The sequence below is a fragment of the Pinus tabuliformis genome, chromosome J, assembly GCF_031772625.1.
Source record: "Pinus tabuliformis cultivar Carrire ecotype Pingquan chromosome J, CPIR1, whole genome shotgun sequence".
Taxonomy (NCBI): domain Eukaryota; kingdom Viridiplantae; phylum Streptophyta; class Pinopsida; order Pinales; family Pinaceae; genus Pinus; species Pinus tabuliformis.
The window spans coordinates 308482546-308554634 of NC_142295.1; positions in this window are offsets into that span (position 1 = coordinate 308482546).

A 72089-nucleotide genomic window follows, 5' to 3' on the forward strand; every position below is an offset into this window, starting at 1 on the left:
CTTTACCTTGGCTTTGAATACTCTTTTCCCTAGTATTTATCCACAACCACAGCCAGAGCAACTTTGGAGTGTGGTTGGAACCTTCCAAAAACACACAGGACAAGTCTTCCTTGCTGTTATAACTGAGATTCAGTAGTTTTGTGCTTGTGGTTGGGGAACTTCTCCTAGATGATTACGTTTCTAAGAGATCACTTTGACTCATCACCTTATCTCATCTATTCAAGCTAGCTAGGACACATTATTAAGAAGCTTATTCAACTTATCTTCATTCTAGGTGTTTTCATTTATCCTCCAAGAAGTCTTCTTCTTCCTATTTATATTGTGTTATCATAGATGGTCGTGCAAGTCAGAATCTGAAAGCTATGGTCAAACAGTTTGAGCTATAGAGAATCATATGTTTCTATCGTGATTTAGTTTTTGAGAGCTAGATGTTGCCTTGAGTCCTTGTTCATCATATTTGGGAGACTCTGTCGAAATTAGGAGAGGAACACCAAAGTTGAAGGTATTGATGTACATTTGATTTATGGCTAATAAAAATTCATGTTCCCTTCCTTTACACCAGTGGTTGCAGTAATTTATATTCATGTGTTTCTTGATGCTTTGAGCTAACGTCTTCTGCAAAAGACTACTTATCATCTTCGTTTATTTGTGCTTATATGTAGGCTTGGGATCGATAGCGGAAGAGAGATATCTCCTGGTTGGAGCGAGGGAATTTTGCATCAGACCCAAAACCCTTCACCAACCTTTGAGGAGGGTAAGTATCAGTTCAAACCCTGTAACATTAGGAACTGCATGAATGTTTTCTTGCATGATCATTTTATTGGGGGATTTTTGTTGTCTTGATTTAGCCATCCTTTCTTTTGTCCAGTGATCGCAATAGGGCATAGGATTACGAAACAATGGCTCCTTGTCTGTAGAATTTACTGCAACACCTTTAATAAGAATGCTACTATGGAGGATGAGTCCACTAACCCTTCTCTGGGGTATTTCTTAAAGGGGATACTATACTTGGTAAAGGTTAGCTTTGTGCTTTGCCAAGACCCAGTTCAATGAGAATACTAATGTGGAGGAAGGGTCAACTAAACCTTCCTTTGGATCCCTCTTGGTAGGAATATTGATCATGAGGAAGGGTTAATTAACCCTTTCTTAAGCCCCCTTTACCAAAAATATTCAAAAAAATATCCTATATCCATGAGGATTCAAAAAAATAATTTGTAAAAAATATTTTGGCACTTTTTTGGTTTCTTCGTTTTCCCAAAAAATGTCTTTTTGGACCTCAAAATGGTTTCAGAAGTTTAAGGTCCAAAAAACAGCCAAAAATAGAAAATTGAGCTACAATTAAGGAAAATGAAATAAATAATGTTGGGGGTCCAAGTGGAATAGGTAGGTGGCCACTAATATCCACCTAGATCACTAATTAAGTGATCTATAAGTTGTCATAGTATTCCACTGGAAATATCATCATAATAGATCTACTTAAATATATTTGAATATCCAAAATGTATACTATGAGGGTTAATATTTTCTTAGAATTTCGTATTTGATAATTATTGTGTTATTCTTATGCATGCAATGGATAAAATATGGAAAATATAGAACAATGAAATAAAACTCAAAACCCAAAATGAATAGAAGATATGATTTGGGAAACCCTTATTGGAGAAAACCCACCTAGAAAGTGAGGTTGTTCTACCCTCTCTTTGTCTCAATGGAAATGGATGGAAGTACAAAGGAATGAGACTTGCGCCCTATGGGATACTACAATACATAAATATTTTTTTATCTATATCTATCCACTCTCAGATACTCTATTCATCTATGAAACAAAATGCACTCCAATAGAGTGGAACCCCTTTTCCTACTAGTGCCCAATTTGTAAATGGTTAAGTTTGACTTGTTCAACTCAGCTAGAATTATAATAATGAATCTTCTAGAGCCTTTTTCATTATGATTATGTATCTATCCCATTTTACATGAATAATGGGTGCTGACAAGGCATCATCTTGAATCATGGTGGTCAAAAAAGAGAAGGTCAAGTTTTGGGTGGCATAACTTTTACTAGGAGTGCACACTTAAGTGGAAAAAGTTTAACCCCAAAATATTTTGTTTGATGCCTCAAACTACTTCTTCTAGAAGTTTCAAAAACCAATTTTCCAAAGAGGAATCCACTCTTAAAAATGTTCATATCAACTAATTTCTCCAAAATTTTCCACTCTAAATTTAACATGGATGACAAAGAATATAATGATCCAATCTATATCATCACACATTAATGGAAATGCTATGTTGGTTGATGAGTCAACTAACCATTCCACAAGCTACACCTATATATGAATTCTATGTTGGAGGAATTGTTATCCAACCCTTTTTTCAATTCACCCTCTATAAGAATAACATGCTTAACGCAAGGTTGGGCAATCATTCCTTGAGCATAAAATTCGTATATGTTGGAAAAATAGTTTTCCAACCCTTAGTTTGAGTCATCTTGAATAGGAATAATATGATTGAAGGGTCGGATTATCCTTCCCATACCTCCTTTTGTTATCAGCCTATTTTATTTCCTAGGGTTAGTATTTTTGAGTCACTACACCATTGACACTTTACTGTGGCTTTGAATACTCTTTTCCCTAGTATTTATCCCCAACCACAGGCTGAGCAACTTAGGAGTGTGGTTGGAACCTTCCAACGACACACATGACAATTCTTCCTTGCTGTTATAATTGAGATTCACTAGTTTTGTGCTTGTGGTTGGTGAACTTAACCTAGATGATTACATTTCTAAGAGATCAGTTTGACTCATCACCTTATCTCATCTATTCAAGCTAGCTAGGACACATTATTGAGAAGCTTATTCAACTTCTCTTAATTCTAGGTGTTTTCATTTATCCTCTAGGAAGTCTTCTTCTTCCTATTTATACTGTGTTATCATAGATGGTCATGCAAGTCAAAATCTAAAAGCTATGGTCAAAGAGTTTGAGCTATAGAGAATCATATGTTTCTATCGTGATTCAATTTTTCAGAGCTACATGTTGCCTTGAGTCCTTGTTCATCATAGTTGGAAGACTCTGTCGAAATTAGGAGAGGAACACCAAAGTTGAAGTTATTGATGTACATTTGATTTATGGTTAATAAAGGTTCATGTTCCCTTCCTTTACACCAGTGGTTGCAGTAATTTATATTCATGTGTTTCTTGATGTTTTGAGCTAACGTCTTCTACAAAAGACTACTTATCATCTTTGTTTATTTGTGCTTATATGTAGGCTTGGGATTGATAGTGGAAGAGAGATATCTCCTGGTTGGAGCGAGAGAATTTTGCATCAGACCTAAAACCCTTCACCAAACTTTGAGGAGGGTAGGTATCAGTTCAAACCCTGTAACATTAGGAACTGCATGAATGTTTTCTTGCATGATCATTTGATTGGGGGATTTTTGTTGTATTGATTTAGCCATCCTTTTTTTGGTCTAGTGATTGTAATAGGGCATAGGATTATGAAACAATGGCTCCTTGTCTATAGAATTTACTGCAACACCTTTAATAAGAATGCTACTATGGAGGATGATTCCAGTAACCCTTCTCCAGGGTTAGTGGAATATTGATCATGAGGAAGGGTCAATTAACCCTTTCTTAAGCCCCCTTTACCAAAAATATTTTTTCTATAGGAACGATTGGTTGACACTTCCTTAAATTTCCCAACGATGAGAATTTATGTTGGAGGAAGTGTTGGTAAACCCTTCATCCATTAATATATTGAACTATTAATATTTGTTAATGACATGGCCACCATATAATGATGGTTAAATTTCCTTCTAGGTTTTTGCTAATATTATGAATCTTCCTTGTTAAGTGGTGACATCACTATGGCATCAACAACCTCACATTGAATGCACTAAGCTAGGAAAAAAGTAAGTTTCTTTAAATACATGGTACTCATTGACCATTGGTTTATTCTTCTCACATTAGATTAATATAGAAGGATGAGAAAATTAACATAAAACACTCTAGCTTTATTTTTTTTATAAAGTTTCATTTTTTCTACCATTATCACAAAAAATTTGGTATGCTACTCCCTATAATAAACTACTCGTGAATTATAATAACATATTCATGACTTTTAAGAAATAGGAAAACCCATTTCTTTTTTATTATTATTCATTATAGTAATTATATATACTCCTTTTACAATCAATTTGTAATGGAAGGGAGTCAGATAGGCCTATGCCATTGTTCCAAACCTCTTCTAAATAAAATTAGCTTAATTTATCATAAATGCTTTGTTAATCATTTATATTTCTATACTATTAATTTATTATTACCATATTGAAATTATTAGGCGAGACATTGTTAACTCCATGAATGACCCATTTCCATTAAGAAAGAATATTGATATATACATTGAGAGAAAGACTTTTGAAATTCATATTCCAGAGTCTCTTCACCTTCTCATTTTCTTTACAATATTTTTTTAATCCCTAAATATTAGTTTCAACATTTTCCCCCATTAATTTGAAGGGATGCTGGTGAGTCTAAGCATCATTCTGAATCTTTCAAACTTTTCTCTTGTAATCACTTTGGTGAAGATGTATGCAATCTGCTCATTTTTGGAACAATGGCATAGGTGAATAGTCTTGAACTCAACATGATGTTGAATCAAATGATACTTTGTGTTGATATGCTTGGTTCGATCATGGAACTTTGGATTCTTGGCCAATTTTATTGGAGAAGTATTATTAACCAAAAGAGAAGTAGAATGCACTTATTTCACTTGAAAATCTTCTATAATTTTCCTAAGCCACACAATTCCATTTGTTTCTTCTCCAACTACCACATATTCATTGTCTATTGTGGAATATGCTAGAATTGATTGTTTGTGTGACCACTAGGAGACAAATCCTAATCCAATAATCATAACATAACATGAAGTAGATACTCCATTTTATTTTTCTCCATCAAAATTTGAATAAAAGTATCCAATAAAGCTAAAGCCATTAATCTATGTATACTTGACTCCAAAATCTTGAGTTCCCTTGAAGTACCATAGAACTCTTTTTGTAGCAGACCAATGACCCTCACAACGTTTTTGCATAAACCGTGAGAGGATTCCAATAGCAAATGAAATTTTTGGTCTAGTAGTATTTAGGTAGTTCAAACTTCCTACAAGGTGTCTATACCTTGTTGCATCCTAGAATTTATTTCCTTTTGTGGATGTGAACCAAGGAAAACAAGTTTCTTCGCAACTCTGGAGCTAGAGAACATGGTGTAGAAGGAAGTATGGGAGAGCAGATAGTTTGAGCCTGATGGTGCCAAGTTTGGATGGCTTGAGTTTTGACTTGTCTGCAAAGTAGACTACTCCATCTACGTTATCACTGAATTCTTCAAATAAATCTCTTCGAGAGGTCATGTGGCATGTTTCTCATGAGTCAAGAAACCATGCATCTCTCTAGGAAGTAAGTAAAGCATTAAACAAGTCTTCAATTAATCCAATATTGCAATGTGCCACAATATAATGAGAAAATTCGAATTCTTTACCTTTCCCTAGATCTCGTGATTTTCCTTTGTCTTCATTCCTTTCTTATCTAATTTTGTCCCAAGAGAGCTTAGATGTGGAAGCATCATGTCCATTTCTGTTGCACCATTTACAATGAAGATCATGTCTTCCTCCTTGGTAATGTCTGCCCCCCTGCTTCTATCATTCTTCTTTCCACGTCCTCTTCTGCCACCTCTTCCTCTAGAAGAATTATGTGTATGGTTCTTCTCTTTCTATACGAGACACAACTTCTTCAAAAGACCGAGTAGTTGTCTTATTCTTCCCAAAATCTCTCTCTTTCAATAAACTTCTCTACAAGTGAGTCAAAGGAAATCTCCTTAGTTTTTCCACTCACTTGTAATGAGTCAAGATAAATAGAATGTGTGGGATATAGTGCCTTAACAAAATCTATGAGAGGAACATCTATTTTAACTCTGGTAGCTTCTATATCATGCATAATAGGTCTAGTTTCAAAGACTATAGCAAGGGGATCATCATCTTTTAATTCTAGATTGAGCAATTTGATCACTAATTGGACTACTTCAAGCTTAGAGTGTGAGTCATATCTGTCTTTTACATTCTTTAAAGCTTCAAAGGAATTTGTAAATGGTGCAATGTGATGACTCAACTCTTCATTGATTGATGTTGTAATTAAGGGATAGGCCTTGTTGTTCTTTTTTTCCCATAGGACAAGCTTTTTATCAAGTGTGAGTTTCTCAAGTGGATTTCCAACTTCTACTTAGATACTCCTTTCCAGAATTCATTGAAAGTGAAATTATGCTTTATTTTTTTAGACCATTTGTGATAGTTCTCTTTACTAAAGAGAACTTCTCCAACTATCAAAGGCGAGTAAATACATTATATATAGACATATCATACAAAAACAAACTTGGTGTTTGGCCAGCATATAATACCAAAACATGCCACAAAAAGTTCAATTTCCTTTGATCATCGTACAACCAATGTATACCAGCACATTTCAATGCACTCACAAGATTTTAATTAATGTACAACCAATATATACCAGCACATTTCAATACACTCACAAGATTTTAATTATTGCAAAGTGAGGAGACACCAAGACATGACAGTCAACAAAGTTTAACGCATCGAGAGTTCAACGCATAGTTACCAAGTTCGCTCAAATTGGAGTAAAAAATATGAAAATTCGACCATTAGTTTATTCGATGTGGTTTATATGGTAAGTAGCTAATTGTCTGCATGAAAGGAAATCAGGCTTACACTATAAGGAATATCCACACGGATTTGTTAATTGAATGTCCACATGAATGCGTAGAGTGGTGTCCTCTAAACCTAAAATAAACTATAACTCAGTGAGGAAAATTCGTACTTTTCAATTTCATTGTTTCCTTTAAGGGTTTAGAAAGTTGAAAATCGGGAATAAAAGAAAAGAAATTATTTGGGCTATGAAGTTAGTGAATTTTATCTGTAATTGAATTTTAAAATGTGTTTATATAAAAGAGAAATTTTATATAAATTTTTATTTGGAATAATATTTATATTCATATATAAAGTAAGATTATATACCTAAGATTAGGTTATTAATTGTTAGAATTTTGTTAAGAAATTTTTTCAAGAAATAATTTTGTTTAGAAATCTGTTAAATCTGATTAGCACTATTTATATAACTGTGTTTCCAACGATCTAAAAACCAGCCAACAACAACACGATGTTCACATGTCTCCATCTGAGTAGGACTTTGCCTCTGGATTGGGAAAGCTCCGCAACGTGGGTCGTGTTGACCCAACAGTGCTAACAACTAATAGTTTGAAGTAGCCAACGTAGACTAGTAGAGTTAAGCTCTGTAAGATCTGAACAGACAATGGAGTTGGAGAATCCTCCGTGGGACCTGGGCAGAGCCACATTCGGTATTGGAGTGCCTTCGACTTGTGTCATTGACTGAATGACGTATTTGTAGAGGAGTCTGTTGTGCGCACGCTTATGCCATGAGTGGGACACCATTAATGTTGGAGAACCATAGACTGGCCTGCATAAAGAAGAGCCCGTGGGAGAGATTTTCCATGGAAAGAAAAGATCGTGTGTTGGATTAAACGGTTGCGTGATCTGCAAGTCATCGTTTGTGATAGAGCAACACTCCTTAGTTTCAGGTTGAATGAGCACTACAAATTCGATGCCACAATATTATCGGTTACACTTTATGTTATGAGATTCATGAGCGTAGAAATGTTACTTGTATAACTTATTTGATTGTGGATACAATGCAGTGTTGAGATTGTTTTTGGAGAGATCGAGAAGCTTCAATTATACCAAGTTCATCAAAGATGGTTAGAAATTATTATGCCTTAAATGAGTTGAATGAGAAACTCACATATTGTGGTGGTCAAAAGAGCATTTTCTAGGAGTATTTAGAGTGGGGATAAGTGTTGAAGAAGACCAAACAGACATGACATGTGAATTGTAATTTGTCATTTTTGTATTAATCTTTGTAATGATGTAATGTAAGAATTAAGGGGGACTTGGAATAATGTTTACATTAGTATATAGGTAGGATTGTGTTATTGGTTGTTGGAGTTTTGTTGAGAGATTTTTTTCAGGAATATTCTCCTCTTGTTTGGAATCTATTGGATCTCATGAGCACTATTTATGTGACTTGTGAATTGATTTGATGAATCTGTCCACGATGTTTGTTTTCCAATTTCTTTGTTTTTTAATACTTAATTTTTGAAGACCAGGTCTAATTTATAAACAAAATAGCATTTTTCATAGGAATTCATTAAAATTAATCAAATACAATTTCAAGATTTTTTGTTGTTCAAAATACATTTTTAAATGCACACATGGATTTAAACTCAAGTTTTTAAAAATCTTTTTTTTTTTATTAAAATTAACCAGGTCATGAAAAAGGTCATTTCGTGACTAAACCATTTTTAAATATATATTAATTACTAAATGAATTTAGAAAGATTTTAAAATTGGGGAAGAAGTTTATATTAAAGTTTTGAGTTTTGAAAATAAGAAAAATCATGGAGGAAAGTGATTTTTTTTAATTGTAATTTTAAAATTGTTTATATTAATAAAAAATAATAGAAATTATTTAAATTTCAAAATCAATGGGAAGAAAATGAACTAAAACCTTTGCTGTTATAGAAAGAAAATTATATACTTCTAAATATTTAAGATATATATTGTCAAATATTTTCCTAATTGAAATTTTTTCATACAATTTTTTTTCGAAGAGATAAGTCACTGTACACACCAATAGAGAATTAAAGTTCCAAATTAGCAGAGGAAAGAGTAGGGAATCTAGATCGATTTTTTGTCCAAGGACAGAGGAGTTAAATGGAATTTGTAGTTCTGATAACATGTCAGGCCAAGTTTTAATTTTACATTTTTATTAAGAAAAATTATCAATATAAATATTGGAAGACTTTTCAAATTCATATTCCATATAAATTCGATGCCACAATATCATCTATTACACGTTATGTTATGAGATCTATGAGTGTACAAATGTCACTTGTATAATTTATTTGATTGTTAGATACACTGCAATATTGAGATTGTTTTTAGGGAGATTGAGAAGCTTTAGAATTTTCTGGGAGACTTCAGAGTGGGGATAAGCGTCGAGGAAGACCAAACAGACTTGACATGTAAATTGTATTTGTTATTTTTGTATTAATCTTTATAATGATGTAATGTAAGCATTAAGGGGGGACTTGGAATAATGCTTACATTAGTATATAGGTAGGATTCTGTTGTTGGTTGTTGGGGTTTTGTTGAGAGATTTTCTCAAGAATATTCTCCTTTTGTTTGGAATCTGTTGGATCTCATGAGCACTATTTATGTGACTTATAATTTGGCTTTGTGAGTAATATATGAATTGATTTGATGAATCTGTCCACAATGTTTGTTTTCCAATTTTTTTGTTTTTTAATTTTTTATTTTTAAAGACCTAGTCTAACTTAAACTCAAGTTTTTAAAAATCTTTGTTTTGATTAAAATTAACCAGGTCATAAAAAAAGCCATTTCATGACTAAATCATTTTTAAATACATATTAATTACTAAATTTATTTAGAAAGATTTAAAATTAGGGATGAATTTTATATTGAAGTTTTGAGTTTTGAAAATAAGAAAAAGTATGGAGGAAAGTAATTTTTTTTAACTGTAATTTTAAAATTTAATCAAAATTAATAAAAATTATTTAAATTCAAAATCAATAAAAAGCAAATAAGCAAAAACCCTTACTGTTATAGAAAGAAAATTGTATACTTCTAAATATTTAAGATATATATTATCAAATATTTTACCAATTAAAATTTTTTCATATAAATTTTTCTTATTAAATTTATATCCAAATTCAAATTTAAACTTGGTAACTATCATTCAACACCATTCCCATTCCAATGCACCTAGATAGAAATGAATTGAATTTCTTTGAAAGAGACCATCATATGGAGACCGAAATGAATTGTCAATGTGGTGGCTGCATGATTAAATAACCCAATGCATACATTCATACACTGCTACACCAGCTAGCTGCTTTAATCAACGCAGAGAAGGGACATTTCGACTTGTAACCACTGCACATATAATCTCACTATTACGGCCAAGGAAAAAATCACTGTTACCATATGCTGCTTCAACGCACAGCTCAAGACTGTTCAACGCATTCAACATATAATTAACGTTCCAAATTATTTGAGGAAAGTAGAGGAGTTATTGAGTAGAGAAGATTAAATGGAATTTGTAGTTCTGATAACATGTCAGGTCAAACTTTAACTTTATAAGTGATGTATTTTTATTAAGAAAACTTATCAATGTAAATATTGAAAGACTCTTGGAATTCATATTCCATATTTTTTTCATTTTTTTATTTTCTTATTTATAATAATTACAATGTTTTCTTAATCCCTATAAATTAAGTGTGAACCAAAATCAATTAATTTTTATATATGTATTTTTATATACTAATTAAAAATCTAAATTTGTATTAAAAAATTTATTGATATATATGCATGGAGTGCTACCACTTGCTTCAGCCAGGAAAAGGAGGATAGGCATGGCATGCTATGAACCCCCTACCTTACCTTGGTTTCCAAACTCTTTACCCACCTGAAGACCTATACCTGCCCTTACTAACCACTCGCTTAATGAATCGCTTAATGGGTAATCGCTTAATGGGTACTGCTACAGACTTCTACGGGATGGGATGGGATTAAACAACCTTACCTTACCCTTTCTTACTCCCCACCACTGGAAGAATTTTAAAATTCATATCTTTTCATTTTTTTTATTTTTTCATTTACAATATTTTCCTAATCTCTATAAATTAAGTGTCCATCAAAATCAATTAATTCATATGTATGTATTTTTATATCCCAATTAAAATTTTAATTAAATTTATTAATTATAGTCTTACTTAATATAAACCATAACCATAATAATTTATATGTATGTATTTCTATATATTGATTAAAATTTTAATTAAATTTATTAATTATAGTCGCACCTTATATAAACCATTTTCCATTCCCTATAACATGATGCTCAAGTAATAAATAGAAATGGAAGAAAAAGTAGAAATAATCACCGATGGGCATTCTTTTACTTCACAGTGATCATTGGCAAATCAATAGTAAAAGTAAAATGAGATATATATGTATTTATATATAGTATAATTACAGTTGTTAATATATTTTCTTATTAAATATAATATGAGAGGGCAAATCTTAGCTAGTTATTGACCATTCCTTCCATTTGTATAAATGAGAGCTGGTGAGAAGTGTTTCCTAACCATAGTATAGAGGATGTTGAAAATGATTGTTTAATAACTATGATATTAGTTTAGGTGGATAAACTTTAAAATTTAACATTTTTCATTTTATGAATTTTATAATACAGTTGTAGTCATAACCTTATCACCGGGTTTTACTTTACTGGGGGGCAATATCATATTATGTGAGTTCATATTGGAGGATATATATTGAGGAAAAAATGATATAATATATTGAGGGATATATAAAGGGTAAAGGGTTTTTATATTGAGAAATATAAAAAATGGAGCTTAAAGTTAATGAAAAAATATAAAGGGTATAAAAAATGTTAATGAAAAAATAGATACTTACAATATCTAGTGAGACTAAGGGTTTTTTAAATTGGGAAGTTGTATTGGGTTCATATTGGTAGGGGGTTAAATAATGTAATTTTTAAAGAGATTTTTCAATATGTAATCAAATTAAAGATATAATTTGAGTGAATCCCATGAACCTTATCAAAATCCAAAATTTTTATTATCATCAAACAATTTATAAAATTAGATAAATTTCATGACACCATAACACTAATGAATTTTATTCTTCACTAATTTCCTCTTCTATATATGTTTCTATGTTTCCTATATAGATTTTCTCAAATATAAACTTTTCTATGGATTGGTATAATTTGTGCTTCACTCCAAGATTCCCACACTTGCGTTTCCTGGCTACCGTTGGCCTGGCTCTCTATATTATTCTCTTCTCCACTGGAATGGGCACGATCCCATGGGTAGTCAATTCTAAGATATATCTGCTTAAGTGCAAAGTCCTATGTGCAAAAACTACGGTAACAATGTGTTGGTTATCCTAAAATTTAATATTTAAAAAGTATAGTTTTTATTTATTAAATTTAGAAATATCTTTAAAATCTACAATTGATTATAATTCTATCATTCTTTATACTAAATATAGGATACATTTTGAATGTATAGTAGATACATTTCTTCGACTATGACTGGTCTATTTTCCACCCTGATCTTCAGGCCTGAAACCAAGGAACTCTCGTGTGAGCACATGGTGGTGATGTTACAGGAGAGGGTGAGGCTGTCAGCTTCAAGTTCTGGAAGAGGAACACTTGCAGGGAAAAAAATCCCTGCACAGGCCACAAACGCCAAGAAACTAAATAATTGAAACACTTATCCACGATACATTTATAGGATACACTCTGAATATATATTAGATACATTTGTAGGATACACTCTGAATATATATTAGGATACACTCTAATATATTAGGATATTAGGATATATTAGATACATTTGTAGGATACACTTTGAATATATATTAGATACATTTATAGGATACACTCTGAATATATATTAGATACATTTGTTCGACAGTGACTGGTCTATTTTTCACCCTGATCTTGAGGCCTCTGTGTGAGCAAATGGAAGTGATGTTACAGGAGAGGGTGAGGCTGTCAGCTTCAAGTTCTGGAAAAAATCCCCTGCACAGGCCATCAAGGCCAAGAAATTAAATAATTGAAACACTTATCCATGATCTCTAAAGGTCATTTGGCATTTTGTATGGAGTATCAACCGCCATGAAAAACCTCTGAATGCAATCTGATTCTATCCCATAATAGAAATATGCAGTTGTTTTCGTGTGAGTAAAGTTTAATGTGATTCTTTCTTTGCAAGCGGTCAGTAAAAACAAGAATGTGGCAGTCATTCCAACACAGAAATTGCAGTCACTGCAACTACGTCGGTATGTCACAACCAGTTACCGAACATGGCGGTCCAAGCTACTGATTACGCCAACTTGCAGAACTTGAATATCTAAAATTATCCTTAAATAAAAAAATCACCATTTAATGATTTCTTAGTTGTTTTTATTTTTTATTTATTTTTGGGTGTGACTTATAAGGATGTTTAATTAGATGGTAGATTATGGAAATATTTCATAACGAAAGAGATCAATTGTTTAATATTGTCAGATTTGAAGAAAATATTTCACAATTTAAAAAAAAGAAAAAAGAAAAAATCAATTATTTAATGTCGTCATATTTCCAAAATCTACCATATATAACTTCAACAAATTGACCCAATAACTTCAACAGATTGGTCCAGCCATGGTGTCGTTAGAATGCCTATTGTAAGTTGATAAAGTGTGTATGTATCAGATTTGGTAGGAGCAATCCTTGCGAGGTATCAGATTTTGTGGGAGCAATCCTTGCCAGCCGCCATGGTTTTATCTCATAATTGAAGTATGAAGGTGGTGTTCTTAAATTATTTTCTAATAACGTGATGTTTGCTTTGCAAGTGGTTGATAAAAACAAGAACGTACCAGTCATTCCAACACAGAATTAGCTGTCACTGCAATTACATCTGCATTGTCGTACCTTGAGGATCATCTTCATTATTGGTGATCCCTCTCACGTCTATTAACAACTTACATCATTGGCTATTAATCAGACGATGTCTCTCCATGGTCGACCTAAGAACATCTTTTTGCATGGTTTGACTTATACGTTGAGTGAATATTGAATGAGTTTGAAGACCTCAGATCTAGTTTCATCCATTTGGGTTGTGATATATTCAGGAGTACAAAAGCATCAAATGTACACATGCTTTACACAGATGGTCATCCAATCATGGATTACAAGTCTATATCTGCAGACGACTATCTGATCTATGTACATATAATGAAATTTTATAAAGCTGAGCATAGGGATGCCTCCCTAAGCTAAATCATGAAAAGTCATATTATCATGTATTGTATTGTAATTGATGCAGGTCAATTTCTAGTTCAAAACTTCTGATCCTCATGATAAAGAATTTCACCCAACATAGATATTTATGACCTCATGCTTTAGGGGGCAACTGTTATAGACATATTTGGGAACATCAACCCCAACTCATATGTCGATGATATTAGGGTTCATCAACCCATAAAATTGTTGTTTTATTCCCTAAAGAAACTTAGTCATCTGAATGCCTCATTCCCCAAAAGTTCCATCTCAAAAATCATCTAGAAAGTCCCTGAAATGAATCATTGCTGAAACCCCTGTGTTAGGGTGAGATGCATCTCAGGTGTTGCACTGTCAAAGTGAGATGCATCTCAGGTGCTACACTGTCAAAGTGAGATGCATCGCAGTTTGGCCTTCTAGAAAGTGCGATGGGCGAGGCTGGACAAAATGCTGGGAGAGTTTGAGAGTTGGTTGCTCATGGAACCTTCTAGAAACCTCTCCTATGCCACTTGCCTCTCTGAATTCGCCCAAGGATGACCAAGGGAACTAGGAAACCATCTCCAATTTCCCTCTTTTATGGAACCAATTTCAACAAATGGAATGGCATTCATCATCCCCCATTGATGACTCATCCTCCTGCAATCATCTATAAAAGGATCTCTCATCCAAGAGATCAGAAGGCTAGATCATTATGAGTTGTAAGGAAGTGCTGCTAGTTTCAGTATTGAGGTGAGAGCATTGTGTTATTGTTGGTGTGTTCTTGCTAATTCATGAGGTGAAGAAGGCTTGAATATGGGAGGATGGCGCTGGATCAGACTTCTTATGGGTTGTAATTCTCCTTGTTATCAATAAAGTTCTTCAAGATTTTTCCCAATTGATTGTTTAATTGTAAATGCATTCATTTGTTTATCATATTTCTGATTCTATGATGTTTATGCTATGATGGATCATTATGCTTTGATAGGTCTTTGCTTCTGTAGTTGTGTAGGTATTCTCCAAGCGTGTTAAGCATGGGGAGGAGTTATGAGATCTGCCAAAGGAGAGGGAGATCAAGAGAGGATTCAAGCATAAGTTACAGGTTGGTCCTTCATAATCTCTTTCTTATCTATCACTCATAGGAAAGATATTGAATTTCTTTGACTGTTGTTTCTAGGTTAGCTACCAAACCTAGAGGGCTAGCATTTCTTAGAAATACTAGTTTTTCCATAAACACCAATGAACTGGTTGGCATCGTTGTGGAATGGTTAGTGAAGCAGCGTGAAGCAGCATCCAGGAGAGCACTAGCAACAAAAACAACAGAGGTAAACATACTAATGCACAACAAAGGCAAGAGAAATATTATCAAAAATGCAGAGGCATAGCAAAGATGCAAGTTCATAACATACCCAAATGTGAAAAAAACAGCTTTGGCCATAGAGGCGAAGAGGCAACAACGCGACAGGGGGAATACACAAAGGAAGAGAGAAAAACATGGGATGGAGGAAACAGTGAGGGAGTTGTGTGAGTTGAAGGAGCAACTCTGGAAGGAACAAGAGCTGCACAAAAAGGAGAAGGAAGCGTAGCAAGAATAGGTACAATAGGGGGCGCAACATGTGCAAATATATGAAACTGCACATGTACAGGTAGTAGACTCATTCGAACAACTAGCACAAAGCAAAAAGGGTTAGAAGTTGTAGGAGGAGGACTTTTCTCAAGAGATTGAATGAGAACTTGAGCAAATGGATATGGATATGGAGCAACAAGAGTTAGAGCAAGAGATCGACCTCATGCCTTTCCACCAAGAGGTTGACCCACTAGCTTCACCGGATCCGGAAGTAGAGCAAGTCCCAACCAACCAAGGAGACACCGATATCCTTGGAGACAATCCGAAAGAAGAGATGCACAACATATTAGTTGAGGAGTTGCAACATAGAGTTGTGCAATCACACAGAGTGTCTACTCCAGATGAAAACACATATCTTATGTAGTTTGAAGAACAAGTGATCACGTCTGATGTGTTCAAGCATCCAGTAGCATTGGTCGATGCTACCAGAGCATATATTGAAACCACTAGCTCGAGTGTTCACTTTTTGATAGTTGAGAATGAGCCAATGGCTAAGGAGTTACAGACGACCAAGTAGGGAGAAGAATTGGTTACAACATCCGCCTGAGCAGAGTTGAAGAAGGCGATAATGGATGAAGTATCATCCCTTGAGACATTCATGTGGGCATTGTATTCCAAGTTTGGTACTGTGCATAAGGCAATTGTCCATCTCAACGGTTGGCAATAGTGATGTGCTAGGAGAGCACGTATCTTGTCAAATGTGCATATTGTTGTTGATTACATGCAAACATGGACAATGAGATACAAGGGAGCCCCGTTACACTTGTGTAAGATGATGAAGCCGAGAGTGGTCAAGTTGAAGGCACGCATCCAGAGTTAGATCCAGAACTATGAAGAACTCCCATAGCTCATCACTAGTTTGGAAGCTTCCCATGCATGGGTATTCAGAAGCATGGATGTTTTTGTGTGTGCACATGTGATCGCATCTATTTGGACACTCACCAAGGCAAAGAAAAAGGCACAAGTCCGACTGGAGCTTGACTCGTACTTTGATGAGTTGATAACCATAGCCACTAGTACATATTTAGCGATTAGTGCAGACACCATGCATCTATATGTCACTAGTCCGACTGCAATCACAGCAATGATGTGCATGATATTAGACGAGTTGGACAGAGGAGTGAGAGCAGTGTACCTAGATGCAATAGAGGCAAGAGTTCGTTTCCAGAAAGATGTCACTACAGAGTACACAGACACCATTGCGGACTACCGAGCTTGGCATCAATTCACCACCATCGACCATCGTGAGGATTTCGAAGAGCTGGTCTGCCCATAGTTGTAAAATTCATAGTGATGCCTTGCATGGCTTGCTCAAGCCTATTTTGTATCACATGGGTACATGTGCAGATTATGTGTAACATCTTGTCAAGTGGAAGTTGAAGTGTCAATAAGTGAATGTGACAGTCATACAGTAGTTAAAGAGTCATGAGGGTAGATGAACGTTCACAAAGGGGAATGTCAACGGTCACCCCAACCTCTGCTATATATAGTCCCTCATAACTCATTGTAGAGGCTTTTGGTCAACCAAGTTTCCGATAGGAGTATCTTAGAGAAAGCTTGGAGATTATTGTAACGAGCCTTGGCTTCTCCATACTGGAGAGCTAGTACATCTCTTTGGAGGAGCACATGACAATGACTATAACGTTTTGTTATTAGGACTAGTGGGTTGGTAATTGTTGTGCTGTATGATTGGAACTTTCACTTCTTAATATAACAGAGCCAACACGCTTACTCTAATATTTCAGTTAACTTGTTTACTCTAGTGATATATGTATATGTTTGCTTACGCATGTATGTATGGACTCTTTCTGTATATGTATGTATGAATATTACTGAAATGTGTTGTTGGTTTAACCATCACTTTGGATTTTTGGTTCACCTTCCTTCCAGCTTGTGATGCATCTTTTCTCGTGTGTTCCCTTTAAAAATACATGTTTACAAAGGTTTCCAAGGGGCGCACTCACCTTACTCTCGATGTGTTAGAGCCATTGATGCACTTTCCTTGACTTTTTGCATAAGTCACACCCTTGCTACGAACAGGGACATCTTACTTGCCTCTATGGGAAACTGTGGTCAAGGCGTTACCATATGACCCACTGCTTAGACTTCCTCACCAAACGGTCTGAGGTCTAGTTGGGACTTCTTATCAAGGAAATCCCTTGACATGTTAGCGGGTCCAACACCGTCAACACTTAGTTAATCATTTATATTTATATACTATTAAGTATATTGTTATCATACTATTGACGGTGTTGGACTTGCCAGCAGTTAAAGGGATCCCCCCGATAAGAAGTCCCAATTAGACCTCAGACCATTTTGGTGTAGGAGTCCTAGCAGTGGGTCGTACGATAATGCCTTGATTGTGATTTCACACAGAGGCAAGTAGGATAACTCTGTTGGTAGCAAGGGTGTGACAACTGCAGTGAGCCAATGAAGGTGCATGAGAGGTTCTAACACATGGGGGTTGAGATGATTGCGCCCCTTGGAAACCTGTGATAGCACACAGTTAAGAATGGAACACACAAGCGAAGATGCATCACAACATGGAAGAAAATTTAGCAAGCAATCCAGAGTGATGGTTAAACCAACAAAACATTTTAGAAAGATTCATACATACATACACAGATAGCTATACATTCATGCGTAAGCAAACCAATATATATATCATTTAGAGTAAACCAGATAGCATAGAATACAATACAACATATGCATGAAACGTGTCGGCTCTTGTTATATTAAGAAGTGTAAGTTCCAGCCATACAATACATCCATGTCCAACCACTAGTTCCAATAGCGGAACATTACAACCACAACCGCTTGATCCTCCAAAGAGATGTACTAGCTCTGCGCAGTGGAAAAGCCAAGGCTCGTTATAATATTATCCAAGCTTTCTCTAATATACTCCTATTGAAGCTTAGCTGAACAAAAGCCTTTACAATGAGTTATGAGGTTCTACTTATAGCAAAGGGTGGGGTGACCCTTGACATTCCCCTTTGTGACAGTTCATCTACCCTCATGACTCTTCATCTACTCTATGGCTATTACATCCAACTATCGACACTTGAACTTCCACTTGAGAAGACGTTACATTACAGTGCACATGTGCCCATTTGAGACAAAATGGCTTGAGCAAGCCATGTAAGACATCATTGACACTCGGTCTATTGTGTTGAGACGAACTCTTTGACATGCTTATGATGGTGAAGGTGGTGAGATGATGCCAAGCTTGGTCATCCGTGATGGTGTGCATGCACTCCTTGGGGACAACTTGTTGAAGTGAACTCTTGCCTCAGTTGCATTCGGATGCATTGGTGTGGCTCCTCCATTCAACTCATCTGCTAACATGCATATGGTCTTCTTAGGTGTGACCGAACTGGAAACACACTGATGCATAGTGTTCATGTTGATATTCCAGTGTGTGCTGGTAGTCATGCACATCAACTGTCAACTACATGTTCAGCTCCAGTTGGACTTGCTTCTTGTCTTTGCCTTGGTGAATGTGCTGAATGGGTGGGATCGCATGCATGCACACGATGAAATGCATGTTGCTGAATTCCCTTGCATGTGATCAACAACAATGCTCACCATGTTTGTTCCATGCCAGCTACTGGGATGGATCTTTAACTTTTACAGGCACAACTTCATCCATGAGGGCATGTTGAGCCCGCTATTGTACCTATTCTTGCTACAACGTATTCTCTTGTCTATGTATCTCTTCTTCTTCCTTGAGTTTCTGCTTGAGCACTTGCAACTTCTTCTCTGTTTCGTCTTCTGCCTTCACGTCATCTTCATGTCGCACTATCACCTCGTAGCCTGAGTTTCCAAATTTCTTTCACCACAAGTGGATCTGCTTGAGCTTGCAACTTTGTTCCACCTTTGTGTTGTCAACAACCTTCCTCTTGCATTCATTGCATCTGGTATGTTGCCTTCAACTTTTGTTCATGGTGCTACTTGTTGTGATGCTCCTATTATCATATATTGATGTCCTTGTCTACGAACAACTTGATGTCTTCGTGGGTATGCAAGTTCATAGACACTTGATAGACTACATCCACAAGTGTGCTTTGAAAGTTGTCTTCGACTCTGCTCTACTGAAGCCATTATACCTGTGTTTCTAAGAGGGAGATGAACACCTTTGATACCTGGAGACATGGCAACACTCATGGCAAGAAATCTGTCAGTCAAAAACCAAAATGAACTGGAGAACTGACTTGCAACATACCTGTGTGACTAGTCATGAAGGTTGAACAATTTCCACCAGGAGGTCAGGAGACTGACTGCCAAGACTACGCAAGGCACAATATGGGCTATCAGGAGGTTGATTGGCTGCTGGAACTACGCAATGCATAGTCCAAATTGGTTGTTGACTGCTGGAATTGTGCAATGCATAATCTTAGCTAGCAATGGCTGCAGGCCTAGTGATTGCATTGTGCAATTTTCTGGGCCAGCAATCAATGTCCCTGAGAATTGCACAATGCAAGACTGGAGGATAGTCACTAGTAAAAAATGTGCATTTCCTAAGAGGAAGACAAAGAGTTAATAATCAGTAATCATTGCGCCAAGAAGACCTCACACCCACTCTAATACCTCCTAGCAGAATACCCCATTTGTTTCTAATCCAAACAAACTTCTTTCAAAGAGAGTTTGGGGAGAAATATCTCCAAAACCCCTATTTTTACCATATCTACTCCTGGGGATTTAAGTTCTATTTCCCAAAAGGCTAAAGTAAATACCCCTAAAGTTTCTCCAAAGACTTTAGGCCTTTCAGAAGAAGAGTTTCCCCCTCCTATCTTTCCTTTCACTTAACCTAAATTAGAGAAATAATATTTTGAATCATCTTATTTCTCTTTTTGAGTCTTCTTAGAAGTTGAAGAGATTAAAGATATTGTTATACTGCTCACATATAAAGTTCTTGCAGTCACGTCACAACATGTTCCAACAAATACAGTCCCTCTTGTTTCATCTACATAGAAAACAATAAATATTCCTCCATCCCCACTTCAAAATATGGAAATAACAGGGTGTGTTCTTAATAGATATGCCCCTTTAAATATTCCACAATCAATTAATGATATTTCATAATATTATTTGAAACTCTTACCTTGTTTCACAAGAGATGATGAAATAACAATTGAAAAACATGTGCCAACATCCTATGCATTTGTTGACAATCTTATTGTTGAGCATCTTGATGTTGTTATGAGGATGTTTGTACAATATTTAAATGGGGAATCAAGAAAATGATTTAAAACCTTACTTGATAATGGAATTAATACATGGGAGGAATTAGAAAATGTTTTCATGTAGAAATGGGGAGGGAAGGAAGATCACGGGTACCTTTTAACAAAATAATGGAATAAAGAAAGAGGCTAATGAAGATGTTATTGAATTCATAAAAAGATTTAATAAACTTTATAATAGTCTACCAATAAAACTAAATTCTCCATAAAAAACTTCAAAGTTAGTCTTTGTAGGGGCCTTTGACTCTAATTTTGGCTTTACTTTGAGAGAAAGAAAAGCACTTACCCTTGACTAAATTTAGACTGATGCTTTAGAGGTGGAAGAAAATATAGAAACAACAAGAAACATAAAATCGAAGACAAATCATGTTGATAGGAGAAAGGAGAAAGAAGAGGTGGGTCCTACAATGATGCAGAGAGATATACAAGAGAAAAAGTTCGATGAAATGACTAAAGTGATCAAAAATATTTCAAATAAGTTGGTAAAGTGAGAGTTTCAAAATAAAATTCCTCCAAGACAAATTAAACAAGGCCCAAAAAGTAATTTCAACCTCGAGTTCAAGAGGCCCCCTCTGTATATTCTATAGAGGGAGAGGAAATATCAACATGATTAGGTTCAACCAGCTTTCTATATAGAGGACGAACCATAGGAAAATTTGGGAGAAGCACTATAATTTCAAGAGAATTAATATTCTACATTGTCAAAAGAAGAAGTTGAGGCATAGGAAGAGTGTGTAGATTTGGATCCTCAAACCCTTTTACATCTAGGAAAAAGCGATCTTTGCATCTAGGAAAAAGATTGGATCATTTATTCGTAATTAGTACTTAGTGAATGATAAGGTTCATTGGTAATAGGGAGAGTCCTTAAGCCTTTCATGTAAATACTTTTCCAATTTTGTTGACGCCCAATCATTCATCGACATCTAGCAAAAAGTTCAAACTTTACAATATTCTATAGTGTTTTGATGGTCCATCAATCCCAATGAATTTGTTGATCTTATCAATGGCCTTCAACATAAGTGTGTTATTGACATTTTTTGGAATTCTCCATTCACATCGTCCCTTAACAATAATTCAATATTTTTCAACCCTTTCCTTTTTTTGTTGGTGTTGATGGTTCACTGTGATTTCCTAGTAAAGTTTCCATTAGCATTGACATTTTGGGAAAACTATTTTCTTACTTATTTCACCCAAACTTCAACAAGTTCATCGGCATTTTGGATTGACATTGTTGAGTTTGTTCCCTTTTTCAAATTTTTTGGGTTTTTGTACTTCTTAAGCAAAAGATGAGATTCTTTTTATGGGTTTCACAATTTTTTGAATTATGAAATGTGAAGGAAGAAATGTGCATCAAATTGCTAAGGGAAAAAAAAAAATGAATATGCATACTATGGGAAGCAAAACGGAAAAATATGAAAAATGCTCAAAGAAAATGGTACCTAAAATTTAAATGAAAATTTAAAGGGTGTGTTTTGTACTCAACACCCCCTATTACTTATATATTTTGGGCTACTTTCATGTGGACTTTCAAAATATTTTAAAAGGTCCAAAACCTTATCACAATTGAGGGTTGAGAAAGGAAAAACCCTAACCCTAGATGGCTATGTATTATGCTGAATGCCTGACCACTAGGAGAAGAAGGGAATTCAATTCCTTATCATTGTATCTTGTAGGATAGTTGAGAAAAAAAATCTAAGAGTGGCATTTTGTGACCATAATAGAGGAGGTTGGGGGTTCAGGTGGGGGAACATTCTCTAGCACTTGTTCAGGCCACAATTTCAAAAGGTAACTCCATAGTGTTGTTTCTGTGACACTAGTATTATAGGGACCTAACACATAGTGAGTTAACATTGCTTTGTATCTACATTTTCAGAACTAAAGCAAAGATAGAAGAGCATAGGCCTCACCTTATATCTAGGTTTTCTCTTGTATTGGGTTTCTTATGATAAATCTAGTGTTCATTGGAGTGAATGTTGCATTTATGTGCTTCTTGTATCATTTCTATGTCAATTATTTCATAAATTGAAGCATTGGTAATATTTAATCAATCTAAGATCTAAGGAAAATTAATTTGCATAGTCTAAGATTCTAAAACATTATAATACTTTTTGTGAATAATGATTTGAGTGCAATATCCATGACATTTTACACATAAGTTTGTGTCTTCAATTCATTTTTTTTTTCCAGAGCCTAGCTCTCACCTCAATACTGAAACTAGCAGCACTTCCTTAAAACTTAGAATAATTCAGCCTTCTGATCTCTTGGATGAGACATCCTTTTATAGATGATTATGGGAGGATGAGTCATCAATGGGGGATGATGAATGCCATTCCATTTGTTGAAATTGGTTCCATAAAAGAGGGGAATTGGATATGGTTTCCTAATTCCCTTGGTCATCCTTTGGTGAATTCAGAGAGGCAGGTGGCATAGGAGAAGTTTCTAGAAGGTTCCATGAGCAACCAACTCTCAAACTCTCCCAACATTTGTCCAACCTCACCCATCGCACATTCTAGAAGGCCAAACTGTGATGCATCTCACTTTGATAGTGCAGCACCTCAGATGCATCTCACCCTAACTTAGGGCATCTCACTTTGACAGTGCAGCACTTGAGATGCATCTCACCCTAACACAGGTGTTTCAGCAATGATTCATTTCAGGCACTTTCTAGATGATTTTTGAGATGGAACTTTTGGGGAATGAGACATTCAGATGACTAAGTTTCTTTAGGGCATAAAACAACCATTTTAGTGGTTGATGAACCCTAATATCATCGACATATGAGTTGTGGTTGATGTGCCCAAATATGTCTATAAAAATTGGGCCTGGAGAAGCTGTAACAATATCTCCACTAGTCTTCCTCCACCCAATGACATGCCCCATGGATCCACAGAAACTGTACTCTCACATAGTGATCCTTCACCAAACAATGCGGGTCATATGGATTATAGCTTCGAGTGTCGAAAAGATATTTCTTGATCTCCTCTGTTTCGGCATCCTCATACTTGAGATTTCATATCTCGTACAACTCAACCCGCAATGAAAGAGTGGGCCAAGGTGCCTTATTCTTCCGGTGCAGCCTGGCTGACAGTCCAGTCGAGATGTGGTATGACACTTCTTGCATGATGAGCTTGTCCATGGAAAACTTCAACAAAACATTTGGAGGCTTCTCCGCGATGTACATTCGTATGAAGGTGCCAGATGGTGAGGCATACCAATCCGGTATGTCGATCAGTGCCTCCCTCACTGCCTTTGACATGAAAGGTGGATCCTGCACAAATATCATATTATACACTGGGGTGAAAAAATGATCTGATAGTTGTGTGATAACCCCTCTGAAGCTACATTCGAAAAACAATTTACAATAAATAATGACAGAGGTTTCCGTTGATGTGCATGCCCACTTCATTCCCAGGAACTCCTAACGGGAACAGATTGCATCCCAGATGTAGGTGGACATGTAGATTTCTTCTTGCTAACCTTTTGGTAGCTCTCAAGCTCCTGTTAGCTATTCCTTCAGCCAGTGAGCCAACATGTCAGACCAGTTGCATGATTTTCCCTCATTGTCCTGTTCATCCAACATGATCACCCAACTTTGAGGGAAGGTCTCCATGCTCTCTTGGCCATACAAGCGACATGAAAATATGACCAAGTATTGATACGCCTTCCACAGTATCTTCATCTTGTAAATGTGGTTGGGTGTCATCCTGAATTTTGCTGGATCCTTCACCCAATTCTTTAAGACATCTATAGAGTTGACATTGCTGTTTGGTATGCTAAAGGGTGTCTCCATGGTGATCACTGGCTTCGTCAAGTGGTACATCTGCTGATAATCTTGTGCCCTGAAGGTACCAATCTCTATCCCACTGACACTTCTCAATGTCATCGTCTCGAGACCAGTGTACAAGATGATCCAATGTATCATGTCCATGCATGGGAATGCGGGATATCTCCATGCAATTCGGTAAAAGCTAGACTTCTGAATATTCACATAGACTTGGCCGTCTTTGAAATCTTCCCCAAATGTGTCTAATAATGCATCATTGATCTCTTTCCATTTCATCTTGATTTCTTTGTCTACGATCATCTTGGTGTCTTCATAGATCGACAAACTTGTAGACACTCAGTCAACTACTCCTCTAGTTGTGCTTTCGTCGGTGTCGTTTGACCCTACTCTCTTGGAGGCCATTGATCTTGAACTTCCAAGATATGGATGAACAACTACTATATCTGGAGACATAGCAACATTTATTCCAAGAAATCTATCAGTTAAAAACAAAGCAAATGAGGGATGACATGCAACATACCTAGGGAACTGCTGGTAAGGATTACGAAATTTTCACTGGGAGGTCGGGAGACTGTCTGCTAGAACTATGCAAAAGGTAGTCCAGACTGTCAGAAGGCTGGTTGACTATTGTAATTGTGCAATGCACAATCCAGACTAGCCTCCTAGGTGTTGAGATTGTGCAATGCATAGTTTCAGCTGGAAAGTGATGCAGGCCTAGGGATTGCATTGTGCAATTTTCTGGGCCAACAGCCACTGCCTCTCAGAATTGCGCAAAGTTATACTGGAGGGTAGTGACTAGCCATATTTTTGCATTTTCTGGGAGGGAGGGAGAGCCTTTCCTCTCAGAATTCCGCAATGTTATACGGGTGAGGCAAAGTTTGGGCAAAGGTTGCCCAAACCCGCTAACGGGCGACTAGAAGCAAATGAAGATGTGAATGCATGGTGAAACTGAGTGTAAACATAGGTGAATGATCATGCATGCAAACAATGAATGCAACATTCAGAAAATGGAACAACATGCACGTGTATGAAACGATTCACCAAAACAGTGATTGTTTGTGCAAAACAGTGTCATGCATGCGACAATAGTGAGAAGCTAACGAAAACTAAAATGGTGCTTGTACATGCTAACATGCATGAAAATGACAACAAGAATTCACATAAAGCAAGCAGACATCACTCGCAGAAGCCAAAACACAAAAAGCGTCAGAAATGATACAAACTACAAGTTAAGCGAACTTACCCAGAAATAGCTGAGCCAGATGTGTCGAAGACACCTAGATGTGTTGTGGGATGTCAGAGCTCCAAGTTCGATGTGAAGAATGAGCTCTGAAGCATCAAATAAATAATTTTGAGGCTCATGATGCACATGCAAAAAATCTAGGAAAAAGTGATCTTTCCATCTAACCTCCAGAGCTAGATGTAAAAGGGTTTGAGGATCCAAATCTACACAGTCTTCCTATGCCTCAACTTCCTCTTTTGACAATGTAGAATATTGATTCTCTTGAAATTCTAGTGCTTTTCCCAAATTTTCCTATGGTTCATCCTCTATATAGAAAGTTGGTTGAACCTGATCATGTTGATATGTCCTCTCCCTTTATAGAATATATAGAGGGGGCCTCCTGAACTCGGGGTTGAAATTACTTTTTGGGTCTTGTTTAATTTGTCTTGGAGGATTTTTTTTTGCAACTCTCACTTTACCAACATATTTGAAATATTTCTAATCACTTTAGTCATGTCACCGAACTTTTTCTCTTGTATATCTCTCTGCATCCTTGTAGGACCAACCTCTTCTTTATCATTTCTCCTATCAACATGATTTGTCTTTGATTTTATCTTTCTTGTTGTTTCTATATTTTCTTCCACCTCTAAAGCATCAGTGTAAATTTAGTCAAGGGTAGGTGATTTTCATTCTCTCAAAGTCAAGCTGAAATTAGAGTCAAAGGCCCCTGCAAAGACTACCTTTGAAGTTTTTTATGGAGACTTTAGTTTTACTAGTAGACTATTGTAAAGTTTATTAAATCTTTTTATGAATTCAATAACATCTTCATTAGCCTCTTTCTTTATTCCATTAAATTTTGTTAAAAGGTACCCATGATCTTCCTTCCCTCCCCATTTCTACATGAAAACATTTTCTAATTCCTCCCATGTATTAATTCCATTATCAGGTAAGGTTTTAAATCATTTTTTTGATTCCCCATTTAAATATTGTACAAACATCCTCATAACAACATCAAGATGCTCAACATTAAGATTCTCAACAAATGCACAGGACGTTGGCACATGTTTCTCAATTGTTATTTCATATTGTCCTATGAAACAAGGTAAGAGTTTCAAATAATATTATGGAATATCATTCCTTGGTTGTGGAATATTTAAAGGGTCATATCTATTAAGAACACACCCTGTTCTTTCGATATTTCGAAGTGGGGATGGAGAAATATTTATTGTTTGGTATGTATATGAAACAAGAGGGACTGTAGTTGTTGGAACATGTTGTGATGTGACTGCAAGAACTTGAGATGTGAGCGGTATAACAATATCTTTAATCTCTTCAACTTCTAGGAAGACTCGAAAAGAGAAATAAGATGATTCAAAATATTATTTCTCTAATTTAAGTTAAGAGAAAGGAGAGATAGGAGAGGGAAACACTTCTTCTGAAAGGCCTAAAGTCTTTGGAGAAACTTTAGGGATATTTACTTTAGCCTTTTGGGAAATGGAACTTAAATCCCTGGCAGTAGATATGGTAAAACTGGGGGTTTTGGAGATATTTCTCCCCAAAATCTCTTTGAAAGAAGTTTATTTGGATTAGAAAAAAATGGTGTATTCTGCTATGAGGTATCAGAGAGGGTGTGAGGTCTTCTTGGGGCAATGATTACTGATTATTAACTCCCTCTAGTGAGTGATCTTAGGCCACACTTTCTTTTCTCACCAATCAAAGAAATGCTAAAAAATATTCCCTCGTAAAAATGTTCAAATCCATTCCCCAACAACAGTGCCAAAATATGTAACCCTATATACCATCTCTGGTTGAAAGGAGGTCAGTGCCTAGGACATCCATGCAGTTCAAACAAAGATATATACATTTTATTTTCTATTTTTTCCAAGGGCCAACCCTTGATAAGTAATGCATTTTAAATTTTGGAAGAATATACAAACTACTTCAAAAGGGGCGTATCTATGGTTATAGTATGCTATGAAATTGTAGTACGGTGAGAAGAATTCCTAAGAATAAATATCAAATGTATAGGGCTAAACAAAACCCTATGAACCAAATACTAGTAGAAACCATGAAAAAAGGGGACAAAATGATGGAATTGTGGAGCACTTCAAAAAGGCTTCTTTAAATAAATATTTACAGGTATCCTTTACTACTCTCACAACATTGATAAATTTGTTTAATGAATAAAGAAACCAACAACTACATACATGAATTTCAAAGAATAACATACACCATGAAAAAATTATCAAGACGAGAATCACATACTATAACCAACAAACATGTGGACTCACTTTGAAACTTCATTAATCTTCCAAAAGAGCTCCCAAAATTACACAAAAAAAAAGCTTAAAAAAGGGTATTTGAGGAAAAAAAATTGGACCCCCTTAGATTGGTTCTTCCCCTCTTTTTAAAGAAATATTACACTGACGAAATGTTACATATCACTATTGAACTATCTAGGCATCTAACTGTCTAAATATATCTTAACTAAAACTTATACATTATTACAAAATACAAGTTTTTCATCCTTTAATAATTCAAATGGGCAACATAATTTTTCCGTTAGGGTTCAACACATGGTTCCTCAACTTCAGTTGTAGTTTGCTAGGGTAAAGTTTCACATATTTTCCAATGAATTTTATCTAGAGTTGGACATTTATTCATCTTCTGGAAAGCCACCTATTAATCTTCCATTTTGGTGTAATCTTCATCAGCCACAACAGCTAAAAGTCTCTTTGTAACTGTAACAACCCTGGTTAAACATCCATGTAAAAATATATAAGAACACAGTCATGGGACATTTATTCGAAGCTGAATGGTGGGAAACAAATCCTAATGGGTGTTCATTTAAGTTATTATGGTTAAAGAAAATTGGCAAAGGCAATGGAAAAGGCTTCAGAAAGGTAAATGGAATTTTAGCACATTTATTTATGAAAATAATGGAAATTAGGAGAAAAGGAAGGTGAAAGGTCATAGGTTGCATGTGAGGAGGAAATTGAAGGAAAATAATTGAAATTGAAGAAAATAGAGGCCTCATTGATAAAAAGGTTTCTGAGGATTAGTTGGCAATATTTTGACAAGTTTTGGTGGAGCTCTCTTCTATTCCCTCTCTCTCATTCTCTTGGACACTTAGATTTTTGTTGGAGCACCCTTGGAGGAGTGTGGCATACTTGGAGTTTGGAGCAAGAATGTAAAGGAAGAGCACGAAAGCACAAGGGGACATCAGGATCAATAGATACATTGGGTTTCTCTTGTAGGTACTGAGTTGCATGTATGCTTTCCTCACTAGTTTTGGGATGCATGGCATATGCATGTGGTTTATTGGTCATGGTCGGTCACTAGCATGGAGGATTTCCTGGATTGAAAGTGGATTTTCCTAGTCTTTCCATTTACTGGATAACCATGGTGTTGTGGGCTAATTTCCCTATTTTTTGGTTGGTTCTCATGTTTCTTTCATCTTGGGTTGAGTTACTATTTCTTGGAGCCTTGGTTAGACAAATGCTTTGGAGCCCTGTAACACCTTGGGTTGAGTTACTAGTCTTGGAGTCTTCGTTGGACAAACATTTTGGAGCCCTTGGTGCATTGAGTTACTAGTTCTAGAGCCTTGGTTGGACAAACAGTCTAGATCCTAAAAACATTTGTGCATTGACTTACTAGTCCTCGAGCCTTGGTTCGAAAAAATGCTCTAAAGCCATGGAAGGCTTGGTTAGAGACCAATACGATGATGGTTTTGTGATGCCCAACCGTGAGGTGGAATCACTGTTTGATGGATTGAGGTGGTTTGGGCTCTAGAAGCCTTGGATGTTTTTTATTATTGTGTTTCATGAGATCCCACATTCATGCTAGGAATATGGCACCGAGGGTGACTGGCTGAAGATAGAATTGGCTCAGCCATGTCTATGGTCAGGTAGTTCGTGGAAGTCCCACAATTGTTTGGCCTTTGCATCATTAATATGAGGTTATTTCTCCTTGTTATTTCATGAGTATTATATTGTTCTATATGTGAATGATATGGTTGTGATTTCCTTGGTATTTTTGTTGTTCTTATGTTGGCTATGAACATGTATTGTGACAATGGCTATGTTGGATCTAATCATGTTCTTACTTGTAAATGAGTGAACAATATATCTATGGCCTAATAGAGGAAATTGTGGCTAATATTTTAACGCATCAATGCTTCTAGCTATTCTCAAATAAGTATGAGACCCCTATTCTTAGATCTATTGTTTAAACCTATAGATTTCATCTTGGTGATATGTTTGACGAAATGCCTATCATGGCTAGTAGGGGTCCAATCTAGACCTTGTCCTTGTTTTTGCAAATGCGTCATTTTTATGTTGTGTAAATTCATTTCCTAGAGTGTCATTGAGTTATAGGCAGTGACCCGGGCTCTAGGCCTCAAAAGGTGGCTCAAATCCTGGAGACTCAGGCACAACACTAGGAACAAAAGTCCATGTATGTATGCAAACCCATGTTGGAACACCTGGAGCCTCTTGGACACCTACTTCCCCATATCAGGGGAGTGTTTGGAGGTTTAGTGGTCTCAAACTTTAGTTTGTCTCACAGGCTGGTTACTTGAGTGGTTTGGATGGCTCTTGGGAGTCCTATTATTTGTGTGGAAGGTCGCTATTGTGTGTTTCCATCAGTTCCACTTTCTAAATCATACTTAGGAGGTCGAATCATATCAGTAACTTCTCATCACATGTTTACCCCAGTTGGCCAGTTACTTGGGTAGATGTGGGAGGATGGTGTTACAAAGTGGTATTAGAGCATGGTTCACCCCTCGGATTTGATGGGTGGTGTGTTTGTCATGCATTCACATCGGTTCCATATGTGCTTGTTATGCTTATAGTCCATGTTCTTGTTGCATTTCCATGGTTTTGATCATGGTTGTAGTGATGTTGTCATGTGAAGGTTGATGGTGTTGTTGTGGAATGTGTCATCATGAGTGTATGGTTTTATATGCATTTTTTATGCATGTTAGTGTCTATATGTTGTTATTCATGCATTTTCATGGTTATGGTTATGCATGTATGGTAGGTCAGACATGAATTTTGAAGTCATTGTATGAAATTAGGCCATCATGATGATATTGGTATGTTATGATGCTAATGCATCGACTAAGATAGAGTAGGAGATGTAGACCATTAAAGTGAAGTTTCAACATTAGATCTTGATGCCAGAGCATGTCATCTGATCAGAATCTGGATTAGGGGCATAATTTTTCTCAAAATAAAAATTCTCAGAATCACTCAAAAAATGAACAACTGCATCCGTCTCATTGATACGATCCTAACGCAACTCGTTTCACTCAAAACGGAGCAAGTATGAGAAAGATAGAGACTTCTACCTACTTTGTCAAACATGTAAAATTTTGGGTACAGGGTTGACTGGGATGCTAACTAGGTATCCGTACAGCCCAGTCTGTAAAAATAATATTCCAAGGAATATTCCTTAGAATGTTCCCAGAATATTCTAATAGGTGGCTCAATCGTATTATGGCAAGTGTTAGCATGTTATTCGTTAAAGGCATTTGAGGTGGACCAATGAGAGGCTGACACGTTAAAAGCCTAGAGGCCACCACGTGCCCTCTCAAAGGTCGTGTAAAATGTTATTTGGCAGCTCGGCAGAGTCGAACCCATGACCTTGCCCACAAAATCCCCATGCTTTAGCACTATACCATTACCATATGACTTAACAAACAATGGGTGCAACATTTATTTAAAGAGGTAGCACATGGTGGTTGGGGGAGGAGAGGGCCAGCCCCGTGGATCAACACCCTCCACATATGACCGACACCTCAAAACTGATGGCCAACGCTTAATGATAACCACACATTTAATGAAATAAGTGGGGATTAGCACTAATTAAAACATACTTATCCCTTAACGAATCATGGATTAAGTTGGTGGTGGTTTTAGCAGGCCTAATAAATCTGACACTTCTCCAATTTTGGCAGGGCTAACTCGCGTTTCTCCAGATTTGGTGGCGTTTTCCTAGGGAAAGCTGAAGAGACCATAAATTTTGAAAAATTCGACCAATTTTGGCTCAGAAAGAGTCATTCCTAGATGATTTGGATGTTCTAAACACAATGGAATAGGCTGCAGAGGCAAAAAATGCACTTTTGTATGTGATTTTTCTATGTTGAAGTTTAAGGAAGCCTAGGGCCATCAAGAGATGAGGTCAAGCCTAGATCAACTGAAGTACAATTATAGAGCTTGGATAGTCATTTTGATTAATTTGAGATGATCCTAAACACATTATTTTTTTTATATTGATGAGGGATATTTCATAGAATCAACAGGTTTTCGCAGCATTTAGATCAAGTTGGTATCAAAGCATTGTTAGCTCATTCAAACCCTGAGATGGTTTGCCAAGGTTAGCTAGAAAATTAGCTATTGGTTTTGTATTTGTGGAAGGAGAATTTAACTGTGTGAAATTTTATGTGTGTAAGCTGAAGAAGGGAGATGGTTTGAGATGCTTCTTTGTTGAGAAACTTTTTTAATCTTTGTGAAACTTTTTGATGCATTACAATTGTGATTGCAACTTCAACAAGTGATGTTTCTAATCCATCTTCTTTAGCAAGACTCTTTGATAAAGAGATGTTGCAAGAGCTTATCATCATGAGAGGTATGGTGTAATAAATGAATGAATATATGAAGGGGGAAACTATAATTCAGGAGGAGTTGATGGCCATGAAGGAGGAGAAGCAAGAGCTTCTTGAAAAGATGGAACAGATGGAGATTCAACTCCGTGACGCCAAGGACACCCTAGCTAGGTATGTGCATGAAAATGAGGAATGCAATTCAAGTTTATCTTCAATTTCCTCTCAAAATGAATGTTTTGGTGCTTTTGAAAGACACACTAGAGGAAGAGGGTCCAAATTATTGATGTATGTGGGTTATGAAGGTAAAGGGTTAGGCAAACATGCACAAGGCATAGTTGAGCCAATTGTTGTGAGGAAATGCCTAGGTATTTGGGACTTGGTTATGGAGAACATGATGGAGAATGCTCCAAAGCCAAGGATGCACATAAAGGTGTTCCAAGAAGGAATTTCATTACATGTTCATTACCTCAAGCTTGTGAAGTTTGTGTTCATGAGGAATACAAAAGTTTTATACCCACTTTGCAAGAAGATGCTCATAAGCATGCAACTAGTGGAAATGGCAAACAAGAGGATGTTGAAAGCTCTAAGCTCATTGAAAACATTGTTGGTATTCTGAAGAGAGCCACTACGTCATCGAATTCACCTCTTCAAGAAGGTGACAAGGGTGAATGTGCAAGGTATAATTCTTCCTTTAATCAAGTTTCCTTTGATTATGATAAACATGATAAACCTTCACATAGGATTTGGAGAAAATTTACATGTTCCTTTTGTGGTTTGAATACCCATATTTTTTCGAGGTGTTGGAAGAGGATAGCCATACATAGGAAACTTCCAAAATAAAAGAGACAGAAATCCAAAGGTCCATTGGATAATGGAAACCATGTTGAAAAGAAGATACAATTATTTTGGACTCATTGCCATAAGTAGGGTCATCTTGTAGACAAGTGTTGGACTTTGCATATAACAAGTCATCCATGACATTTGAAGAAGGTAGAGAGAGATTTTGGCAAGGATGGAAAAAGGGATTACATAATTGATGTGGGTCAGGATGATACACATGATGAAGTGCAGCTGAAGGAAGTGCCATTGAAATAGTTTGGAAAGACATGGTTAGTTTTCTTAACCAATTAAGGCCTTGCATTTATTTTGATAAGTGATGCAAATCTTGCCTTATTGATGCATTTCCTTGTTATTTGGATGCATTTTTTTCATCCTGAAAGGTTGCTGCATATTGCATGAAGCCAGATGTTGGAAAATTAGAGTTATGTTGACTCACTTAGATGTAGAAAAGAAGGCAATTTGCAACTACAAATTTACATGCATGTTGCATTCTTGCACTTGCATGTTCATGCCAGGAAGGTGTTCAAAAGTGGACTATGTTGACACACTTTATTGCAACAAATTTTGACATTTCATCTCTTTAAGTACTCATACATACCGATGGGATTCTTGTACTTGTGATTGTACTTGTGAGAGAGTTGAGAATTGTTATACATGCATGAAAGTTTGTGTGTATGAACAGTGGAATTTTTAATAGTTTCATTGTGGTTGAACATGCATGAGTGATTGACTTGTGTTTGTTGATTACTTTGTTAACATGTATGTTGTCAACTTGAGAATGTTGATCATTTGCACATGCCTGAGTGTCAGCTTGTGTGGTCGATTGATTGTTACAAAAATGTTATATCGACCTAGAAGAGTTGATTTTGTCTCCAAAAGTGAAAGGGAGACGTGATGAATTGTTTCATGAGAATGTGGAATTCTTTTTGTAAATCGTCAAGTTGTTGTACATGATTTTGTTTGACTTGAAAGTCAGTTGTTTGAAGAAGCATGTTCTGTTGACTTTTGTTTGGTTTATACACCAAGATGTAAGATTACATGGTGATGTTCACATCATGTGACATTTGTTGCTTTGAAGAAGCAAAAGGAAGAGGTTTTCAAGTTATATTCTTGCATGAGTGTTTTTCAAGGTTAATGGTGTTTCTTGTGACAAGATGTCACAGGATTTTGGAAGGTCCACGCTTGAGAAAGAGGCTCATGATTAGCCTTCATTCTCAAATAATGACATGAGCAACATGTTAATACTAGAGGATGATGGAATCAAGAAGCAGAAGTGGACAAAAATGCTAAAAACAATTTGCAGCCATTGTAGACCATTTGATGCATTCACACCAGGAAGCAAAAGAGATGGGGAATGCATTCTTCCATATGTGGAATTTGGAACCATGGAGGTAAAAGAATGGTCATTTATTTTCTTGTTATTATATTGGAACTCATTGTTGTAGTTCACTCAGATGAGCTTAACTTGGAAAAGTGGTGTCCAAGGAGAAGCTTACATCAAATGTATGTGTTGCAAAGGAGGAATAGGATTCTCAGTGGGAAGGCCATCAGTCAGATTTACAAGAAATGAGGGGTGGCTTTGGAACAATAGGGTGTTTAATCAGTGAGCAGCCAACAAGTGTTGGATTAGGTAAACAACAAAAGAGAACATTGGATGAATTACCAAGCCATTTGCAAGGCAAGGCATGTCAGTGAACCCAAGTGGTTTTCATGGAGATTTTTCCAAGTATAATCAATTGATAAACTTTGGAAGGAGAAGAGCATCATCTCTCATCAGATAACTAGCTTTTGTGGGTCCAATTTCCTATCAGTGGCAAGGAGTGATCGCAATCTAGATTAGAGGTAAAAATTTGCTCAAAAATCAAAGTGCTCAGAATCACTCAAAATCTGAATGACCACATTCATCTCGAGGATATGATTCAAATGCAAATCGTTTCACTCAAAATGGAGCCCATATGAGAAAGATAGAGACTTTTGTTCACTTTGTCAAACAAGCAAAATTTTGGGTATAAGGCTGACTGGGATGTTGACTAGGCATCTGTAAAGCCCAGTTAGCAAAAGGAATTTTCCTTGGAATATTTTGACAGGTCGCTCAATTAGAATGTGACAAGTGTCAACATGTTATTGGTCAAAGGCATTTGAGGTGGACCAATGAGAGGCTGACATGTGGCAAGCCAGGAGGCCACCATAGGCCCTCTCAAAGGTTGTGTAAAATGTTATTTGGCAGGCCAACAGAGTCGAACTGGAAAGCTCACCCACACAAGCCCCATAATTGACCACTATACCACAACCATATGACTTAACAAACAATAGGCGCGATTTTTATTTAAAGAGGTAGCACGTGGCGGTTGGGGGAGGAGAGGGCCAACCCCCTCCGCATATGAATGACACCTCAAAATCGAAGGTCAACACTTAATGCTAACCATGCGTTTAACACGCTAAGTGTGGATTAGAACTAATTAAAACTTAATTATCCCTTAATTAATCACAAATTAAGCTGGTGATGGTTTTAGCAGGCCCAATAAATTCAGCGTTGCTCCAATTTTGGCGGGTGTTTGCAAAATTCGACCAATTTTGGCTCAAAAAGAGTCATTCTTAGATGATTCGGCTATTCTAAACACAATGGAATAGGTTGCAGAGGCAAAAATAGGCACTTCTGTACATGATTTTTCTATGTTGAGGTTTAAGGAAGCATATGGCCACTAGGAGACACGATTAAGCCTATATCAGTTGAAGTCCAATTACAGAGCTTGGATAGTCATTTTTGGGGTTTTTGGGTCTTCTGAATATAATGGAGCAAGTTTCAAAGCCATTGGAGCACAACACGTGCATGTAGTCAGAGAATTTACCATTAATACAAAGAGGGCCTAGCCACTGAAGTAGGTCCAAGGAGATGTAGCCCAGGAGGGGTGAACTCCTTTATCATCTTTGTGTTATGAGTTGCTCTGTTTTACTTCTTTGCAATTTACTTGTTCTATATGTTTTTTAAATAGGTAATTAACCTCATAAATTTCTCATAAAATACATTCAAAACTTGACACATAATTCCTCACATTTTGGTTAATTTGAGACGATCCTAGACACTTTTTTTTTTAATATTGATGAGGGAGTGTGCATAGCATTAACAAGTTTTCCCAACATTCAAATCATCATCATACAATTTTGTATGTTAGGCACGTAGGTATGTAGGCTAAGGATTGTTATATGCATTATGGTTATGTTTATGCCTTTCATTCTATTTATTTTATGGTTACATACATGATAGATGCTAGTTGATTATTGTAATCATATATACATGTGTCAGATAGTCATGAATGATAGTAACCTATGGTTGTATGCATTGCTATTGTTGTTTTATGTTAGATAACTTGATTATTATGTTATATGTTGTTGATGTGTATGTTATAGGTTAACTTGTTGTTGTTATATGATAGTTAACTTAATGATTAGGTTATATGTTGTTTTTGTTATATGCTAGTAACTTGATGGTTAGGGTTATGACATTTAGGTATGAGTTAATATGTTGTGATATTATGTCATAATAATCTAGAATGAATGTGTAGATGTGATTATTATGTATGAATGGTAATTATTTATGATTTTATGATGTTAACATGTTAGTTAGTGACTATTATGGATATCATGATCTTATTTGTGTTTGTGGTGATGTGTTGTGAAGTTATATCATGCTAACTAGATTGATTGTGCAGATAAGATAGCCTCCTCTGAGATACATTAAGGTATGGGATTTCTTATGTTGTCTACTTTGTGGTTGAATTTTTTATTATTCCATCTATTTGGTGTTTGAGTGTTGGTGTCTATTATGTCTTCTATCTCTTTTTCAATGTTTCAGATTAATCGCATGATATGAGTATGTGTCTATGAGGTTGCATGAATAAATGGTCTTGTTTTAAGATGGTTTTACTCACACATATGTGTTGAGATATATGACATGTACTTGAGTCTAATAGGTGACAGTTGTAGCATTATGTCTAATGACTATGAGTTGACTATGGATTATGACATGATTGTAGTATTGGTAAAGGTTGATTTCCAATTGATAGATATGATTTTCTTGATATTTGGAACATGTGTTTGACATGTGTGAGCAGTTGCAAGGTAACATGCTTGACATTAGTATGAAAATGTAATAGTTGATTTGTTTATATAACTATACCTTAGGTGATGTGACAGTACATAGTAAGACTCAGTTGCAACAAGGTAAAGGTAAAAGAAAGGAATTGTGTGAGAATTCCTTTGGTTATGTTTGGAAATTGAAATTCGAAACAAATGAGTGAATTTCATACAGGAAGTCTTCTTAACCATAATTTATCTGAAATTATGTGGATATGTGCTATATTCATTGACATGTATTTGACAAGTATAACAACTAGTGTCTAATTATAGCTAGATCTATCAAGGAAATTGGAGTCCCTTGCAACATAGAACAAATGTGCTCGGTTACAAGGAAGTGTTATTGGCGCAACAAGATAAGGTAATTGGTTTATTGTTATGTTTATTTATGCACTGGCAGTTATGTGTTTATGTTAGTATGATGTAAGGAATTTCATGGAAAAGGGGATTGCCATGTATTTGTGAAGAAGGCTCAGCTTGGGCTTTCACTGGAGGCTTTGGGAACCATGGGGATTGAGTCATGTTTTTTGTTTCTATTCTTGTCTCTTTGGTCTTTTTTGATTTCTTGTTCTTGATTGTGACTTTGTTTATGTCTGGTGTATGGCCATACTACTTTATTTGTAGTGTCGTATTCTTATTGATTTTCTCTTGTTTGCTTCATGTTCTTGGATTTTATGTTTTCCTGGAGCCTTGGTTGCACAAATGCTTTAGAGCCCTTGGTGGGTTGAGTTACTAGTCCTGGAGCCTTGGTTGGAAAAATTCTTTGGAGCCTAGTGACAGTTGTGGGTTGAGTTACTAGTGTTGGAGCCTTGGTTGGAACAAACGCTCTAGAGCCTTAGAAGGCTTGGGTAGAGAGAAATTTGATGATGGTTTTGTGATGTCAGATAGTGAGGTGGAATCACTGTTTGATGGGTTGAGGTGGTTTGGCATTTGGAAGCCCTGAATGGTTTTGTTTGATGTGTTTCATGAGATCCCACATCCATGCTTGGAATATGGCATGGGGGTGACAAGCTAAATAGAGGATTGGCTCAGCCATGTCTGCAGTCGAGTGGTTCATGGAAGTCCCACAACTGGTTGGCCTTTGCATCATTAATATGAGGTTATTTCTCCTTGTTACTTCATGAGTATTATACTAGTTTATATGTGGATGATATGGTTGTGATTTCCATGGTATTTCTGTTGTTATTATGATGGATATGAACATGTATTATGATAGTGGCTATGTATGGCTCTCATCATGCTTTTAATTGTAAATGAATGAACAATGTATCTATGGCCTAATAGAGGAAATTACAGCTAATATGTTAAGGAATAAATGCTTCATAGTGATTCTCAGATAAGTATGAGACCCCTATTCTCATCTATGTTGTTTAAACCTATAGATTGCATCTTTGTGATATGGTTGGAAAAATCCCTGTCATGGCTAGTAGGGGTTCAGTCTAGACATTGTCCTTGTTTTTGCAAATGCATCATTGTTATGTTGTGTAAATTCATTTCCAAAAGTGTCATTGAGTTTTGGGCAGTGACCTAGGATCTGGACATAAAATAGTGGCTCAAACCCTGGAGATGTAGGCACACCACTAAGAAAAAAATTCCCTAGATGCATGCATACCCATGTTGTGGGAGCATCTGGAGCCTCCTAGACATATGCTTTCCCATATCAAGGGAGCTTCCGGAGGTTTAGTGGTCTAAAACTTCATTTGGTCTTAGGGCTAGATATGTGAGTGGTTGGGATGGCTCGTGAGAGTCTTGTTTCTTATGTGGAAGCTATGTATGGTGTCTTTCCATTGGTTCCACTTCCTTAAGGTGACTTAGGAGATCATAGTAACTTCTCGTCACATGTTTACCCCGGTTGGCTAGTTACTTGGGTAGATGTGGGAGGAGGGTGTTACAATCATTAGGGGAATTGTTTGGTGTAAAATGGGCCTCCTAAGGAAATTATAATATAATAGCATAAATAATAAAATAATATTAGATTACATCATCAAATTTTAGAGGGAAAAAAGATAAAACTATTTTTTCAACTCGTATTTTCAACTTATCTCCCAATGGGTTTACTCCAATTTCAAGCGGTAACAATCGTTGGATGTAGAATTTGATTCCTCATCCAAGGAGTACCCATGTTGCATAATTTCAATGGACCCTACTACATAAAAAATCAGAAATACATGAAAAATGTGATTACAATCCATGAAAAGGAGATAAGTTGAAAATACGAGTTGAAATAGTAGTTTATTATTTTATTATTTTTTATTATTTTTATTTTTTTACTCCAAAAATGATGAATCATTCCCCATGGTGGACATCATCATCTTGAATCCTATTGGTTCTTATAAATTTTATATTTTGGCTGTACATTTTTCATAGGAGGCCCATTTTAGACCTCAAAATTCCCGTAATGAAGAAATTGGCCATTATTTCTCCCTTCAGAACTACAGTCTTCACAAGTGATGAATCTAGTCTACATGTCGTAGCTATGAGTTCTTGTTCATATTTTTCGCAAGGTAGAAATCTTCCGTCCATGCTTCAACATCCTGGCAACGTAATTCTCTGTCTCTGATCAAACCTAGAATCAAAAGTAGCTACAAATTTTTTTTACCATCTCCAATTTACCCTAAGTTTGGATGCACAGATAGTTTCCCTCAATGGATTTGATAATATCCAAAATAAATATAGCCTTGTTAACAATATGCATTGTTTTCAAATTTTCTATGGACCTTTCATTCAGAAACTTGATGATCTCCATGGCTCTTTGAGCTTCTATCTGCATGTCCCTCTTACATGAAGCTACAACTTTTGTGATACTAGTGATAGTAGTCCTTTCCTAATTTTTTTTTGAAAGAATCCATAAGTTGAACACACCTATTGAATTATGTTATCCTAAACGACCTACATGGCTTCAATTAAGGACATGTTTCCCTTCAATTTTCTCTTCAGATCCTTTATTTAATCTTAAGATTACTTGTATTTCTCAGAGATTTTCTATTTTAATATCTTTAGAGACTTCAATAGTTTCTCATTATTTCTGAATTATGCCTGAGACAATGTCATATTATCCTAGAAAGTTTTCATATTTTCCCTTGGAAATGTGAGTTCAGTCATTAATTGTGTTGGTTTTTCTGAAGGGTCTTCAAACTCATTGGGCACTACAATTGTTCACACATGATTTTTGATAATATTCTCTAGGTCTTGGACCATATCTTTTAAGTCTATAACCTCCTTATTTATGTTTGTGAGTTGAATTATCAATTGTTCCTTTTCTTCCTCTACAAAAGTCAGTTCAGCAGTTTGCACATGTTTTATCACGGGAATTTTCAACTTCTGGCACATTGACTACATTTCAATTTTTCTTCCCTGTATCATATCTTTATAGCTTCTCTATCATTTGGGTCAACACCCAAATTTATAATCAATTCCTTGTAACCATCATTCTATAAATATAGAGCTCTAGAATTGGTCTTTTCTTGTTTGATTCTATTTGAGACGTTTTCTAAGGGCTTCTTTGCTTTACTAACTACCAATGAAGCTCTAATCAATTCATTATATAGCATCTCATCTGCTTTCCAATGCAAATTAATGTTATCAGGTAAAGTAACATCAATAATGTTGATGGATAAATCTATTTTCTTAAACTTAGCACCTGAAGGAAGAGACTAAACAGTAGGATGCAACAAAGATAGTTTCAATTGGTTCCTTTTTAGGTCCATTAATGAAAGCAACCTGGTTTGGAAAGAAGAATATTCCTACATGGTCAATCGAGACATCAACTCACCTTTCGCCTTTTGACTATTTTATTTAATGGCTTGGTAGTTCTTTACTATTGTATTAATCACATAAGAACTTCCTCCAACTATGAGCACTGTCGAATTTGTGGAAGTGGAGGGAATGATAAGCTCGGGGTTTTCTAGATTCATTTGAAAACCTGGTTAACCAAAGGTCTATTCTATCAACTTCACTAGCATTTCCTCCTCACCTTCACACTTTATTTTGGCTTTCTTGGATGGTTTTATCTCCTCTACATCTACATCTACATCCATTTCTTCAACAATATTTCTGTTTAGATACTTCTCTTTGGTTGTAGGAGTTTCAATTTCCAATTTTAAATTAATAGGCCAAACTTCTTGATTTTATTTCCATTCATTTTCAGGCCTCCTTTCATGGGAGTGCAGAGTTGACTTGACACTTCTCTACCAATTCAAAATGAAATTCCTTCATCATTTCTTATATCTGAGTAAGGGTCTATCTTGAATTCACTAAGAGTAGACCAATATCATTCTCCAATTTAAATAGATACCCCCTGCATCTAGGAATAAAATTAACTTTGTCTACATGTAGGCTTCGTCTTATGAAATATAGGGAGAATATTATCATAGATATGAAAATTGGTAATCTGTAAGGTTGCACTTGACATCCATATAGTCTTATTTTTGTTAATTCCTTAAAGAGGTACTAATCCCCAACCTTGGTATCTTTACTGAGTTGTAACAACTTCTTCTTTGGTATAATTCTTGGAGGTGGTGCACCATTTAGAATAGTGTAGGTACTTGCCATGTATGTGATCAAAAATTGAGAAAAACCTTCATTGTCAACCTTTCTTTTGACTGCATTTGTCCATTCAACTATTGACTTCCTCTTCTTCTTGAAATAAAAAATTCTTTGACCCAGAGAATCAAATTTATCAATATGAGTGTACAGGAAAAGATAGACTAGAATGGAAAGATGTCTAAAGCAATTGGCCAAGTAGAAGTTCTTAAATTGGAAATTGATGGATTGAGCTAGGTAGAAATGTATGTGCAACACCACATATGGGTGTAGACTTTGAATTAGGAACCCTAAAGTTGGTTTGGTGGCATTTCTTGTATCATCCACACCAAGTAATAGCAAAATTGTGGCCAAAATTTTCTGTGCATCTTCAGAAAGCACAAACATGGGGTAAAAATCAGGTCCTGGTGGAGGCTATCACCATGGAAGTAAAATTTGATTGAAGAAGGCTTGTTTGTTTTCCTTTGACAACTAAGTGAAACCCAAAAGTAATGAAGTGTTAGTGAATGGTTGTGAGTTTGGAAAGTTGGGGAAATAGAAGGCCTTTCAGATAAGTTTAGATGTAACCTCAAGGACATTTTATCGCTTCGATGAAGCAACATAATCTCTTTAGGAAATATAGGAAGAGGCTAGCTAGGTTACAAAGTCAAAGATGTGGTATGTGGTTGGAATTATGATGTAATATACACCAAGCTAAACAGAGCTAAAATAATCTTCATTATTCAAAAAAGGCCAAAAGACTCAAATGAAAATTCTTCAAAGTGTATAGGATAAAAAGAATCATGAATTTCGGCCTCGATGTCCATTAAGGGCTCCTTAGAGGTGGGATTGGGTTTTTTACATTTTTGGGTCAAATTTGGAGCTCTTTTTAAATTAATCATTACAAGAAATTTAGGTCTGGAACATAGTGTAAATACCTGGTACTGGAGAAAAATAGTAGACGTTGAGGTGTACTGGTCGTTGGCTGACCTAGACGATGGTTAGCAGAGCTATCTGAGCATGAAAAAGACAAGAAACTAATAGGAGGAATGGTCAAATGAACCCTTTTAACCCTTCTTGTCGAGTAGGAAAATAAACTGAAAGACGAATATGGATGAAAAAGGATGATATGATAGATGAGGAACGTGGACAATGATGTGGGTGGATGAGGTGGTAGGGTGAGAAAAGCAAGCAGGCTCATTTAATAGGTGAAGTGGTCACGTGATGTGATGAAATTGAATGTGGTTTAAAGAAACCATTCACTGCTTTGCAACCCCCCTCTCTAGTGGTTTTTAAAAAATAGGTTTTGGGTGGCGTAATGAATTTTGGCTATTATTTGCTTGATGAGTGGGATATTAAATCAAGTTTGAACCACCCCTTCTAATTTTTAAAATTCATGCACCTTGCTCCATCACAATTGAGTGTGATGTGACTCTCATTGAAAGGAACGTGATCTATCATCGGAAGTGCACTATGGTTAACGGTTGGCTTTAGTTGTTGTGGGTCCACCCTTTTTGTATTATGCAGCAAGCCTGAATCGTTAGTGCTGATAATAAAAACAATAAAGATAGGTTCTAACCCTTTTACAAATTCCTTTTCTCCTTTGTATTTTTATTTTTGCATATATATTTTTTATTTTAATTTTTAATATTTTTTGAAGAAACTAAGACTTAAACTACAAAAATACCTTTGGTAAGAGAGCAAGGGAAGAGAATCATCCAAGACATACATCCCAATGCTAATGCAAGTGATATATCCATATTTAGCAAAGGGTAGTGAATCAATCATATCACTGCCCCCAAGGAAATTAGTCTCACAAACACCTCTATATGGATACCCTAAGCTAAGCACCAAGACATAAGTTATTCTTTTAGGTTGTAATGTTATATTCTTTAAGCTTAAGAATGAAGAGCATTTTCATTCCATACCACACAATGACCCTAACCTCAACGAGGTAGGTGACCTAGTTTTTACTAAATATAAAATCTTCTTGATTACACTCATCCACAACAGGGACGCTAGTTTTTCTTTGCATTAAAGTGATAAAATTGATCATCGACCACATTAATTGTGAAAAATAATCTATTAATACTAAAAATGGGATTTTATTTAGGATTTTCTCCCACATGAAGTCAACAAATATTACAAATCCCATGATGCTAAGGAAATATTTAGTAACAACATTTTGGTTTATTTTTAACATAAACATGATGTGAGAAAAATCTTAGCCAACTAGTGGAAAGATGATTAAAAATTATTCAACAATTCTAGAGGTGGGATACCTATGACGGATTTATGGTATTCATATAGGTGCATCATGCTTTTTAGTTATAGATTTTATGGAGAAAAATAATTATCCAAATTCATATAAGCATGAGTGCCACTAACATACACAATAGCTATGCATGGGAAGGTATCCAAACTGAGATCCATTATTTATAAATGGATTCATGCCAAAATTGAGCAGCGTCACGAAAGCAAGCTAAGTATGCTAAACTCATTATACATGGCTACTTATTAGATTGATGTGGTATGGGAAAGGAATATTTTTGTTGGTTCATCTCTTAGATATAATGTCATAGATTCCACTACCCATGTCCACTTTGACATCTTATGGGAGAAAAAGTATCAATTGTCTCATGCTTTGATCAATCACCTCTTTATGGAATGTTTTTGTACTCTCATATCTAGACAAGAATGCCATAGACTATCTAAACATGTTATGAAAATCCTCGGGTACATAGATACCTATTATTTTGAGGAAGGAGATACATATCTCAGAATTTGTGGAGTAATCACTCAAACTCATCTCGTGCTAATCTATGACTCAAATAGACTGGTTAGAAGTGAAATATATTACCAGCATGTTATGTATTGTCCCAATATGACATTAGTGAAAGATATGATATATAACTCCCATGGATATTCCATTGGATAGTATGTCACAAAAATCTATAAAAAAACGGAAATACATACTATGAATGGTTAACTATTTTTAGATTTAAGTTTTTTTATTATTGTTTTGTTGTTTATGTATGGAACAGATAATATGTAGAAAATACATAATATGTAAATACAATCAGAAAAAAAACAAAACAAACAACAAGATGTGTTATGGGAAATCCTTACAGGAGAAAACGAAGTTCAAAGGTGTGGGTGATTTTCTCTCTTTTATTTGCAATGGAAATTATTCAAAGTACAAATGAGAAGGAACTCTGGTGTAGGAGTATCCTCCACAAATTTCTTTTTTTTTGTTGTTTTTGTAATTAGATCATTTTTGGAGAAGATTATTAATATCCTAAGGTGTTCAGTGGGCAGTCCCTGTATAGGGGCCCGTGTTCATGTCACTTACGGCACATAAATGGGACGTGTTCATAGTCCATCGCCTGCACCCATTCCTCATCATACACCTCTAAAATGATTTCTTCTGGAAGTGCCCCAGATAAGTCCATTTCCACACATATCCGAGCGAAGTAGGTATATTTGCCTCTTAGAGTAGCATAAGAGATCTTTATAAAATGCCCTAGCTTGTTTCTTAGAGCCTTTAGAGACTCTGACAGCCAATAATCTAAAGGAAGGGAGTAGAGTCTTATCCATACCGGTACCGATGCGAAAGTTTCTCGTTCCGGGAGAAAATTCATCACTCATGGTCGCATGTAAAGGCCTGCAGAAGCATAAAAATAGGGTCCTCCCTCGAACACTCTATCTTTATCCTCTAAGCTTGTGAACACCACTGTGAAGAAACCCTTAGACCCAAGGTGAAGGCTGATTTCCCCCTTTGGTTTCCAATGGTTCCTTATCCATGCTTGTAGGGCCTTCTCTGTCGGCCAAATCCCTATAAATTTGCAGATAACTGCATATTCCGCAATGTGATCTTTTTGCACATATAGCACTAGATCACTTAAAACGACCCGAGGAATAGTGGTCAACTTGGGTTTACAGACCCCTGTTTTACTCATAGGAGCAACTTTTTGACTGCTAACCTATGTCCTCTTCTCCTTACTAGCTTCCTCATGATTCTCCTCCTATCCATGAGGTTTAATATTTTCCGCTTTTTCTATATTCATAGCCTCTCAGGCCACCTCCATTGATTTCTTGAAGCTATGCAATCCAGATCCCTTGCTCTTGTCCACCACCACTTGTCTGTAGGAGGGAGCTGAACTCCCTCCTCCATGCCCCACCATGGTGACTAGCAACAAAATCATAACTCAAAACCCTAGTTCAGGTTCTTCCCTGCTACCGCCCCCCATTGCACACAAAAACTTCATTTAATTTCATTCATCCATTTTTAGTCGTATTACTTATTAGCTAGTCACATATTTTAACCCGTGACTAAATTAGTGATTTATGTTAGTCATTTTTAGTTCGGTCACTTAAGATTTCTCATTTTTTGTAGTATTTCACTTGGAAAAGCTGTGGTGACTAAATTTTTTAGTCACTTAGTCACTAATTGCTCATTTTCTACTAGTTCTCTTCGCATGAATACTCGGCTTGAGGAATTAGTATCCAATCATCTCTTAGGTATTTCTTTTTTAATAATACTAATGTGAGGGAATAGTTGATAGACCCTTTCCTAGATTATCCATAAATCATAATACTATGCACCAAGAAGAGTCAATGGACCCTCTAATGAAAATATTGATGTGTAAGTGCTGATTGACCTTTACCTTCTCTCTACCTTGATGAGAATACTAGGTTGAAGAAATAATTGATTGTCCATTCTTCATTACATTTTAGATGAGATTACCTTGCATGAGGAAGGGTTGGCCAATACATCCTTAGGCTTCCCCTTGATAAGAATTTTATGTGAGAGGAAGGTCAAATTAATCTTTCCTAAGGAACCTATTTGATGAGAATATTATTATATAAGATCTGTTATCTTACACTTACATGAGCTCCGCAATAATAGAAGTTGCATTTTTCTTATGAGGGCTCGAATAAACCTTTCCTCAGTTGATATGGGTTTATTCAGTAATGAAATGAACCACAAATTTAAACAGAAACAGAGAGCTACAATAAAAAATGAACTTCAATTAATTAATACAAATACTAAAAATTGTTTACATGCAGAATGGAAATAAACTAGATCGGGCAATGGTAAATTATCTCTGAGAAGTGGTGTGATGTCTACATGCCTCTGAACTCTGTTACAATGATGCACAGAGGCATTTTTATCAGAAAGAAGAAGTGTGAAAACCTAACCCTAGGAGATGAAGTGCCAAAGGTTTTGGGCCCCGTTGGGGTAGGTTGGATCACCAACTTCTGAGGTTCGTAAATTTGGAATATGATCTTTTTTTGGATATAATAATACCTTGTTTCAAATATGTCCATGAGGATTCAAAAAAATATTTGTCAAAAATATTTTGGCACTTTTTTGGTTTCTTCGTTTTCTCAAAAAATGTCTTTTTGGACCTCAAAATGGTTTCAGAAGTTTAAGATCCAAAAAACTGCCAGAAATAGAAAATTGAGCTACAATTAAGGAAAATGAAATAAATAATGTTGGGGGTCCAAGTGGAATAGGTAGGTGGCCACTAATATCCACCTAGATCACTAGTTAAGTGATCTATAAGTTGTCATAGTATTCCACTGGAAATATCATCATCATAGATCTACTTAAATATATTTGAATATCCAAAATCTATACTATGAGGGTTAATATTTTCTAAGACTTTTGGATTTGATAATTATTGTGTTATGCTTATGCATGCAATGTATAAAATATGGAAAATATAGATCAACGAAATAAAAATCAAAACCCAAAATGAATAGAAGATATGATTTGGGAAACCCTTATTGGATAAAACCCACCTAGAAAGTGAGGTTGTTCTACCCTCTCTTTGTCTCAATGGAAATGGATGCAAGTACAAAGGAATGAGACTTGTGCCCTATGGGATACTACAATACATAAATATTTTTTTTTATCTATATCTATCCACTCTCAGATACTCTATTAATCTATGGAACAAAATGCACTCCAATAGAGTGGAACCCCTTTTCCTCCTAGTGCCCAAGTTGTAAATGGTTAAGTTTGACTTGTTCAAGTCAACTAGAATTATAATAATGAATCTTCTAGAGCCTTTTTCATCATGATTATGTATCTATCCTGTTTTACATGAATAATGGGTGCTGACAAGGAATCATCTTGAATCATGGTGGTCAAAAGAGAGAAGGTCAAGTTTTGGGTGGTATAACTTTTACTAGGAGTGCACACTTAAGTGGAAAAAGTTTACCCCCAAAATATTTTGTTTGATGCCTCAAATTACTTCTTCTAGAAGTTTCAAAAACCAATTTTCCAAAGAGGAATCCACTCTTAAAAATGGTTATATCAACTAATTTCTCCAAAATTTTCCACTCTAAATTTAACATGGATGACAAATAATATAATGATCCAATCTATATCATTACACATTAATGGAAATGCTATGTTGGTTGATGAGTCAACTAACCATTCCACAAGCTACACCTATATATGAATTCTACGTTGGAGGAATTGTTATCCAACCCTTTTTTCAATTCACCCTCTATAAGAATAAAATTCTTAAGGCAAGGTTGGGCAATCATTCCTTGAGAATAAAATTTGTATATGTTGGAAAAATAGTTGTCTAACACTTATTTTGAGTCATCTTGAATAAGAATAATATGATTGAAGGGTTGGATGATCCTTCCCCTACCTTCCTTTTGTTATCAACCTATTTTATTTCCTAGGGTTAGTATTTTTGAGTCACTACACCATTGACACTTTACCTTGGCTTTGAATACTCTTTTCCCTAGTATTTATCCCCAACCACAACCAGAGCAACTTTGGAGTGTGGTTGGAACCTTCCAAAAACACACAGGACAAGTCTTCCTTGCTGTTATAACTGAGATTCAGTAGTTTTGTGCTTGTGGTTGGGGAACTTCTCCTAGATGATTACGTTTCTAAGAGATCACTTTGACTCATCACCTTATCTCATCTATTCAAGCTAGCTAGGACACATTATTAAGAAGCTTATTCAACTTATCTTCATTCTAGGTGTTTTCATTTATCCTCCAAGAAGTCTTCTTCTTCCTATTTATATTGTGTTATCATAGATGGTCGTGCAAGTCAGAATCTGAAAGCTATGGTCAAACAGTTTGAGCTATAGAGAATCATATGTTTATATCGTGATTTAGTTTTTGAGAGCTAGATGTTGCCTTGAGTCCTTGTTCATCATATTTGGGAGACTCTGTCGAAATTAGGAGAGGAACACCAAAGTTGAAGGTATTGATGTACATTTGATTTATGGCTAATAAAAATTCATGTTCCCTTCCTTTACACCAGTGGTTGCAGTAATTTATATTCATGTGTTTCTTGATGCTTTGAGCTAACGTCTTCTGCAAAAGACTACTTATCATCTTTGTTTATTTGTGCTTATATGTAGGCTTGGGATCGATAGCGGAAGAGAGGTATCTCCTGGTTGGAGCGAGGGAATTTTGCATCAGACCCAAAACCCTTCACCAACCTTTGAGGAGGGTAAGTATCAGTTCAAACCCTGTAACATTAGGAACTGCATGAATGTTTTCTTGCATGATCATTTTATTGGGGGATTTTTGTTGTCTTGATTTAGCCATCCTTTCTTTTGTCCAGTGATCGCAATAGGGCATAGGATTACGAAACAATGGCTCCTTGTCTGTAGAATTTACTGCAACACCTTTAATAAGAATGCTACTATGGAGGATGAGTCCACTAACCCTTCTCTGGGGTATTTCTTAAAGGGGATACTATACTTGGTAAAGGTTAGCTTTGTGCTTTGCCAAGACCCAGTTCAATGAGAATACTAATGTGGAGGAAGGGTCAACTAAACCTTCCTTTGGATCCCTCTTGGTAGGAATATTGATCATGAGGAAGGGTTAATTAACCCTTTCTTAAGCCCCCTTTACCAAAAATATTCAAAAAAATATCCTATATCCATGAGGATTCAAAAAAATAATTTGTAAAAAATATTTTGGCACTTTTTTGGTTTCTTCGTTTTCCCAAAAAATGTCTTTTTGGACCTCAAAACGGTTTCAGAAGTTTAAGGTCCAAAAAACAGCCAAAAATAGAAAATTGAGCTACAATTAAGGAAAATGAAATAAATAATGTTGGGGGTCCAAGTGGAATAGGTAGGTGGCCACTAATATCCACCTAGATCACTAATTAAGTGATCTATAAGTTGTCATAGTATTCCACTGGAAATATCATCATAATAGATCTACTTAAATATATTTGAATATCCAAAATGTATACTATGAGGGTTAATATTTTCTTAGAATTTCGTATTTGATAATTATTGTGTTATTCTTATGCATGCAATGGATAAAATATGGAAAATATAGAACAATGAAATAAAACTCAAAACCCAAAATGAATAGAAGATATGATTTGGGAAACCCTTATTGGAGAAAACCCACCTAGAAAGTGAGGTTGTTCTACCCTCTCTTTGTCTCAATGGAAATGGATGGAAGTACAAAGGAATGAGACTTGCGCCCTATGGGATACTACAATACATAAATATTTTTTTATCTATATCTATCCACTCTCAGATACTCTATTCATCTATGAAACAAAATGCACTCCAATAGAGTGGAACCCCTTTTCCTACTAGTGCCCAATTTGTAAATGGTTAAGTTTGACTTGTTCAACTCAACTAGAATTATAATAATGAATCTTCTAGAGCCTTTTTCATTATGATTATGTATATATCCCATTTTACATGAATAATGGGTGCTGACAAGGCATCATCTTGAATCATGGTGGTCAAAAAAGAGAAGGTCAAGTTTTGGGTGGCATAACTTTTACTAGGAGTGCACACTTAAGTGGAAAAAGTTTAACCCCAAAATATTTTGTTTGATGCCTCAAACTACTTCTTCTAGAAGTTTCAAAAACCAATTTTCCAAAGAGGAATCCACTCTTAAAAATGTTCATATCAACTAATTTCTCCAAAATTTTCCACTCTAAATTTAACATGGATGACAAAGAATATAATGATCCAATCTATATCATCACACATTAATGGAAATGCTATGTTGGTTGATGAGTCAACTAACCATTCCACAAGCTACACCTATATATGAATTCTATGTTGGAGGAATTGTTATCCAACCCTTTTTTCAATTCACCCTCTATAAGAATAACATGCTTAACGCAAGGTTGGGCAATCATTCCTTGAGCATAAAATTCGTATATGTTGGAAAAATAGTTTTCCAAACCTTAGTTTGAGTCATCTTGAATAGGAATAATATGATTGAAGGGTCGGATTATCCTTCCCATACCTCCTTTTGTTATCAGCCTATTTTATTTCCTAGGGTTAGTATTTTTGAGTCACTACACCATTGACACTTTACTGTGGCTTTGAATACTCTTTTCCCTAGTATTTATCCCCAACCACAGGCTGAGCAACTTAGGAGTGTGGTTGGAACCTTCCAACGACACACATGACAATTCTTCCTTGCTGTTATAATTGAGATTCACTAGTTTTGTGCTTGTGGTTGGGGAACTTATCCTAGATGATTACATTTCTAAGAGATCAGTTTGACTCATCACCTTATCTCATCTATTCAAGCTAGCTAGGACACATTATTGAGAAGCTTATTCAACTTCTCTTAATTCTAGGTGTTTTCATTTATCCTCTAGGAAGTCTTCTTCTTCCTATTTATACTGTGTTATCATAGATGGTCGTGCAAGTCAAAATCTAAAAGCTATGGTCAAAGAGTTTGAGCTATAGAGAATCATATGTTTCTATTGTGATTCAATTTTTCAGAGCTACATGTTGCCTTGAGTCCTTGTTCATCATAGTTGGAAGACTCTGTCGAAATTAGGAGAGGAACACCAAAGTTGAAGTTATTGATGTACATTTGATTTATGGTTAATAAAGGTTCATGTTCCCTTCCTTTACACCAGTGGTTGCAGTAATTTATATTCATGTGTTTCTTGATGTTTTGAGCTAACGTCTTCTACAAAAGACTACTTATCATCTTTGTTTATTTGTGCTTATATGTAGGCTTGGGATTGATAGTGGAAGAGAGATATCTCCTGGTTGGAGCGATAGAATTTTGCATCAGACCTAAAACCCTTCACCAACCTTTGAGGAGGGTAGGTATCAGTTCAAACCCTGTAACATTAGGAACTGCATGAATGTTTTCTTGCATGATCATTTGATTGGGGGATTTTTGTTGTATTGATTTAGCCATCCTTTTTTTTGTCTAGTGATTGTAATAGGGCATAGGATTATGAAACAATGGCTCCTTGTCTGTAGAATTTACTGCAACACCTTTAATAAGAATGCTACTATGGAGGATGATTCCACTAACCCTTCTCCAGGGTTAGTGGAATATTGATCATGAGGAAGGGTCAATTAACCCTTTCTTAAGCCCCCTTTACCAAAAATATTTTTTCTATAGGAACGATTGGTTGACACTTCCTTAAATTTCCCAACGATGAGAATTTATATTGGAGGAAGTGTTGGTAAACCCTTCATCCATTAATATATTGAACTATTAATATTTGTTAATGACATGGCCACCATATAATGATGGTTAAATTTCCTTCTAGGTTTTTGCTAATATTATGAATCTTCCTTGTTAAGTGGTGACATCACTATGGCATCAACAACCTCACATTGAATGCACTAAGCTAGGAAAAAAGTAAGTTTCTTTAAATACATGGTACTCATTGACCATTGGTTTATTCTTCTCACATTAGATTAATATAGAAGGATGAGAAAATTAACATAAAACACTCTAGCTTTATTTTTTTTATAAAGTTTCATTTTTTCTACCATTATCACAAAAAATTTGGTATGCTACTCCCTATAATAAACTACTCGTGAATTATAATAACATATTCATGACTTTTAAGAAATAGGAAAACCCATTTCTTTTTTATTATTATTCATTATAGTAATTGTATATACTCCTTTTACAATCAATTTGTAATGGAAGGGAGTCAGATAGGCCTATGCCATTGTTCCAAACCTCTTCTAAATAAAATTAGCTTAATTTATCATAAATGCTTTGTTAATCATTTATATTTCTATACTATTAATTTATTATTACCATATTGAAATTATTAGGCGAGACATTGTTAACTCCATGAATGACCCATTTCCATTAAGAAAGAATATTGATATATACATTGAGAGAAAGACTTTTGAAATTCATATTCCAGAGTCTCTTCACCTTCTCATTTTCTTTACAATATTTTTTTAATCCCTAAATATTAGTTTCAACATTTTCCCCCATTAATTTGAAGGGATGCTGGTGAGTCTAAGCATCATTCTGAATCTTTCAAACTTTTCTCTTGTAATCACTTTGGTGAAGATGTATGCAATCTGCTCATTTTTGGAACAATGGCATAGGTGAATAGTCTTGAACTCAACATGATGTTGAATCAAATGATACTTTGTGTTGATATGCTTGGTTCGATCATGGAACTTTGGATTCTTGGCCAATTTTATTGGAGAAGTATTATTAACCAAAAGAGAAGTAGAATGCACTTATTTCACTTGAAACTCTTCTATAATTTTCCTAAGCCACACAATTCCATTTGTTTCTTCTCCAACTACCACATATTCGTTGTCTATTGTGGAATATGCTAGAATTGATTGTTTGTGTGACCACTAGGAGACAAATCCTAATCCAATAATCATAACATAACATGAAGTAGATACTCCATTTTATTTTTCTCCATCAAAATTTGAATAAAAGTATCCAATAAAGCTAAAGCCATTAATCTATGTATACTTGACTCCAAAATCTTGAGTTCCCTTGAAGTACCATAGAACTCTTTTTGTAGCAGACCAATGACCCTCACAACGTTTTTGCATAAACCGTGAGAGGATTCCAACAGCAAATGAAATTTTTGGTCTAGTAGTATTTAGGTAGTTCAAACTTCCTACGAGGTGTCTATACCTTGTTGCATCCTAGAATTTATTTCCTTTTGTGGATGTGAACCAAGGAAAACAAGTTTCTTCGCAACTCTGGAGCTAGAGAACATGGTGTAGAAGGAAGTATGGGAGAGCAGATAGTTTGAGCCTGATGGTGCCAAGTTTGGATGGCTTGAGTTTTGACTTGTCTGCAAAGTAGACTACTCCATCTACGTTATCACTGAATTCTTCAAATAAATCTCTTCGAGAGGTCATGTGGCATGTTTCTCATGAGTCAAGAAACCATGCATCTCTCTAGGAAGTAAGTAAAGCATTAAACAAGTCTTCAATTAATCCAATATTGCAATGTGCCACAATATAATGAGAAAATTCGAATTCTTTACCTTTCCCTAGATCTCGTGATTTTCCTTTGTCTTCATTCCTTTCTTATCTAATTTTGTCCCAAGAGAGCTTAGATGTGGAAGCATCATGTCCATTTCTATTGCACCATTTACAATGAAGATCATGTCTTCCTCCTTGGTAATGTCTGCCCCCCTGCTTCTATCATTCTTCTTTCCACGTCCTCTTCTGCCACCTCTTCCTCTAGAAGAATTATGTGTATGGTTCTTCTCTTTCTATACGAGACACAACTTCTTCAAAAGACCAAGTAGTTGTCTTATTCTTCCCAAAATCTCTCTCTTTCAATAAACTTCTCTACAAGTGAGTCAAAGGAAATCTCCTTAGTTTTTCCACTCACTTGTAATGAGTCAAGATAAACAGAATGTGTGGGATATAGTGCCTTAACAAAATCTATGAGAGGAACATCTATTTTAACTCTGGTAGCTTCTATATCATGCATAATAGGTCTAGTTTCAAAGACTAGAGCAAGGGGATCATCATCTTTTAATTCTAGATTGAGCAATTTGATCACTAATTGGACTACTTCAAGCTTAGAGTGTCAGTCATATCTGTCTTTTACATTCTTTAAAGCTTCAAAGGAATTTGTAAATGGTGCAATGTGATGACTCAACTCTTCATTGATTGATGTTGTAATTAAGGGATAGGCCTTGTTGTTCTTTTTTTCCCATAGGACAAGCTTTTTATCAAGTGTGAGTTTCTCAAGTGGATTTCCAACTTCTACTTAGATACTCCTTTCCAGAATTCATTGAAAGTGAAATTATGCTTTATTTTTTTAGACCATTTGTGATAGTTCTCTGAGAACTTCTCCAACTATCGAGGCGAGTAAATACATTATATATAGACATATCATACAAAAACAAACTTGGTGTTTGGCCAGCATATAATACCAAAACATGCCACAAAAAAGTTCAATTTCCTTTGATCATCGTACAACCAATGTATACCAGCACATTTCAATGCACTCACAAGATTTTAATTAATGTACAACCAATATATACCAGCACATTTCAATACACTCACAAGATTTTAATTATTGCAAAGTGAGGAGACACCAAGACATGACAGTCAACAAAGTTTAACGCATCGAGAGTTCAACACATAGTTACCAAGTTCGCTCAATTGGAGTAGAAAATATGAAAATCCGACCATTAGATTATTCGATGTGGTTTATATGGTAAGCAGCTAATTGTTTGCATGAAAGGAAATCAGGTTTACACTATAAGGAATATCCACACGGATTTGTTAATTGTTAATGTCCACATGAATGCGTAGAATGGTGTCCTCTAAACCCAAAATAAATTATAACTCAGTAAGGAAAATTCGTATTTTTCAATTTCATTGTTTCCTTTAAGGGTTTAGAAAGTTGAAAATCGGGAATAAGAGAAGAGAAATTATTTAGGCTATGAAGTTAGTGAATTTTATCAGTAATTGAGTTTTAAAATATATTTATATAAAAGAGAAATTTTATATAAATTTTTATTTCGAATAATATTTACATTCATATATAAGTAAGATTATATACCTGAGATTAGGTTATTAATTGTTAGAATTTTGTTGAGAAATTTTTCCAAGAAATAATTTTGTTTAGAATCTGTTAAATCTGATTAGCACTATTTATATAACTGTGTTTCCAACGATCTAAAAACCAGCCAACAACAACACGATGTTCATATGTCTCGACCTCAGTAGGACTTTGCCTCTGGATTGGGAAAGCTCCGCAGCGTGGGTCGTGTTGACCCAACAGTGCTAACAACTAACAGTTTGAAGTAGCCAACGCAGACTGGTAGAGTTAAGCTCTGTAAGATCTGAACAAACAATGGAGTGCCTTCGACTTGTGCCGTTGACTGAACGATGTATTTGTAGAGTCTGCTGTGCGCACGCTTATGCCATGAGTGGGACACCATTAATGTTGGAGAGCCATAGACTGGCCTGCATAAAGAAGAGCCCGTGGGAGAGATTTTCCATGGAAAGAAAAGATCGTGTATTGGATTAAACGGTTGCGTGATCTGCAAGTCATCGTTTGTGACAGAGCAACACTCCTTAGTTTCAGGTTGAATGAGCACTACAAATTCGATGCCACAATATTATGGGTTACACTTTATGTTATGAGATCCATGAGTGTAGAAATGTCACTTGTATAACTTATTTGATTGCGGATACAATGCAGTGTTGAGATTGCTTTTGGGGAGATTGAGAAGCTTCAATTATATCAAGTTCATCAAAGATGGTTAAAAATTATTATGCCTTAAATGAGTTGAATGGGAAACTCACATATTGTGATGGTCAAAAGAGCATTTTTTGGGAATATTTAGAGTGGGGATAAGTGTTGAAGAAGACCAAACAGACATGACATGTGAATTGTAATTTGTCATTTTTGTATTAATCTTTGTAATGATGTAATGTAAGCATTAAGGGGGACTTGGAATAATGTTTACATTGGTATATAGGTAGGATTGTGTTATTGGTTATTGGAGTTTTGTTGAGAGATTTTTTCGGGAATATTCTCCTCTTGTTTGGAATCTGTTGGATCTCATGAGCACTATTTATGTGACTTGTGAATTGATTTGATGAATCTGTCCACGATGTTTGTTTTCCAATTTCTTTGTTTTTTAATACTTAGTTTTTGAAGACCAGGTCTAATTTATAAACAAAATAGCATTTTCATAGGAATTCATTAAAATTAATCAAATACAATTTCAAGATTTTTTGTTGTTCAAAATACATTTTTGAATGCACAAATGGATTTAAACTCAAGTTTTTAAAAATCTTCTTTTATTAAAATTAACCAGGTCATGAAAAAGGCCATTTCGTGACTAAACCATTTTTAAATATATATTAATTACTAAATGAATTTAGAAAGATTTTAAAATTAGGGAAGAATTTTATATTAAAGTTTTGAGTTTTGAAAATAAGAAAAATCATGGAGGAAAGTGATTTTTTTTAATTGTGATTTTAAAATTGTTTATATTAATAAAAAATAATAGAAATTATTTAAATTTCAAAATCAATGGGATGAAAATGAACTAAAACCTTTGCTATTATAGAAAGAAAATTATATACTTCTAAATATTTAAGATATATATTGTCAAATATTTTCCTAATTGAAATTTTTTCATACAAATTTTTTTCGAAGAGATAAGTCACTGTACACACCAACAGAGAATTAACGTTCCAAATTAGCAGAGGAAAGATTAGGGAATCTAGATCGATTTTTTTTCCAGGGACAGAGGAGTTACTGAGTAGAGAAGATTAAATGGAATTTGTAGTTAGGGCAAGTTTTAATTTTACATTTTTATTAAGAAAAATTATCAATATAAATATTGAAAGACTTTTCAAATTCATATTCCATATAAATTCGATGCCACAATATCATTTATTACACATTATGTTATGAGATCTATGAGTGTACAAATGTCACTTGTATAATTTATTTGATTGTTAGATAAAGTGTAGTGTTGAGATTGTTTTTAGGGAGATTGAGAAGCTTTAATTATACAAAGTTCGTCAAAGATGGTTAGAGATTATTATGTCTTAAATGAGTTGAATGGAAAACTCGCATATTGTGGTGGTGAAAATAAATTTTCTGGGAGACTTCAGAGTGGGGATAAGCATTGAGGAAGACCAAACAGATTTGACATGTAAATTGTATTTGTTATTTTTGTATTAATCTTTATAATGATGTAATGTAAGCATTAAGGGGGGACTTGGAATAATGCTTACATTAGTATATAGGTAGGATTCTGTTGTTGGTTGTTGGAGTTTTGTTGAGAGATTTTCTCAAGAATATTCTCCTTTTGTTTGGAATCTGTTAGATCTCATGAGCACTATTTATGTGACTTATAATTTGGCTTTGTGAGTAATATACGAATTGATTTGATGAATCTGTCCACAATGTTTGTTTTCCAATTTTTTTGTTTTTTAATTTTTAATTTTTAAAGACTTAGTCTAACTTATAGACGAAATAGCATTTTTCACAAGAATTCACTAAAATTAATCAAATACAATTCCAAGAATTTTTGTTGTTCAAAATATATTTTTGAATGCACAAATGGATTCAGCGTGGGCCACTCGAATTATGCACATTAAACAATTTAAACTCAAGTTTTTAAAAATCTTTGTTTTGATTAAAATTAACCAGGTCATGAAAAAGGCCATTCCATGACTAAACCATTTTTAAATATATATTAATTACTAAATGAATTTAGAACGATTTTAAAATTAGGGATGAATTTTATATTAAAATTTTGAGTTTTAAAAATAAGAAAAATTATGGAGAAAAGTGAATTTTTTTAATTGTAATTTTAAAATTGTTTATATTAGTCAAAATTAATAAAAATTATTTAAATTTCAAAATCATGAAAAGAAAATGAGCAAAAACCCTTGCTGTTAGAGAAAGAAAATTATATACTGTATTTAAGATATATATTATCAAACATTTTCCCAATTAAAATTTTTTCATATTAAATTTATATCCAAATTCAAATTTAAACTTAGTATCTATCATTCAAGACCATTCCCATTCCAATGCACCTAGATAGAAATGAATTGAATTGCTTTGAAAGAGACCGAAATGAATTGTTACGTAGAGAAGGGACATTTCGACTTGTAACCAGTGCACATATAATCTCACTGTTACGGCCAAGGAAAAAGTCACTGTTACCATATGCTGCTTCAACGCACAGCTAATTAGTAGTTATTGAGTAGAGAAGATTAAACGGAATTTGTAGTTCTGATAACATCTCAGGCCAAACTTTAACTCTATAAATGATCTATTTTTATTAAGAAAACTTATCAATGAAAGACTCTTGAAATTCATATTCGGTATCTTTTCCCTTTTTCATGCTCTTATTTATAATATTTAAAATGTTTTCTTAATCCCTATAAATTAAGTGTGAATCAAAATCAATTAATTTAAATTTTTATTAAAAATATTTATTAATATATATTAAAAAAATTAAAATTATTATTATTTTTTTTATTTACAATATTTTCCTATCCCTATAAATTAAATGTGAACCAAAATCAATTAACGAATGGGTATGAGGAGGCTTCCTTGAGAAGATAAGCAAGCCCGAATAAGTAACTGAGCCGGGTGTGGAGGATATGTGGTGGGAGAAACTGTAAAGTTGTTAAAAGAATTAAATGCATTTTACGAATATGATATTATATTATTCGATGTATTAGGTACCTAAGCTATCTTGCTCAGAGCAGTCGTGTCTTTGTTCCGCTTCCTTCAAGAGATGGATGCTTGCCCGAAGTCGTAACAAGTCCCATGCCAGCCAGCACTGAGTTCCGCTTCGAGAGTGCCCGAAGTCCCAAGCCAGCACGGAATCGGAGAGGACCCGTTCCGGTCTTCCTCTCCATGGTTCACTATCGCGTCCTTCCTCCCGTGTTCATTCATCTCTAATCCCATCATGCAGGACCTTTAGGGTGCGTAAGCACGCTCGACTAATAAGGACCGGAGGCGCTCGACCATAGGGAGAGGACCCTCACCATATGAATAGTGAGTGACTCCGTCCCTTTAGGGGGCTCGACTGATAAGGAGAGGAGAGGTACTCGACCATAAGGACCTTTAGGTGCTCGACTGTTAAGGATGCGTAAGCAGGCTCGACCATAGGGAGAGGACCTTTAGGTACTCGACCCCAAGGGAGAGGATGCGCAAGCAGGCTCGACTGTTAAGGAGAGGACCTTTAGGGTGCGTAAGCACGCTCGACTAATAAGGACCGGAGGCGCTCGACCATAGGGAGAGGACCCTCACCATATGAATAGTGAGTGACTCCGTCCCTTTAGGGGGCTCGACTGATAAGGAGAGGAGAGGTACTCGACCATAAGGACCTTTAGGTACTCGACTGTTAAGGATGCGTAAGCAGGCTCGACCATAGGGAGAGGACCTTTAGGTACTCGACCCCAAGGGAGAGGATGCGTAAGCAGGCTCGACTGTTAAGGAGAGGACCTTTAGGGTGCGTAAGCACGCTCGACTAATAAGGACCGGAGGCGCTCGACCATTTCTATATACCAATTAAAAATTTAATTAATAATCTTACCTAATATAAACCATAACCATATTAATTTATATGTATGTATTTCTATATACCGATTAAAAATTAAATTAAATTTATTAATTATAGTCTTACCTGATATAAACCATTTTCCATTCCCTATTACATGATGCTCGAGTAATAAATAGAGATCGGAAGAAAAAGTAGAAATAATCACCCATGGGCATTCTTTTACTTCACAGGGGTCATTACTAAATCAATAGTAAAAGTAAAAACAGTGAAAGTAAAATGAGATATATATATATGTGTTTACCTATAGTATAATTACAGTTGTTATTATATTTTATTATTATAAGAAAATATAATATGAGAGGGCAAATCTTAGCTAGTTATTGACCATTCCTTCCATTTGTATAAATGCACAAATGAGAGCCGATGAGAAGTGTTTCCTAATCATAGTATAAGAGAATGTTGAAAATGATTGTTTAATAAGTATGATATTAGTTTAGGTGGATAAGTTTTAAAATTTAACATTTTTCATTTTATGAATTTTATAATATAGTTGTAGCTATAATCTTATCACGAGGTTTTATTGGGGGGAAATATCATACCACATGAGTTGGGGGATATATATTGAGGAAAAAATGATATAGTATATTGGGAGATATATAAGGGGTAAAGGGTTTTTATATTGAGAAATATAAGAAATGGAGCTTAAAGTTAATAAAAAAATATAAAGGGGTATAAAAAATGTTAATGAAAAATAGATATCTACAATATCAAGTGAAAGTAGGAGTTTTTTAAATGGGGAAGTTGTATTGAGTTCATATTGGTAGGGAGTTAAATAATGTAATTTTTAGAGGGATTTTCCAATATGTAATCAAATTAAAGATATAGTTTGAGTGAATCCCCATAAGTCTTATAAAAATCCAAAATTTTTGTTATCATCAAACAATTTATAAAATTATATGAATTTCATGACACTATAGCACTAATGGATTTGATTTTTCACTAATTTCCTCTTCTATATATGTTTATATGTTTCCTATATAGATTTGAGAAGTTTCCTATATAGATTAAGTATAAATTTGTCTATGGATTGGTATAATTTGTGCTTCACTCCAAGATTCCCACACTTGGGCTTCCTGGCTACCGTTGGCCTGGCTCTCTATATTATTCTCTTCTCCACTGGAATGGGCACGATCCCATTGGTAGTCACTTCTAAGATATATCTGCTTAAGTGCAGAGGCTAGTGTGCAAAAATTACGGTAAGAATGTGTTGGTTATCATAAAATTTAATATTTAAAAAATATAATTTTTATTTATTAAATTTAGAAATATCTTTAAAATCTGCAATTGATTATAATACTGTCATTCTTTATTTATAATACTGTTATTCTTTATTCTAAATATAGGATACACTCTAAATATATATTAGATACATTTGTTCGCCTGTGACTGGTCTATTTTTCACCCTGATCTTGAGGCCTAAACCAAGGGACTCTGTGTGAGCAAATGGAAGTGATGTTACAGGAGAGGGTGAGGCTGTCAGCTTCAAGTTCTGGAAGAGGAACACTTGCAGGGAAAAATATCCCTGCACAGGCCACAAAGGCCAAGAAACTAAATAATTGAAACACTTATCCATGATCTCTAAAGGTGATTTGGCATTTTGTATGGAGTATCAACCGCCATGAAAAACCTCTGAATGCAATCTGATTCTATCCCATAATAGAAATATGCAGTTGTTTTCGTGTGAGTAAAGTTTAATGTGATTCTTTAATGTCAATAAAAACAAGAATGTGGCTGTCATTCAAACACAGAAATTGCAGTCACAGCAACTACCGAACATGGCCGTCCAAGCTACTAATTACTCCAACTTGCAGAACTTGAATATCTAAAATTATCCTTAAATAAAAAAATCATCATTTAATGATTTCTTAGTTGTTTTTATTTTTTAAGTAGATGGTAGATTCTGGAAATATTTCATAAGGAAAAAGATCGATTGTTTAATATGGTCAGATTTCAAGAAAATATTTCACAATTTAAATATTAAAAAAATCAATTATTTAATGTCGTCATATTTCCAAAATCTACCATATATAACTTCAACAGATTGGTCCAGCCATGGTGTCGTTAGAATGCCTATTATAAGTGTTGATGTATCAGATATCTGCTTTGCAAGTGGTTGATAAAAACAAGAACGCACCAGTCATTCCAACACAGAATTAGCTGTCACTGCAATTACATCTGCATGTAACAACAAGCTACGCACCATAGCTGTCCAAGCTGCTGATTAGTACAGTTCTTGAAAATTGTAGAGTTATCTTAAAACTTGAATGTCTAATATTATGCATAAATAAAGATAATTATTTCCTGATACTTTTGGGTGAGGATGCATGATATACTCTCCTACCTACCATGATTGATGTGGATGAACATGTCCTGTATATTTTATGAACAGATAATCATGCTTTTTTCTTTCTGAAACAAAAAAAAATAAAAAATTATTTGATTATTTCTTAGACTTTTCTAATTGCCGGCCTAGAAATATTAGCCTGAATAGGAATCAAAGAAAGTTATTAATCCCCACTAGTTTGATGCAATGTATTCTAACTTAGAATGTTAATTTATTTATTTATGGTGTTTTTCTTTTTAATTATTTTATAAATTTAAATATAAAGGTTTATATATATATATATATATATATATATATATTTATATATAACTTATAATTAAAATATATAATTGATTTTTTTTAATATTTAATAATAGAATTTAAATATTGTTTTTAATAACAATAATTTTCAATTAAATCACTCAATGCTAAGTAATTAGTGTAACTTATAATACAAAACAATAAAACATATTTTCATCTCAGAAACCATTTACACCATAAATAAGAATTAGATATAAGTTTACCCAAACATTACTATTGATGGTGTTAGAAAGTCTTAGGTTTTCTCATGTTACTTAACATATATATGAAAAATGAATAATAAAATACTATAAATAAGAATTGATAGCTGGATATTAATGATTTGAAATCAAATTAATAATTCCAAATCCAATGCCAATTGAAAAGCAATGAAGAGGGCCCACGGGGCTTTGGATTGACGGTGAATGGGTGCACTGTTAAGGCACTCCTTGCGATAGGTCACTGGCTCAAATCCCCCATGGGTGCTTACCTACCAAAAAAAAAAGGGTAATGAAGAGGACTTGACCCATGACCATATTCTCTTGAAATGAAGTCTACCGAGATATTAATCACTTGAAACCAAATTAATGATCTCAAATCTAATGCCAATTGAAAGGCAATGAAGAGGACTTGACTCATGACCATATTTTCTTCAAGTTAGGCCCAATAATATTAACCATTTGAACTAACCCACTAGGCTTTGGAAAAAAAATGAATTGAAGACACAAACTTATGTGTAAAATGTCATGGATATTGCACTCAAATCATTATTCACAAAAAATATTATAATGTTTTGGAATCTTAGACTATGCAAATTAATTTTCGTTGGACCTTAGATTGATTAAATATTACCAATGCTTCAATCTATGAAATAATTGACATAAAAATGATACAAGAAGCACATAAATGCAACATTCACTCCAATGAACACTAGATTTATCATAAGAAACCCAATACAAGAGAAAATCTAGCTATAAGGTGAGGCATATGCTCTTCTATCTTTGCTTTAGTTCTGAAAATGTAGATACAAAGCAATGTTAACTCACTATGTGTTAGGTCCCTATAATACTAGTGTCACAAAAACAACACTATGGAGTTACCTTTTGAAACTGTGGCCTGAACAAGTGCTAGAGAATGTTCCCCCACCCCAACCCCTAGCCTCCTCTATTATGGTCACAAAATGCCACTCTTAGATTTTTTTCCTCAACTATGCAACAAGATACAATGTTAAGGAATTGAATTCCCTTCTTTTCCTAGTGGTTAGGTATTCAACATAATGCATAGTCATCTAGGGTTAGGGTTTTTCCTTTCTCATCCCTCAATTGTGATAAGGTTTTGGACCTTTTAAAATATTTTTAAAGTCCACATGAAAGTAGCCCAAAATATATAAGTAATAGGGGGTGTTGAGTACAAAACACACCCTTTAAATTTTAGGTACCATTTTCTTTGAGCATTTTTCATATTTTTCCGTTTTGCTTCCCATAGTATGCATATTCATTTTTTTTTTCCCTTAGCAATTTGATGCACATTTCTTCATTCACATTTCATAATTCAAAAAATTGTGAAACCCATAAAAATAATCTCATCTTTTGCTTAAGAAGTACAAAAACCCAAAAAAAATGAAAAAGGGAACAAACTCAAAAATGTCAATACAAAATGTCGATGAACTTGTTGAAGTTTGGGCGAAATAAGTAAGAAAATAGTTTTCCCAAAATGTCAATGCTAATGGAAACTTTACTAGGAAATCACAGTGAACCATCAACACCAAGAAAAAAAGGAAAAGGTTGAAAAATATTGAATTATTGTTAAGTGACGATGTGAATGGAGAATTCCTAAACATGTCAATAACACACTTATGTTGAAGGCCAGTGATAAGATCAACAAATCCATTGGGATTGATGGACCATCAAAACACTGTAGAATATTGTAAAGTTTGAACTTTTTTCTAGATGTGGATGAATGATTGGGCATCAACAAAATTGGAAAAGTATTTACATGAAAGGCTTAAGGACTCTCCCAATTGCCAATGAACCTTATCATTCACTAAGTACTAATTACTAATAAATGATCCAATATTTTTCCTAGATGCAAAGATCGTTTTTTCCTAGATATAAAAGGGTTTGTGGATCCAAATCTACACACTCTTCCTATGCCTCAACTTCTTCTTTTGACAATGTAGAATATTAATTCTCTTGAAATTATAGTGCTTCTCCCAAATTTTCCTATGGTTCATCCTATATATAGAAAGCTGGTTGAACCTAATCATGTTGATATTTCCTCTCCCTTTATAGAATATACAGAGGGGGCCTCTTGAACTCGAGGTTGAAATTACTTTTTGGGCCTTGTTTAATTTTTCTTGGAGGAATTTTATTTTGCAACTCTCACTTTACCAACTTATTGTTTTTCTGATCACTTTAGTCATTTCATCGAACTTTTTCTTTTGTATATCTCTCTGCATCCTTGTAGGACCAACCTCTTCTTTCTCCTTTCTCCTATCAACATGATTTGTCTTCGATTTTATGTTTCTTGTTGTTTCTATATTTTATTCCACCTCTAAAGCATCAGTCTAAATTTAGTCAAGGGTAGGTGATTTTCTTTCTCTCAAAGTAAAGCCAAAATTAGAGTCAAAGGCCCCTGCAAAGACTAACTTTGAAGTTTTTTATGGAGACTTTAGTTTTACTGGTAGACTATTGTAAAGTTTATTAAATCTTTTTATGAATTCAATAACATCTTCATTAGCCTCTTTCTTTATTCCATTATATTTTGTTGAAAGGTACCTGTGATCTTCCTTCCCTCCCCATTTCTACATGAAAACATTTTCTAATTCCTTCCATGTATTAATTACATTATCAAGTAAGGTTTTAAATCATTTTCTTGATTCCCCATTTAAATATTGTACAAACATCCTCATAACAACATCAAGATGCTCAACATTAAGATTCTCAACAAATGCATAGGATGTTGGCACATGTTTTTCAATTGTTATTTCATCTTCTCCTATGAAACAAGGTAAGAGTTTCAAATAATTTTATGAAATATCATGCATTGATTGTGGAATATTTAAAGGGGCATATCTATTAAGAACACACCCTGTTATTTCCATATTTCGAAGTGGGGATGGAGGAATATTTATTGTTTGCTATGTGGATGAAACAAGATGGACTGTACTTGTTGGAACATGTTGTGATGTGACTGCAAGAACCTGAGATGTGAGCGGTATAACAATATCTTTAATCTCTTCAACTTCTAAGAAGACTCAAAAAGAGAAATAAGATGATTCAAAATATTATTTCTCTAATTTAGGTTAAGTGAAAGGAAAGATAGGAGGGGGAAACTATTCTTCTGAAAGGCCTAAAGTATTTGGAGAAACTTTAGGGGTATTTACTTCAGCCTTTTGGGAAATAGAACTTAAATCCCTAGGAGTAGATATGGTAAAACTAGGGGTTTTGGAGATATTTCTCCCCAAACTCTCTTTGAAAGAAGTTTGTTTGGATTAGAAACAAATGGGGTATTCTGCTAGGAGGTATCAGAGCGGGTGTGCGGTCTTCTAGGGGCAATGATGACTGATTATTAACTCTCTGTCTTCCTCTTAGGAAATGCGCATTTTTGACCAGTGACTATCCTCCAGTCTTGCATTGTGTAATTCTTAGGGACATTGACTGCTGGCCTAGAAAATTGCGCAATGCAGTCACTGGGCCTGTAACCATTGCTAGCTGAGATTGTGCATTGCACAATTCTAGCAGTCAACAACCAAGCTAGACTATGCATTGCATAGTTCCAGTAGCCAATCAACCTCCTGATAGCCTGTATTGTGCCTTGCATAGTCTTGGAAGTCAGTCTCCTGACCTCCTGACGGAAATTGTGCAACCTTCATGACTAGTCACACAGGTATGTTGCAAGTCAGTTCTCCAGTTCATTTTGGTTTTTGACTGACAGATTGCTTGCCATGAGTGTTGCCATGTCCCCAGGTATCAAAGATGTTCATCTCCCTCTTAGCAACAAAGGTATAATGGTTTCAGGAGAGCAGAGTCGAAGACAGCATTCAAAGCATACTTGTGGATGCAATCGATCAAGTGTCTATGAACTTGCCTACCCACGAAGACATCAAGTTGTTCGTAGATAAGGACATCAATATATGACGATAGGAGCATCACAACAAGTAGCACCATGAACAACAGTTGAAGGCAACATACCAGATGTAATGAATGCAAGAGGAAGGTTGTTGACAACACAAAGGTTGAACAAAGTTGCAAGCTCAAGCAGATCCACTTGTGGTGAAAGAAAATTTGGAAACTCAGGCTACGAGGTGAAAACGCGACATGAAGCTGGCATGAAGGTAGAAAATGAAACAGATAAGGAATTTCAAGTGCTCAAGCAGCAACTCAAGGAGGAACAAGAGATGCATAGACAAGAGAATATGTTGTAGTAAGAATAGGTACAATAGCGGGCTCAACATGCACTCATGGATGAAGTTGCGCCTGTAAAAGTTAAAGATCCATCCCAGTAGCTGGCATGGAAAAAACATGGTGAGCAGTGTTGTTGATCACATGCAAGGGAATTCAGCAGCATGCATGTCATCATGTTCACACATGCGATCCCACCCATTTAGCACACTCACCGAGGCAAAGATAAGAAGCAAGTCCAACTGGAGCTGAAAATGTAGTTGAAAATTGATGTGCATGACTACCAACACACACTGGAATATCAACATGAACACTATGCATCAGTGTGTTTCCAGTTCGGTCACACCCAAGAAGACCATATGCATGTTAGCAGACGAGTTGAATGGAGGAGCCACACCAATGCATCCAGATGCAACTGAGGCAAGAGTTTTCTTCAACAAACTGTCACCAAGGAGTGCATGCACACCATCACGGATGACCAAGCTTGGCATCATCTCACCACCTTCACCATCAGAAGCATGTCAAAGAGTTGGTCTCAACACAACAGACCGAGTGTCAATGATGTCATACATGGCTTGCTCAAGCCATTTTGTCTCAAATGGGCACATGTGCATTGTAATGTAACATCTTGTCAAGTGGAAGTTCAAGTGTCGATAGTTGGATGTAATAGCCATAGAGTAGATGAAGAGTCATGAGGGTAGATGAACTGTCACAAAGTGGAATGTCAAGGGTCACCCCACCCTTTGCTATAAGTAGAACCTCATAACTCATTGTAAAGGGTTTTGGTCAGCTAAGCTTCGATAGGAGTATATTATAGAAAGCTTGGATAGTATTGTAACGAGCCTTGGCTTCTCCACTGCGCAGAGCTAGTACATCTCTTTGGAGGATCAAGCGGTTGTGGTTGTAACGTTCCGCTATTGGAACTAGTGGTTGGACATGGATGTATTGTATGGCTGGAACTTACACTTCTTAATATAAAAAGAGCCGACTTGTTTCATGCATATGTTGTATTGTATTCTATGCTATCTGGTTTACTCTAAATGATATATATATTGGTTTGCTTATGCATGAATGTATAGCTATCTGTGTATGTATGTATGAATCTTTCTAAAATGTGTTGTTGGTTTAACCATCACTTTGGATTGCTTGCTAACTTGGCTTCCATGTTGTGATGCATCTTCGGTTGTGTGTTCCATTCTTAGCTGTGTGCTATCACAGGTTTCCAAGGGGCGCAATCATCTCAGCCCCCATGTGTTAGAACCTCTCATGCACCTTCATTGGCTCATTGCAGCTGTCACACCCTTGCTACTAACAGAGCTATCCTACTTGCCTCTGTGTGAAATCACAGTCAAGGCATTATCGTACTACCCACTGCTAGGACTCCTACACCAAATGGTCTAAGGTCTAATTGGGACTTCTTATCGGGGGGATCCCCTTACATGTTGGCAAGTCCAACACCGTCAATAGTATGGTAACAATAAATTTAATAGTATATAAATATAAATGATTAACTAAGTGTTGACGGTGTTGGACCCGCCAACATGTTAAGGGATCTCCCCGATAAGAATTCCCAACTAGACCTCAGACCATTTGGTGAAGAATTCTGAGCAGTGGGTCATATGGTATCACCTTGACCATAGTTTCCCATAGAGGCAAGCAAGATGTCCCTGTTGGTAGCAAGGGTGTGACTTATGCAAAAAGTCAAGGAAAGTGCATCAACGGTTCTAACACACTGAGAGTAAGGTGAGTGCGCCCCTTGGAAAACTCTATAAACATGTAGTTTTAAAGGGAACACACGAGAAAAGATGCATCATAAGCTGGAAGGAAGGTGAACCAAAAATCCAAAGTGATGTTAAACCAACAACACATTTCAATAAGATTCATACATACATATACAGAAAGAGACCATACATACATGCATAAGAAAACATATACATATATCATTAGAGTAAACGTGTTGGCTCTGTTATATTAAGAAGCAAAAGTTCCAATCATACAACACAACAATTACCAACCCACTAGTCCTGATAACAAAACGTTATAGTCATTGTCGCCTACTCCTCCAAAGAGATGTACTAGCTCTCCACTATGGAGAAGCCAACACTCACTACAATAGTCTCCAAGCTTTCTCTAAGATACTCCTATCTTAAACTTGGTTGACCAAAAGCCTCTACAATGAGTTATGAGGGACTATATATAGCAAAGGGTGGGGTGACCCTTGACATTCCCCTTTGTGACCGTTCATCTACCCTCATGACTCTTCAACTACTGTACGACTGTTACATTCACTTATCGACACTTCAACTTCCACTTATCAAGATGTTACATACAATCTGCACATGTACCCATGTGAGACAAAATAGGCTTGAGCAAGCCATGCAAGGCATCACTATGACTTGTACAACTATGGGAAGACCAGCTCTTCGACATCCTCATGATGGTCGATGGTGGCAAACTAATGCCAAGCTCGGTTTTCACAATGGTGTCCGTGTACTCTGTAGTGACATCTTTCTAGAAACGAACTCTTGCCTCTGTTGCATCTTTTTAATTATTTTATAAATTTAAATATAAAGGTTTATATATATATATATATATATATATATATATTTATATATAACTTATAATTAAAATATATAATTGATTTTTTTTAATATTTAATAATAGAATTTAAATATTGTTTTTAATAACAATAATTTTCAATTAAATCACTCAATGCTAAGTAATTAGTGTAACTTATAATACAAAACAATAAAACATATTTTCATCTCAGAAACCATTTACACCATAAATAAGAATTAGATATAAGTTTACCCAAACATTACTATTGATGGTGTTAGAAAGTCTTAGGTTTTCTCATGTTACTTAACATATATATGAAAAATGAATAATAAAATACTATAAATAAGAATTGATAGCTGGATATTAATGATTTGAAATCAAATTAATAATTTCAAATCCAATGCCAATTGAAAAGCAATGAAGAGGGCCCACGGGGCTTTGGATTGACGGTGAATGGGTGCACTGTTAAGGCACTCCTTGCGATAGGTCACTGGCTCAAATCCCCCGTGGGTGCTTACCTACCAAAAAAAAAAGGGTAATGAAGAGGACTTGACCCATGACCATATTCTCTTGAAATGAAGTCTACCGAGATATTAATCACTTGAAACCAAATTAATGATCTCAAATCTAATGCCAATTGAAAGGCAATGAAGAGGACTTGACTCATGACCATATTTTCTTCAAGTTAGGCCCAATAATATTAACCATTTGAACTAACCCACTAGGCTTTGGAAAAAAAATGAATTGAAGACACAAACTTATGTGTAAAATGTCATGGATATTGCACTCAAATCATTATTCACAAAAAATATTATAATGTTTTGGAATCTTAGACTATGCAAATTAATTTTCGTTGGACCTTAGATTGATTAAATATTACCAATGCTTCAATCTATGAAATAATTGACATAAAAATGATACAAGAAGCACATAAATGCAACATTCACTCCAATGAACACTAGATTTATCATAAGAAACCCAATACAAGAGAAAATCTAGCTATAAGGTGAGGCATATGCTCTTCTATCTTTGCTTTAGTTCTGAAAATGTAGATACAAAGCAATGTTAACTCACTATGTGTTAGGTCCCTATAATACTAGTGTCACAAAAACAACACTATGGAGTTACCTTTTGAAACTGTGGCCTGAACAAGTGCTAGAGAATGTTCCCCCACCCCAACCCCTAGCCTCCTCTATTATGGTCACAAAATGCCACTCTTAGATTTTTTTCCTCAACTATGCAACAAGATACAATGATAAGGAATTGAATTCCCTTCTTTTCCTAGTGGTTAGGTATTCAACATAATGCATAGTCATCTAGGGTTAGGGTTTTTCCTTTCTCATCCCTCAATTGTGATAAGGTTTTGGACCTTTTAAAATATTTTTAAAGTCCACATGAAAGTAGCCCAAAATATATAAGTAATAGGGGGTGTTGAGTACAAAACACACCCTTTAAATTTTAGGTACCATTTTCTTTGAGCATTTTTCATATTTTTCCGTTTTGCTTCCCATAGTATGCATATTCATTTTTTTTTTCCCTTAGCAATTTGATGCACATTTCTTCATTCACATTTCATAATTCAAAAAATTGTGAAACCCATAAAAAGAATCTCATCTTTTGCTTAAGAAGTACAAAAACCCAAAAAAATTGAAAAAGGGAACAAACTCAAAAATGTCAATACAAAATGTCGATGAACTTGTTGAAGTTTGGGCGAAATAAGTAAGAAAATAGTTTTCCCAAAATGTCAATGCTAATGGAAACTTTACTAGGAAATCACAGTGAACCATCAACACCAAGAAAAAAAGGAAAAGGTTGAAAAATATTGAATTATTGTTAAGTGACGATGTGAATGGAGAATTCCTAAAAATGTCAATAACACACTTATGTTGAAGGCCAGTGATAAGATCAACAAATCCATTGGGATTGATGGACCATCAAAACACTGTAGAATATTGTAAAGTTTGAACTTTTTGCTAGATGTCGATGAATGATTGGGCATCAACAAAATTGGAAAAGTATTTACATGAAAGGCTTAAGGACTCTCCCAATTGCCAATGAACCTTATCATTCACTAAGTACTAATTACTAATAAATGATCCAATATTTTTCCTAGATGCAAAGATCGTTTTTTCCTAGATATAAAAGGGTTTGTGGATCCAAATCTACACACTCTTCCTATGCCTCAACTTCT